General features: G+C 43.1%; 1 protein-coding gene across 1 annotated transcript; it reads left to right on the top strand.

Moving 5' to 3' along the window:
* The first annotated feature begins 25393 nt into the window (after positions 1-25393).
* Positions 25394-53056, top strand: LOC104662724 (guanylate cyclase soluble subunit beta-2-like). The gene is given in 14 exon segments (XM_030922222.1): positions 25394-25495; positions 29676-29775; positions 30985-31172; positions 32665-32776; positions 34035-34138; positions 35151-35367; positions 38692-38769; positions 38772-38795; positions 38798-39013; positions 42702-42850; positions 43436-43582; positions 49643-49797; positions 52727-52878; positions 52959-53056. Coding segments are annotated over 14 exon segments (1842 nt in total).
* The last annotated feature ends 19033 nt before the right edge of the window (positions 53057-72089 follow it).

Consider the following 72089-nt stretch of genomic DNA (forward strand, 5'->3'; position numbering starts at 1 on the left):
ATAGCCAGAGCACTTAGACATGAGCAGAGGTAAAATGACACGTTCAGGTCTGCCTCTGACAGGCAGCTGAGATGTGCTGTTTAAGGAGGGACTCTCACCCTCTGTGTATGAGGGAACATAGGTAGCATGGCCAGCTGCTGGAACCCTCATTGGTTGAGATATTCAGCACATTTTTCCAAATCAAGGGGGAAAAAATCCCCAGCTTTCCATGTGTAAGTGGATGGAAGAGACTTTTTCCTTTTCGGATCCTTGGTGCGACCTCCCTGAAAGGCTGGAATGTCATCTCTTTCTTCCTTTAGAAGAGCAGTTCTCACAGCATTCCCAAACAAACAGGAATCTACATTACCTCCAGGGGGATAAAGGACATTTGAATGAGGGTACAAGAATGCAAGGGAACCAGAGAAATATGTCTGGGAATAGAGAACCCAGCAGGGCACATCCTGTGCTGTGTCATTAGGTTTTATCTCTTTCATCTTGAAGTTTGAATTCTCTGCTTAATTGGGTCTCAGAGGATGTTTGTATACAGACCACTAGGCATCTATACAATTGCATTGGAAATGCATCTTTAAGCCAAAAATAAAGTCAATCTAACAAGTCCACCAGCTATGAAAATTGCATCATATTAGAATTTACTAAAAACAAACAAACAAAAAAAACAAAAACAAAAAAAAACCCCCAAAAAAACTAGTGCAGAAAACTCAGCTTTTAAAGGAGAAATTAAGGCGAGATTATTGGTTGTATAAAAGGATTTGCTTCAGGCCACATTTAAATAACAAATTCCCTAGTGCTTGTAGAGTAGAATTTCAGCTGAGAAAGAAAAAACCCATCAATTCCTACAGAAATTTTAAGAAGAAATGATTAGGTAAAATGAAGCATGTTTCCAGACCTTATGACATAAATTTTATCTTAACATGAAATAGGAAACAGATGTTTCTCCTCCTTTGCTTGCAGTATTTTCCTCTCTTATAGTCTAGATTTGTAGATTTCTAATTATAAATCACTTTTTTTTTTTTTTCTGAGATGGGGTCTTACTCCGTCACTCAGGCTGGAGTACAGTGGTACGATCATAGCTCACTGCAGCCTCAAACCCTTGAGCTCAAGCGATCCTTCCACTTCAGCCACCAGAGTAGCTGGGACTACAGGCATGCACCACCATGTCCAGCTAATTAAAAAAAATTTTTTTTAGAGACAAAAATCTCTCTATGTTGCCCAGTCTGGTTGTGAACTCCTGGCCTCAAGAAATCCTCCTGCCTCAGCCTCCCAAAGTGCTGGGATTACAGGTGTGAACCACCATGCCTGGCCTAAATTGCTTGTTTATAATCTTTTGGTTAAAACCTTTATTGAAACTTAACAATGAGAAGGAACTAATGGATTAGGAAGAGTAAGGCCTTTGGGATTAGATAAACCTTTACATTTTGCCTGGATCACTTACTTGCTGTTTGACTTGGGCAAATGTATTTATTCAACAAGTATTTAACTTCTAGGATGTGCTGAACAAAGTTTCAGGCACTGGGAATAGAGGCAAAGGGAATAGGCAAGGGCTGTGTTCCCTGGGAATGTATTCCAATGGGGAGGACAGTCAACAGGCAAATAAACAAATAAAACTCAGGTTGTGCAAAGAGCTAAATTTAGAATATTTAGTAGTGACGGGGGAGAGAAGATGCCAGTTGCCCTGAGCTGGTCAGAGAAAACCCTTTGGCAAAGGTAATGTTTGAATGAAAGGAAGGAAGGAGCCAGCCTAGAGACAGGGAAGTTATCTGTGTTCCAGAGAAAATGGCAAGTGCAAAGGTCCTGAGGTCAGACTGAGCTCAGTGAAGTTGAGACCCAGAAAAAAATCTAACATGGTTGGAATATCATATGTGAGGAGTCTAATAGGAGACGAAGGCGGAGAGGGTTTTAGGGATCAGAACACATAAATGTGTAGAAGATGAGAAGGAGTTTAACTTTTCTTCTAATTGTAAGAAGAAATTAGAACTTTTCTTCTAATTGCAAGAAGGGTTACTGAAGTTTCTGAGCCTTGGTGCGCTCACTTGTAAATGGAGATAATCATGGTGCTCACCACTTGTGAGGACTGAGGCAGCTAACATAGGTGAGCGGCTAACATCCCCTTGGCACTTTGGTTGCAGAACTTAGTCCAGGATTTTGCTTCCAAGGATCAGCAATCCACTGTGTAAGCTAATGTTTAAAGGAGTCACTGTAAAGATTCAGAAGACTCTAACAGCTCAGTTGCAGGAAGTACAGAGAAATCTCAGAGGAAACAGAGTCAGCAGGCTTCTTTCCAACTCTGTGTCTCCCTTCATGTTTACTCTGTTTTCCTGGTTCTCTCTTCTCTCTGCAAGACTTTTAATTTCTGTTCCTTTTTTTTTATTTTTTGGAAATGCATCTTTAAGCCTGTCACACAGGCTGGAGTTCAGTGGCATGTTCATAGGTCAATGCAGCCTCAAATCCTGGGTTCAAGTGATCCTCCTGCCTCAGCCTCCTGAGTAGCTAGGATAAGAGGCACATGGCACTGTGCCTGGTTATTTTATTTTATTTTTTGGTGAGACAGGCTTTTGCTTTGTTGCCCAGGTTGGTCTCAAATTCCTGACTTTAAGTGATCCTCTCACCTCAGCCTCTCAAAATGCTGGGATTACAGGTATATACCACCATGACTGGACTCAATTTCTGTTTCTTCCAAGCTTTTCTATATGCCCTTTGGATTCAAGAGATCACCATCATCAGACTGGCTCACTTTCTCAGTGCCTCAACTGCAGATGCCTGAGAAAGAGGGTTTGATGGTCTTTGGTCTGGAGTCCATATGTATCCCCTTCAGATGGACTTTGGAGGGTGGGGACTCTGGAGGGTGGGGTCTCTAAGAAGAGGTAATGGGTAGAGCCATCAGGACTGATGTATATTCTCCTCTGTATAAATAAATACATGAAAAATGAATGAATGGTTGGATGATTCACGTGTGTATGAATGGAAGATGAATAAATGAATGAGAGGTGCCTGAGATGACTGACTACCAAGCCCAAACCAACCCATTTAGGAGAGAGGTGGGTGGGATTACATGGCTTTTCTCTGTGTCATGGGTTCTTAACCAGAGGTTCGTGGATAGGCTTGGGAAGGTCTGAGAACCCTTCAAAATCATCTATTAAAATGTTGTGTACATGTGACTACATGTATTTTCTGGGGAGAGTGTTCATAGTTTTCATCAGAATCTCTAAGAGCTCTACAATCTAAAAAAAACCAAGGATCCCTGATTATGAATCCTTGGGATTTTTGTTCTTCCTAAATAGGAAATGCTGGTTGGGCACAGCGGCTCATGCCCGTAATCCCAGCACTTTGGGAAGCTGGGGCGGGCAGGTCATGAGGACAGGAGTTCGAGACCGGCCTGGCCAACATAGAGAAACACCATCTTTATTAAAAATTCAAAAAAATTAGCCGGGTATGGTGGCAGGTGCCTATAATGCCGGCTATTTGGGAGGCTGAGGCCAGAGAATCACCTGAACCTGGGAGGCGGAGGTTGCAGTGAGCCGAGATCGCTCCATTGCACTCTAGCCTGGGTGACAGTGTGAGACTCCATCTCAAAAAAAAAAAAAAGATGTTAACATGGTGACATCCTGAGAAGCATTCCTTCAAGCCCAGTATATTGCAAAACAAATTGAGGCAGAAAAAGTCAGAATTCATTCATTCCCTTTTCTGCTATCCCTTGTCCATCCAATTGACTCACCAAGTTTCTTACCCCTTCTTCAAGACTGAAAGCCCCTGTCCCTCCATGTTATCTACTTTTCCCATAAATAAAGTCTAGTTAAAAAGTAGCTGAAAGGGCCGGGCACGGTGGCTCAAGCCTGTAATCCCAGCACTTTGGGAGGCCGAGACAGGCGGATCACGAGGTCAGGAGATCGAGACCACCCTGGCTAACACGGTGAAACCCCGTCTCTACTAAAAAAAAAATACAAAAAACTAGCCGGGCGACATGGCAGGTGCCTGTAGTCCCAGCTACCCGGAGGCTGAGGCAGGAGAATGGCGTGAACCCGGGAGGCGGAGCTTGCAGTGAGCTGAAATCCGGCCACTGCACTCCAGCCTGGGCCACAGAGCAAGACTCCGTCTCAAAAAAAAAAAAAAAAAAAATAGATGAAAGCAGAGAGTTTTTATTTTTAACTTTGATCCAAAAAGGTTGCCTGTCTCCCCACTTCTGTCCCGTTCCTGACCACAAACGCGTTTGCTGGTTCATCCAGCTGCCTGAAACCACAGCCCCTCAGAGCCAGAAGGGCCCTTAGAAATCAATCTAGTCAGAGCATTTCACCTGGAGGACTCGGCCTCCAACAGATCATATGAGAATATCTGTGGGAAATTCTAAAAATATAGTGAATATTATAATATTAAATACACAAAGCAGAAGTGTTTTTTTTTCTAACAAAAGCTGTTGACGGTAAAGCTTAAGAAATATTTTTGTTTAGTAGGACTATATGGAAGATAAACTTTTTTCTTCTTTTCTTTTTTTGAGATGGAGTCTCGCTCTGTCACCCAGGCTAGAATGAAGTGGGGCGATCTCAGCTTACTCCAACCTCTGTCTCCCGGGGTTCAAGCTATTCTCTTGCCTCAGCCTCCCGAGTGGCTGGGATTACAGGCATATGCCACCACACCCAGCTAATTTTCTTATTTTTAGTAGAGACAAGGTTTCATTATGTTGGCCAGGCTGGTCTTGAACCCCTGACCTCAAGTGATCTGCCCACCTTGGCCTCCCAAAGTACAGGGATTACTGGCATGAGCCACTGCGCAGGGCCTGGAAGATAAATTTAGTAGGAGTAGAAACAGATATCATGAGGCCTGAAGCTTATATACTGTGGGAAGCCTCCTTTAAAAAGAATATAATTACAAATAAAACTTTAGCTACAAAAATAAGTACTTTTTTAGAATTAAGGAAGAAAACTTTAAAGCTGACAGATAACATAAACATCGAAAGCTGAAAACATGTTTTTATTATTACTATCATAAATTAACCCTCTTTTAGAATATGCTTTCCTGCGTCTTTGGCTGTATTTTGCTTTTTCTGTTCATCGGACAATGATTTTATAATGTCATTTTCTATAAAGAGGATAGAATGAATATTCTAGCATGGCTGACTGAAAATTGTTTTTATTGTATTTTGTTTTCATTGTTAGTGTAGACAAATTTCTTTATGCACATCCATAACTTTCTCAGCAGTTTCTTACTGAAGTGTGCTTCTTTCCTGGTGGCAAGTCCTGGGAATACTCCAGCCTTTGATCTCCCTCGACCTGTTCCACCCCTCTCCCCTACTTTTAGGCAAGTCCTCTTGGACCAGGCAGTCCCCACTGGGAATGTGCAGTCTCTCTTTCAGATGCCTTTTTAGGGGTCAGAATAGAGTCTGGATGTGTGTTGAGTCTACCAGAAGCAAATGGTCCTGAGGACTGGGTGGTCTGCAGCCCCACCCACAGGCACCCAGGACCACCATCAGGGCATATAAAGTGACCTCTCAGGCTGGGGATGGCTTTTAGCTAGAGGGGGCCAGGTGGGGCTGCTTCCTCCCTGTCCTGGAAGCCTCAGCTTCATTAGCTTCCAAAGCAAACCTAAATCACTCTTGATTTACATCAGAAGTTCTTAAACACTTTGGTCTTCAGAAGCCTTTATACTCTTATAAATTATGGAAGACCCCACAGAGCTTTTGTTTAATCTATGGGTATTTATGGTATTAGAAATCAAAACAAACAAATTTTAAAAAACATTTTTAAATTCATCTAAAATAATTATATGTTATAATATATAATATAATTATGGTATAATACATAATACTTGTTAGTGTAATGTATTTTTATGATAAATAACTATATTATTCAAATAAATGAATGACAAGATGGCATTACTTTACAGTTCTGGAAATCTCTTTTAATATCTGATGAAGTAATGGAAGTGGGATTCCATCTTCCACAATGTATGTATTCTGTGATATGATTTTGGTTGAAATTTATGAAGAAAATATGGAAGGAAGAACAACTTTAATACTCTTTTCAGATCATTGTGGCTATTCTTTTAAACCTCACAAAGGCTTGACAAGTGGTAGTTTCTCAAAGGTCAGTTATAATGTTGAATCTGTAACTGTACGGATGACCTTCTTCATACTCTGTTATATTAAAATCTCTTGATCTGTGTTACATTTGGATATAAATTTTTAACATCATTTGGTACTAGCTTGCATGAGATATTTGGAAACTTAGCTCACTGACTTGTGCTAATCTTACAAATGTTGACATGTTCCACTATACAATATCAAAATTGCATTTGTCAATATCATCACAATCTTAGCCTCTAAGGATTGGGATGCTAATAAGCTTACAGTATAAGATGCAATTTTTTCCCCCATATTCTTATTTTTGTTTCAGAGCATGAGTTTTGTCACTGGCAACACATTCTGCCAGTTATTTTCCTTGAAGTGACAGGCTAACTTTGTTCTTTTCTTAAGAAAATGTCTGCCAAATATCCAAGTCTGAGTAACCATGGTTCGTCTGTCAGTGGTTTTTTAAATGGAAATGATGTTCCATTAAAAAAAGTGGCTAATTCAGCTCATAACTCAATCGTGTAAGTCCTTTTCCTGGAAGTGGCCATTCACACTCCTGCATATAGGAGAAGTACTTTATTTGAGTGTGTACTTCTGATTCTGTTACACAAAATATTCCAAAGATGTATACTCAGGGTCAAGATTTCATAACACTGGTAATTTTTACTACCTCAAAATGAACAACCTAAAGTGAAACTGGCATTTTTTTTTTTTTTACTGCACATATGTGACAGTGAAGAATATGATGACTATAAATAATATACTGAAGATTTAAAAAAAGAATATAATAAATAATATAATAGTTTTGTGCCACTGTCTTGATTGATGCTATAAGGCACCAAATTTTACTCACCAAAGCTTATGGGCCATTAGTGCAAACACCAATAAGTACAAAAGGCAAATAATGTCTTAATTTGGTTTTGAAAATAGTTTGGCCTCATGGATTCCTAAAAACACCTTAGGTTTTTGCACCTTAGGGTTCCATGGGTCATACTTTGAGAACTGCCGGCTTAAATGTCTTAAGCGTCCTTCTAAGTGAATCAGAGGTCAAAGAAGGAGACATCATTGGTGGCTGAGGGAGAGAAGGGGAGGACCAGACATGACAGTCTTCATGACAACAATGACCTAATTGAATACTAACATTGTAAAAATGAAGAAATGGAGGCACAGTGAGATTGGCTCCAAGTCATCCAGCTAGATGGTGGTAGAGCCAGGGTTAACTCCTAGGTCTCCTCCCGACACACAGAGTCTGTGAGCCTCTGCCAAGTTAGGTCTCTCACCTAAATTATCTTACAATTATTTATTGAGTACCTGTTGTGTGCCAGGTACAGGGCTAGGTATTGAAGATGTTAAATCAAATGACATTGTTGCGATCCTTCCACTTGGTAGTCTAGGAAGCGTGCAGATGGGCGAATCAATTCCATGCACAGTTAGCCCGAAGACAGGTGATACAGAGAGCCACGGGGGCTCAGAGCAGGGATGCCCGGATCTGCAAGTGGCTGAGAATGTCCAGAATTGGGATTCCGACACTGAGTTCGGAAGGAAGAATCAAGTTAGCCAGATCAGGGGAAGTGAGAGCTTTTCCAGTGGAGCAGAGCCTGTGGGAAGTCAGGGAAGAGAGGAGCTTGAGAAGCTGGAGGAATGAATGTATGGGAGAAATGGCTGGAGGTGAGGACTGGGTGCAGGGGCTGGGTCACGGAGGCTGGGTATGTCCACCTAAGAAGTCTGGATTTTATTAAGAAAGCTGTGGGGAGCCAGACAGGCCAGCTGGAGGACAGGCTAGAAAGACAGTCTGGTGCTTTTTCTAAATACCAGATGGTAGTGACACCAGCACAAATCTTTTGCCTTTCTGGGCCTGTCTTTCCCAAGTACCCCTTGAGTCACACAGTGACAGGCAAGTTTGTTATATGAATTCCCCACCTACCATTAAGAGAGCTGCTGAAAAATGAGTTCCTATGGCTTAAATTGATCCCATTCTCTTGGCCTGAAACTTGCTACAAAGTGCTGTTCATTTTTCCTATGGGCTTTATAACTCACCCTGGACTCTGAAAAACCATTACATCAGTTTAGTAAGGTTGAACCACCTAAAATGTATCATTTGTAACCTGTTGCCTTGCCAGACTGAATCCTAGAAAGTGTTTCTGTGCAGTGGTTATTAAACCTGGACAGTCATCTGAGGCAAGTGGTTAAAAAAATATGGATTTTCAGACACCACCTCCTGGGGCTTAGGAATCTGTGTATTTATTTTGCTCTGTGAGTTGCTCTGCTATAGGCAGCCTGGCCCTGATTTTCTGCTCAGATATTTTGGGTATCGCTAGTTGGAACTAACTAAAGAGGAACATGTATTGAATGCCTGCTGGTGCCAATTAAACACTGATTCCTCAGTCTTCCGCACATGGATGCATACAAGCACCTATGTGGCTGACATTTTTCATGTTCCATGACAGGTGCTCCTCTTTGTGCGAGCTGGAAACATCTAACTCTTACTTCATTTCCTACATTTGTTGCATCTTCAACTCTCAATCTCTTCAAAACACTTTCCAATAGTCATTTTTCTCTCTTTCCCCTCTGCACACGAGAGGCTTTGTCATCTCATTGGAAGATATCAATTGGTTTATTTATTTTTAAAAAATTCTTGGTGAACAGACTGTTTTATTAAAGCAGCTTGAATGACTACATATGCAAGTGTGCACTGGCTCTGTGGGAAATGTTATATGCAGGATTGTGGAGATCAATAAACAAGGCTGAAAATCCCTGTATAATCATAACAGTCTGGGCACGTCTGGCATCCCAGCAACGTGCAACATATATACAAACCCAAATAAATATTTGACACAAAAATATGATCAGTGCAGCCTACAGGAAAGAACAGGCTGCCAGATCCAGAGATGGGTTAATGGGTGGTCCTATGAGAGGGCTGGGGAGCGCCATGGAGTTTGTTACATTTCTGACAGTCCTGGAGGTCACTTAACCCTTTCTAAGGTCTTCAGAACACATTATGACAATGTGTCAAGTTGAAATCGGGGTCTTGTCCACGTGTTTCTGTTTTGCTTATAGGCGCAGAAGGAGGGCACATGTTTTCACTGAGACTTGTGAGCCCGTGGGGGCGAGTAAGAGGCAACTCCAACGTGGTGGAGAGTACCCCACTTAGGCAGCAGTGGTGGTGTACAGTGCTCCTCGCCTGAGCAGGCCTACAGCCGGTTCTCTGAACAGCTGCCTCCGAAGATGCTTAGGAAGCACTGTATAGGCATGGGCCAAAACTGGAACTCTTACAGGCAAAGGAGAATTCAAGCAGCTTCTAGTCCAGGATCCTTAAGTGCGTGCGCAAGTGTTTCTGGGGATGTCTGAGAATCCCTAGTGGATGCGTGTGTTGCAGAGGTTAAAAAAGGTTGAGAAACACGAATTTTGCCCAGTATCTCCCTTATTTTACAGATAAAGAAATCAACGCCCAGAGAGGGAAGTGATTTTCCCTCAGAGCTTATTTGTGTAAGGCATAAGCTTGGAACCAACGTCTCCTAAACCCCAGCCCTGGTCACCTCCCACTCACCACGCAGCCCCTTTGTTCTCCTTGTCATCACAGCTCCCCTTGGATTTGCATGGTGGTTCTCATTTTCCTCAAGCTCTTTCACATTTGTTGTCCTGTTTTATCCTTACCAACACTCCTGGCAGATAGGAACGGCAGGTAATAATAATTGCCACATTTTACTGAGTGGAAGATGAAGTCCAGAAAGATGATAAAGAGATAATTAAATTTAGAGGTGAATAAGGATCCTGAAACATTAGAAGGTTAGGCATTAAGAGGAGGGACCAGCCCAGTCTGCATTTTCCTAAAGGGTAGAACTAAGGGCAGTGAGTAAATTCCCAGCAGCACAGTACAGGAGTGATGTGGGCTTTGAAGTCCAGAGCCCAGATCCTTCTATGGTCAACTGGTGACCATAGCAAGACATTTAATCCCTCTGAGCATCAGCCTTCTCAATAGTACGAGGAATGATAAGTAATAAATTGGTCATCTCTTGGGCCAAAAGCTCAACAAATAGGAGTTATTATGAGGGCCCAGAAGGGGGTTTCAGTTGAACATAAGAAAGACGTTTCCGGCCGGGCGTGGTGGCTCAAGCCTGTAATCCCAGCACTTTGGGAGGCCGAGACGGGCGGATCACGAGGTCAGGAGATCGAGACCATCCTGGCTAACACGGTGAAACCCCGTCTCTACTAAAAATACAAAAAAAACTAGCCAGGCGAGGTGGCGGGCACCTGTAGTCCCAGCTACTCGGGAGGCTGAGGCAGGAGAATGGCGTAAACCCGGGAGGCGGAGCTTGCAGTGAGCTGAGATCCGGCCACTGCACTCCAGCCCGGGCTACAGAGCAAGACTCCGTCTCAAAACAAAACAAAACAAAACAAACAAACAAAAAAAAAGACGTTTCCATCAAAGAGAGCAGTTGGTAAGTGGAATGTGCTGTCTTGCAAAGGAATGAGCTTGTTGTCACTGGAAGCATTCAAGAAGAAACTGGAAAACCAGCTGTCAGAAATAGCATGTAGTAAGAAATTGGACATTTAGAAAATCGGACATGTAGAATATTCCACACTTCTTGCAATGCCAAGATTCTATGGTGTGTTCTGGATAAGCTTGAATGCTCTGACCCCTCTCTGTTCTCCAAGCATGCTCTCTGCTGCCTAGGAGCCTATTCTCTCTGTCCAGAAGGCTCTTCTTTGCCTTCCCATCCTTCAGTCTCAGCAAAATCTCCCTTTCTTAGAGACACATTCCCTGACCAACCTCCTTCCCCATTTGTTAACTCAATTGCCAGTTACAGTTTGATGACTCACATAAGGGCCAAACCAAGGGTGCAAGTCTCAGACTCCCAGGCTAAGCCTCTTTTCAGCAGGCTTGGCTAGCTGTTGAAGACTAAAGTCCATCAATAACTCCTGCAACATTGCCAACTACACTGCAAAACAGTGAGAAACTCAAGCAGCCGCTCTACCATCCAGAGAACAAGACTCTGTGACCACTGGGTTCCAGTTTACTACCATATATTAAGTTCTGAACATGTGCTCAGTACAGTGCCACTTGCTGGGGGTTCAAAGATAAAAATAAGTCACAATGCTTACCAGGCTAGTGGGTAAGGCCAACAATCTTTACATAAGTTGAGGAAGTGCATAGCCTATCCTGGGTACTTGAGAAGGGATCTCCAGGCTCAAACTGAGGTCCAGGGAAGGCTTCTTGGAGGAGCTGACACCCAAACACTCCAATGTCTCACATTCCTTATGATCAAGAAGGTTATTGCTATGTATATCTTGCTGGGTCAGTGGATATATTCCTGGGGGAAAGCTTCAGCTGATGAGCATTCATTGCACCTCGATTTATCTTCCAGAACTTCTGCAGAAGTACAAGATGCCTTCATGACCTACACAGTGTATGATGACATCATCACCATTAAGCTCATCCAAGAGGCCTGAAACATTCTGGGTAAGTATGAAAGAATTTGTTTTGCTTTCTTAGAGCTGCTGTAACACAACCCAGTTGATTCTCATTTTTGCCGTGGTTATAGTCTATAAAGCTGCCGCAATGCTGAATTAGTGAATACTGAACTGTTGTTCCCAGGGGAAATACCGGGTTAGTTTCCTGAAAGTCTAATGCATAACTTTGTTTCATATGTGCTTCTGTGAAAAAAATATATATTTAATATACATAGCTGATTGATTCACATTGAAGTGCTGGCCAACAGTACTGTAAGTCATGCTTGAAGGAGGCTAATCTAACACTGCCTGTTCTCTGGAAGGATGTGACAGTCTTCTTGTGCTTAGGGACACTAGAAGGCACTTCAGCCTACACGTTGGGGTCATTCTAAACAGCAAAATCACTAACAAAAAGCAGAAAAATGTGAAAAACATGACACTAAATAGACTGCAACAAGGACACTTGGTTATAGTTCGAACTAAAATAAGAACATAGAGCACAGCCTTGTTCTGCCTTGGCTAGAAGCATTCATGTTGGCCAGTGGAAATTCTATGTCTGTGAATGACCTTGACAGCTCTGTGAGTATTGATGTTGGGGCTACAGATAAATAAGTAGCCAAATTTGTGAATATGAAATCCTCAAATAATGAGGATCGATTGTATCATAACCTGGGTGGCTTAAAACTACAGAAATTCATTTTCTTGTGATTCAGGGGACCAGAAGTCCAAAATCAGGTTGCTGGCAGGGCCATATTCTCTCTGAAGGCTCTTAGGAAAAATTCTTCTTTCCCTCTTCCAACTTCGGGTGGCCCCAAGCTTTCCTGGGCTAGTGGCAGCATAACTCCAATCTCTGCTTCTGTCTTCACGTGGCTGTCTTCTCCCTGTATTTGTGTCTCTGTGTCTAAATTTCCTTCTTCTCATTAGGACATCAGGCATATTGGATTTAGGGTCCATCCTAAATGACATCATTTTAACTTGATTACCCAATTTCCAAACAATGTCACATTCACAAGTTCCTGGTAGACATGAATTTTGGAGGGCACTATTTAACCCAGTACAGGGCTCAGGCATGACCCTTTCCATTTGAGTGACCTTGGGCTTCTTACAGACAAAAATGATGAGCACCACCGTCTGCACCACTACCATCATGTTTGGCTTTGATGTTGGCTTTAGAGGTGTGCTAATGACTTTAGAATAGGTCTGCTATGATTACCTCTGGTTGTCAGGAGGAACAACATGGAGAATCCACGTATGCCACCCACACTCATGCTTACCTGGAAATGGATGTGGGGTGCTCTGCAGCGTGCTGAGGGCCCTTCCCCTGTCTGCTCTCCATCGCATATTTTCCCATCTGCTTGGACATGAAAATGCCATTGACAGGGTCATAGGAGGGGGACTATGTGTGGATGGTCCTACTGACAACATACATGTCCTCCCAGGATGGTTTTTCCCATGGATGTATTAGCATGGATTTTTTTTATCTTGTTAATCTGCTCACTCCCCAGGCCCTGAGGCCATGAGGGGAAAAGGTACAGAACAACAACAACAACAACAACAACAACAACAACAACAAATAGAAAGAAAAAATAAATTAGTTCTGCCTCGTTCTAGTTTAATGACCAGAGACAAATGACCTAAACAGTCATAGTTTTCTCATCTGTTGAACAAGATCTACTCTTCAGAGTTATTTGGAGGATTAAATGAGAAAATGTATGTAAAAATATTGTATGTGGTACCTGGCATATAATAGGCTCTCAAAAAACATTCCCTCCCTCCCTCCCTCCCTCCCTCTTTCCCTTTCTTCTTTCTTCCCTCCCTCCCCTTTGTGTTTCCTGGGCTGCTGTAACAAAGTACCAACAACCAGGTTGCTTCAAACAACAAACATCAATTCTCTCCCAGTTCTAGAGGCCAGAAGTGTAAAGTTAAGGTGTTGGCTGGGTTCATTCCCCTGGAGGTTCTAGGAAGAACTTGTCTCTTGCTTCTCTCCCAGCTTCTGGCAGTTGCTGGCACCCCTTAGCCTGTAGACATATCTCTCCAATCTCTGTCCCCATCTCCACAGGCCTTCCTCCCTGTGTGTTCACGTGGCCTTCTCAAGTGGACAGCAGCCATTGGATTTAGGGCCCACCCTAATCCCTTATGTCCTTAACTTATTTTAACTAGCTACATCTGCTCTCTTTTCAAATAAGGTCACAGTCTGAGGTTCTGGGTGGACATCAATTTGGGGGCACACTATTTAACTCAGTATACGCTCCCTGTCTTTATCCTTCCTTCTTACCAGCACCGAGTCCACAGTGAGCCAGGGCAGGCCTGAGGGGAGGGAGGGGCAGGCAGCCTCCAACATCCCAGGCTCCAGGGATCTATGCAGGAAGCGGAAGCCCCACTCTGTACTTCCAGGATCTTTGATGAAGTCCCTTTTTCCATTCCCATTGAACTTCCTTTACCCGTTCCTCACAGGCGGTGCTGCCTTCGGTCACTGTGAGAGTGTGAGATGGCATTTAAGGATGCTCTCAGGCAGACGCTGCATCAGGCCTCATGCTTGGCACCTGGAACCCGGGTATAGCCTTGTTGGAAGTGTCTGACTAGGCCCAGTCCCTGGGAGCATTCAAGCTGGCTCTTATGCAGCCTGCAGAGGGTCCGGCAGCAGGGGCCATGGTTTTGAGTTGGTTTCACGGTGCCTCTGAGGGCCTAGCAAATTGACTTGCCATTCTCAGGAACAATAAACCTAAACAATGATATAGGTTTAAGTCAGTGGCAGGTACCACAGTCATCAGCCCAGCAGGCGTGCCTGAGAACACGCCAGGGCAGCTAGCTAATGCTAAGCCCACAGGGACAGGCAGCTTCTCCACAGCACAGCAGTGATGTGTAAAGTGCCTGTGCCATGTGAGGCATTAAGCGTATTTCCCTTTCCTTTGGATTTCAGAAAAATTCTTTGATGATTAAAAAGATAGTGCCAGCTTTACTCGCAGGCAACTGGATCTGACAGATGCGAGGGGTTTTCCCATGGCTTTCACAGGGTGATGTGACTGACATCTACATCTCTTCTCATGCTCCTGGTCATCTCCTGAATGCAGAAGACCTTCCAGGGATCTGTATCCAGGAGAGGCCCAAAGACTCTGCCAAGCTGGGAGGGGGAAGTCATTGAGGCTAAGGAAGCTAGATGTGTGTGGTGCTCAGAGTCCTCTCCGGTAACAAGTGGTCACCTGCTTCCCCTGCCCACTCTGGGCCACCATCTCATCATGCTGCTCTCTTGGAGCCACAGAGCCAAGAAGGGGCCAGAGCTGCCAACAAGACCTGGCAGGTGATAGTGATCAGAGCTAGGAGGAATCTGGTGCCCCAACTGGTTGTTAAAACAACTTCCAACCAGATGTATGTTAGCCCCTGGTCACTTCCCACCTGCATCTTTCGATAGAACCAAGGTTGTGTCTGAGGCTGGAAATAAGGCACAAGGAGTGAAGCAGTCGTTTGCTCCTTCAGCTCCTGGAATTCAGGCACCAATAGCAGCAACACCTCCCGGATGCTTCCTAAAGCCAATTCCCAGCCTCCCACCACGGCAGCACTTAGAGGGAGGACACAGGCATCTGGCAGACAGGGCTCATGTGGCCTCCCAAGAATCACAGCTGGGCCTCTGCCCTGAATCCACCAACGAACTCCGCTTTCCAAAGAAGCTTACAGAGAGATTCTAGGCCGAAGCTGGCCCAGGAACTGGGACGTGTCAGTGATACCTGTAAACCTCACCCCTATCCTGTCTGGCCTGTTTTGGGGGGACTCCCAGGCCCCTTTGTCTCTCCAGCAGCTGACACCAGGGGAGGTTTCTGTGGGGCCGGGTTATCAAAAAGCACACAGCATCGAGCTTTCTGCGCTTGAGTCTGAGCACGGGGTGTGTGCTCTTTACAGCACTGTGCTGCTCCCAGGGGCTGCAGGCCTGGAGACCTGGGTTCTAGACTCAGCTCTGCTCCCCAGCTATGGCCTTGTTCAACAGGTGGCAGCAGCACAGCCACCCTAGAGGGTCACCTCTCAGCCTTCGTGCTTGACACGCCTGCCAAAGAGATTACCTCTTTTATTTTCTTAAGCATCACTTTAGTTTTTTAAAAAGTATGTGATTACAATGTTAAATATACTTTTGCAAACCAGACAGACAGATCCCCTCTTGATCCTAATATGTCCACCCCATATAGGCAAAGCCTAGGTGCTGCCCTTATGGCTGACTGTGATCCCAGTGAGGGCTGGAGGCCCACAAGTAAGTCCAATGGTTTGCAATTGCCTCCTTTCTTCTAACTAAGAGGAGCATCTAGTAATCTTCCCTCCACAGAAAGAATACGCAACATTAGGTGGAAATTCTGTAATGAGAGGTGATTGCTTTTGGGCTGAAAATCTGGAGTTTTGACAGAGCTTAGGAAATAAAAGGGCAAAAAAGCTTAGAATGGGTAGTGAAATTAAGCCCACCTTTAGTCTTTTCTTGATTTTATTCCAAGGGATCCCAGCAGCAGAAGGACATAGTGGCTGTATCGCGTAGTCTTGATTTGGCCTGAGCCCTCTGCCAAAGAGCATCTCGTTGTTATTCCAGAATGAGAATGGAGGGTGGATTCTATTCTGTCACACCAGCTGTGTGACCTTGGGCTAGAATTTCATTGAGAGTTAATCTCCTGCAAAAGGAATAATACCTTACAGGGTTGTGGGAAGGAATGAATTAAATCAAATAACAAATGTAAGGCACTTAGCAACATGCATGGCACAGATTGGGTGTTCGGTAAATGCCAGCTGAATGTTGAATCTGAAGGAAGGACCGGAGTCTTTCTATGTTTTGTACCTCTGGATACTGTCCCTTATAAGAAGAGACAGGCTTTGCTATTCACTTCAAATGGCTGTGGTAAAAAATTATGTTCTATATGTACACAGGGAGGGAACAACACACACTGGGGCCTGTTGTGGGGGTCGGGGGTAAGGAGAGCATTAGCAGATTTAGCTAATGCATGCTGGGCTTAATACCTAGGTGATGGGTTGATCCATGCAGCAAAGCACCATGGCACACATTTATGCATGCAACAAAACTGCACATCCTGCACATATTACCAGAACTTAAAATAAAATAAAATAAATTATGGGCTAGGTGCGGTGGCTCATGCCTGTAATCCCAGCACTTTGGGAGACTGAGGTGGGTGGATCACCTGAGGTCAGGAGTTCAAGACCAGCCTGGGCAACATGGTAAAACCCTGTCTCTACTAAAAATGCAAAAAAAAAAAAAAAAAAAAAAAAAAAAATTTAGCCAGGCATGGGGGCGTGCCCCTGTAATTCCAGGTACTCAGGAGGCTTAGGCAGGAGAATCACTTGAACCTGGGAGGTGGAGACTACAGTGAGCCAAGATCATGCCACTGCACTCCAGCCTGGGCGACAGCTCTCTGATTAGTGGTCAGCAAACTACATACAGACTAAGGGCCAGATCTGGGCCTTTGCCTGTTTGTGTAAATCAAGTTTTATTGGAACATGGCCATGCCCCTTTGTTTACACATCATCCATGGCTGCTTTTGTGTTACGTGGCAGGGCTGAGTAGCTGCACAAAGACCATATGACCTGCAAAGCCGAAAACATTTACTATTTACTATCTGCCCTTTACAGGAAAAGTTTGTCAATTCATGCTCTCAAGGGTAGATGCAGATCTTTTTCAAGATTCTAAAAATATCTTTTAACCTAAGAACTGCTCTGGACTGAATTGTGCCCCCATTCCCCAAATTCATATTTGGAAATGAAACCTTTGGGAAATAATTAGGTTGAGATGAACTCATGAGGGTGGGACCCTCTTGATAGGATTGGAGCTCTTACAGGAGAGATACCAGAGCGCTGGCTCTCTCCCCTCCCTGTCACATGGGGACATGGTGAGAAGGTGACCCTCTAACAAGCCAAGTAACCATGTTATCACCTTGATCTCAGACTTCTGACCTCCAGAACTCTGAGAAAATAAACATCTGTTGTTTAAGCCACCCCATCTATGGCATTTTGTCATGGTGGCCCTGGTGGACTAATATAAGAACTTGAATCAGCTTGTTATCTCCAGAAAGAAATACTCTGTGTATATCATATCACCCCAGTCCATTTTTGTGGCTGTCTGTGCTCATGTACATCAAATGGTGTGGCAGTACCTTCAGCAGTGAGATGCCATCACATACCTGCCCCACTGCCGTCACATTCCCAACCCAACCAACCTGTGTAGAGGCAGCAGCCAGTCTACAGACCAATGTGTGGGCTGGCCCATATCACCTTTTCACCGAAAGTCAACGTACATCACTGTGGTTTCTCTCTGCCTAGCTTTGAGTGTCAGAAGTGTTTTCTTCTTGTTGTTTATTTCCATAACATCTATTGGCCTATATCTATCTGAAAGAGCAAATGAGTATGGCGAATGCATTTTTCAAATAAGAAGTTGAGAGGCAAAATCGAGTGAACACATGTATGAGATGTGAAATCAGGACAGCTCCAGGAAGCCCGTGGTGATTCTGTATGTCTACAACGCCCATGAGTATGAGAGAGCAAGAGCAGGACCCAGCCAAAGGGAAGGCTACAGGAAGGACATTTTACTCTCTAACAAAGTACACTGGTCAGTTGAAAATCCTCCCCTTAACAAAGGAAAAAGTGTGCTTAGTCACCAATAGCAAGGGCTTTGCTTTCCATGTGGGTTTCAGAATGCAATTTCCCTACCTTGAAGCAATTGCTGGGACTTTTCCAGACCGCTCTGTCACTGCATAGCTCTGTGCTTTCCAATTAGCATAATTCAGGAGGGGACCAGATGGCAGGTTGAGCACTGCATAAGGAATTGTTCTGTGTATGAATAAGTGCCTACTTAGTGTGTAAGTGGGTTATTAGTGATCTGAAGTGACAAAATTCAAAACAACACACAACAGCCATTTGGCACAGCTGTGTCCGTCTAGACTTTGCTTGCGAAGACACCCATAGTAAAATGTGTTTCAACAGTTAGCTATCAGCAAATGCCAGCAAGCCTCTCTGCACTCACATCTTTAAAAAGAAGAACAACATAAAATTGACAAAGTCTTGAAGTCAGGCATTGTAACATTTGCTCTGCACCATACTCCTCTGAGGGTGGGACAAGTAACTCAGGCTGCACAGCCAGCCACGAATGGAGACCTGAATTCAGGTCTGCTGATTCCAAGGCTGGTGCTTCATGCTGCAGACTGGAGGGGAAGTTGACAATGTCTGGAGCAAAGGCTTTGGAATCAGACTGACCTGGATGAGCCCCCTGGCTACACCGGCTCCTGATAATGTAACCCGGGGCAAATGTTCCCCTGGTTGTGCAGCAATGATACCTGTGACACTTTGCTCACCTTATTTGATTTCGTCGGTAGGACAACAACCCAGGGAGTTTCATCTGTCCTACAGAAGAAATCAAATAAGGTGAGCAAAATGCCTGACACCCCGTGGGTACACAGCAAGGTACCTCACCCTATCCCTCACCCCTCCTCACCACCCGATAGACCCCTGGCCCTCTGCTGTGGCCCTGGTAGGGCTGATTACTCTGTTCCAAGGTTTGACGGGAATCAGGCAGCTTCTTCTCTACCAGGCTTCAGTGGAACTGCTTCATCCCTGCGGGGCACCACTTTCTGAGCTGCCTTAATCGACTTCCAGTTTATTTTTTCTCTATGCCTGAATAAACTTACTACTACTTCTGAAACCCAACCCTCCCAACTGAGAGTCTTTTTCCTCCTTGCAAACTATGGCATGGACACAGGTAGATGTTTCTTTCCTTCTCTTAAACTGCTCTTTCTCCTATTCCAAAATATTTCCCCGTAAATTAACTGATGCCTGACATTAGTGATATAATTGGAGAAAAAGAGTATGTGAGATTATGGCTCTTTTCAGGTATCTGAAGAGTAATCCTTTGAATACCAACGCTTTGGGGGAAAAATTACCACTTTTCAATGGAAAACTTTGTCAAAGGTAGAGCATGTACTTCCCTCTGCTGTTGAAGAGCATACGTTTTGCTGGGTGACTCGGGAAGGGTGCCATGAGGAATAGCTCTTGTTGCCTGTGACTTGGGTGACGGGAGGCGGGCAGGGGTCTTGGCAAGTCTGGCCCTGAGTGAGCTGCTGCTTTGGTGGCTATGCTGTCCCTGCCAGCCTCACTGGGGCTTCAACAGGTTCCCTCTGTCCCCGTGCCCTAGACAGGCCAACTCTACTCTTTCCAGTACCTTGAGCTGAAACGCAGCAAGAAGCAAACGTTTCCCAGCGACAAAGAAGACCCATGCTTGTTAAGTCAGAAAGTTTGAGTTCATGCAACATTCCAATGTAAAAGCTTGTTAGAAATTTCCACACCTGGGGAGCCAAGCATAGAAGCTTTGTGACCATTGTTTTCCTTCCGGAAAAAAAGTCTTGGCTGGGTGCTGTAATCCCAGCACTTTGGGAGGTCAAGTCAGGTAGATCACTTGAGCCCAGGGGTTTAAGACCAGCCTGGGTAACATGGCAAAATCCCCATCTCTGAAAAAATACAAAAATTACCCAGGCATGATGGCACACATCTGTAGTCCCGGCTACTTAGGAGGCTGAGGCAGGAGGATCACCTGAGCCTGGGGATGTTGAAGCTGCGTGAGCCATGATGGCGCCACTGCACTCCACCCTGGGCAACAGAATGAGACTCTGTCTAAAAAATAAAAAAATAAAAATAAAAAAAAACAACCAACCAAAAAAACCCCAAGTCTTTTATTTATTTATTTAAAAAAAAGAAGTATTTTTTTTAAAAAGAAGTATTTATTTATTTAAAAAAAGAAGTATTTGTACTAAAAGTAGTACAAAAGTAGAGAGAATTGTGTACAGAAGCCCACATACCCTCCACCCAGCTTCACTAATGAACAATATTTTGCCAATCTTACTTCATCTATTTGATTCCTCCACTCTTTTTCTGGTTTTATTTTTTCTGGAGTGTTTTAAAGCAATTACCAGGTTTCTCACAATTTCATCCATAAATATTTCAGTATCAGTCTCTAACAAGATAAAGACATTAAAAATATACTGATAATGCCCCGATTATAACTAACAAAATTCATAGCATTACAGATGCCTGGGCTGCAGGTGTATTTCAGCTGGCCATGGATAAACGTGGTCTTTATGGTCTTATTATGTAAAATTCTCTATGGTCTTTTCAGAGCAATCAACAGAAACTTTTTTACTTTGACATAATTTCAAACTTGCAAAAGGCTTACAAGAATAGTACAAAGAATTCCCATGTAGTCTTTATCCATATTCCCCAAATGTTGACATTTTACCATATAGTGTCTATCCTTCTCTTTATGTCTAGATTTATACTTTTTTCTTGAAATTGTTAGTATATTGCAAATGTGATGCCTTTTTGTCCTTAAAAGTTCTCTTAAATAACTACAGTACAACAATCAAACTCAGGAAATGAACATAGATATAGTGCTATTATCTAATCTATAGAACTTATTGAGATTTTTCTAATTGACCCAATGATGTCCTTCAGAGCAAAAGAAAATCCTGGATCATGTCAGTTATCATGTCTCTTCAGTACTCTTTGGCTTGGAACAGTTTCTGAGTCTCTTTATGTTTTATAAAATTGGTATCTTTGGAAAGTTCTGGTCAGACATTTTGCAAAATGTCCCTCAATTTAGGATTATCTGATATTCCTCATGATATAATTCAGGTTATGCTTTCTTGGCAGGAAGATCACAGACGTGATCTTTTGTCCTTCCCAGTTTATCATATCAGGAGGCATATTGCATTGATGTGTCCTATTATTAGTGAGGCTAACCTTGATCACTTGATTTACTTAGAATTTGCCAGCTTTCTCCACTGTAAAGTTATCTTTTTCCTTTGTAATTAGTATCTTGTGAGAAGATACTTTCAGATTATGCAAATATCTTGTCGTTTCTCAAACTCCCTCTTTCATAATGTTAGTATTTATTTGTGATTTTTGTCTGAATCGATACTTATGATGGAAGTCAAATAGTAATTTTCTAAAATATTATTCCTTTTGTATTATTCATTGAGTTTCTGTAAGGAAGAATTTCCCCCTCTCCCCTGTTTTTATTTACATATTTCAATGTAGATTTGTGATTCTTATTTTTTAAAAACAGGCTGTAATACTTTCCTTTTATTATTTATTTTGATGCTCAAATTCTGCAAGAGTTAGCCAGTGACAGCCTCCCTAAGCTGGCCCCTGTGTCCTTTTGACATGTCCCCATTATTCTTTGATCACTTCTTTACCTTCTTGCATAACAAGATGTTATGGGCTGATCTCATCCTTTCCCTGCCCCAGCCCTTGAATCTGCCATTTCTCCAAGCCCTGATTCCTTTTACAGGAGAAGGGCATTTAAAAACTAAGATCTAGACATTAGGCAACCCCACTGCTACTGGGGTGTCACTGCTTTTAGGCCCTCTTAGTGAACAGTGCTGGAAAATAGATGTCATATACACACACCCACCCACACACACACACATACACACATCCATCTCTCTCTTTATATATATACATATGTTTTATATAATATTATATGTCTAAAATTTATAAAATATGTAAACATATTAGATACATAATATATTAGATATATATATATCTAAAACCATGATACATTTCATTGTCTTATTATGTTAGATTTTCTAATCCAGAGGCACAGGGTTCATTCTAGTCTTCTCCTTTCCATAATTGTAACTTCGTTCTCAGATAGTGAAAAACCTGGCTCCCACTATCCACAACATATTACTTGTTCAGAACATAGTTTCAGAATTGCTAACCCACACTGCTGTGAAAAGGAAGCCTACTAACTGCAGTAAAATATTTGTTTAAAGTTCTTTTTGCTTTTGGCCTGAGGACACAGTAGTGTAAATACTATATTCAAATATTACTGGGTTAATTTTTTTCCTGGGTAATTATGTTATTCAAAACTGTTCTGTTGAAATGCTGTTCTGTGAATTTGTTTCTGTTTGTATTCCATCTTAGGGGTTTTCTCTATCCTTGTTGATCTTATATTTTATTTGTTTTAAGCATATGAAACATTAACGTGACCCCCCAAACCAGAACTGTTCAAAAAGTTATGCTCAGAAAAACGTCGTTTTCCCCAACTCCACAATTTTTCTAATCTTTCCACCTCATTCCTTACCAATGTCCTGTAGGTAACCAATCTCAATAGATCCAGGTTTATCCTTCAGGTTTAATTTTGCACAATTAGGCAGACAGATGATTATTTCCTTGTTTTCCCTTCTTTCTTACATGAAAGAATACTAAGCATAGCATAAGTTGTCCCCTGCACTATCAAAAACCATTTTAAGGCACTTTAGTTTAGTTCTTTCTTGCAGTTTCTAACTATTTCCTATATATCTTGGATCCCCTATGACTTAGCGGGCTCTTGGAATCTTAAATACACTGAGGTGAAAGTGTATAAAAGACTAAGACAGGTGTTGATTTTTTTTTAAAAAGTGGGCTTTATTCTCTGCTGGACAAGCATTCTCAACTAATAATTCTAGAAAAAGCTCCAAACCCATTACAGGTGGAAAGCACCACGCTCAAACCCCAGATCTTTGTTTTGGAAACAGTTCATCTCTCAGCCAGATGTCCTTTCCTGTTAACAGAGCTGGTCATCCACAAACAAAATAACCAGAGCCTGGAACAAACAGCTTCATGGATTTTTGTAAGTTTAAAGATTTAAAAGTCAAACAGGCAGTCCTTTACCCAAAGCTGCCACTCTCACTTGAATATAACTTTGCTTGGCTTACAGGCAGCCCAGTCCTCCTGGCAGAGGTTCTTGGGAGAAGGGGGGCCACTGGGACCCCTGCTTTTCCTGGCAGGTAACAGGATGCACCTGCTCAGAGCTCCAGCCTCCAGGATGCACAGCACAGCTGTTTTTTCTTAGTCTGAATAAGCTAGATTTAGAGGTAACAGAGGTATGGAAGCAGGAGAGCAGAAGGACAATTTCCCATCTGTCTGTTTACCTTTTAGCAGTTCTCCACCCAGAGACTCAAGCATTGGAAAGGAACGTGGTAGAATTTGTCTCAGATCCCCTAGGGGTTAGCAGGTGGCCCCTGAATACTGGTATAGACAAGCCTGCCTGCAGCCGGCCAGGATGCACCCACAAGCAAAAAATCCAACGGAGGCAATTAACACAGGCCATTACCACTGGTTCCTTTACCATCCCAAGCTTTGTCTAGATTCAGATCGGACTAATCAAATTTTGGAAAATATGTGTAACTCATCTTGGAAAATATGTACAACTCATCTCTGACAAAACTAGACCAATTCAGTGGGGACTCTATCCTGCTCAGATGACAGAACAATGATCTGCCCCATGGTCTGGCTGTGGATTATGAGCTGTAGGGAAACTGCTCTTCAGACCATCCTAGGAAGCAAGCAGGAGCTGGAGAGTGCCCAGACCTCCTTGGTCTGTCCTCTGTAGGATTTAGCCCTGGATAGCTCATGAGACCTGGAATGTCCCTTGCTGTGAATTTCAAATCCAGCCAGAGCATCAGAGTTTTTCAAGGATGTAACCATAGATACTGGTGACGGTGAGCTCTTCAGGCCTTCTATAAACCTGGGCAGTACAGACATTCGCCCCAGGCCCCAGGACTTACATGTGTCACAGCCCCATTGTAAATAAGAGGGCATTTCTCACAGGAGCTCCAGACCAGCAACATGGATGGATGCCCTCTCTCCCTTGTCAATGATGCCAATGCATAAGCAGCCCTTGCCTTGGGGAGACTCCTTGCTTCTGTCATTGCTGCTTCAGAGGCTGGGGGATGTGGTACAAAAAGCACTGAACTTAGAGTTGGAGCCTCTTCAACAAATCTGGCCTCTGCAACTCTATGTGACTGGAGTCAATTCACAAAGATGGCTCAGCCCCCATAGGCTCAGCTGTAAAAAGGACATGAAAATAATGTTAGCTACTTTGTAAGAGCTGGGTAAACATTGAGTAACAGAACCATAATTAATGTGTGTTGTCAGAACTATAAAATATTCTTTTAAAATGTTTGCTGTCTCTCCCATAAAGTGGACACTTGCCCAGTGTCTATTCCAACAGTGCAGCCTGGGGAGCAGGGGGGTGAGCAGCAGTCCCAGCTAACGCCGCAAATCTACCTCCAGGTGTTCATCAGTCACCTACGCTGTGTTTAGCACAGAAAACATGTAGGACCAGGTTGCTTCTCTCCAGAATTACCATGAATTAGGAAGAAAAAAATGCAACATTTAGGAAGAGAGAATTCCGTGTGACCTGGACTCTTCAGAGAAATCTTTATGGAGAATAGAATGTGAACACTGGGCCTCACAGGGAGGCCAGGATCTGATGAGATCAAGAGAGAAAGGAAATGTCACTGCAAGTATTTGGTATCATCTTTTTGGTAAATCAGGATCCTATAGCCTTGAAGGCATAGGTTTTTCACTGTGTATTAATTATTTCTCAGAGACATCCTTGTAGTCTTGTTAGAGACTGTTACATTTAAAGATGTGGGAGGTGTTGGGAGTGATCGTGGAGTGCCGCGCCCTCCCCACCCAGAGTGAAGCTTGTTCTGGGTACTGGCTTCAGCAGCTAAGCAGGTGCAGCATCTCTGCATCCCCTTCTTGACTTTGAGGAAATATTTGTCATGGAGACTCATGTTTCACAAGCACCTACCCAGTGCCAGGCTGCACTGGGCTCCTCACAAAGGCCCCATGATATCAATGTGGTTATTGGCATTTTACCGATGAGGCAAGTGACGGCTTAGAGAGTAGCTCAATAGTGTCACACAGCCAGGATGTGAACCCTCTGGAAATAAATGAAGACCACGCAAAGGAGAACACACACCTCCCAAGGATTTATTTAGGGGGCATGCTTTGGTTTCTACAGGTGTCTCCATGGAAGCCATCCTGAAACTCTTTGGAGAATACTTCTTTCAATTCTGTAAGATGTCTGGCTGTGACAGGATGCTACGGACACTGGGAGGAAATCTCATGGAGTTTATTGAAAACCTGGATGCCCTCCACAGTTACCTGGCACTCTCTTATCAGGTAAGGCCACTTGAGTCTGGTCTTGGCTGCCCAAGAGGAAGCAAATACTGTGGCAGTCCTGGGCCAGCTCCCCGCCTCCCCCTACGGAGGTGCAGTTGCAGGAGAACCCTCCCATCTGCAGAATCCTTGGTACCTAGTATTGGTGGGCCCAGGAGTTCTTTTTGGAAGAGAATGAAAAAGAAACACCTGCTGGCCACTTTTATAAACTGGGTCACAAAAACCGAAGGGATGGCCTTTTCAGATAGGGTGTGGTGTTGATTTGGAATTAAATCCTGGAGACTGATTACAATTGGAACAAAGGCTGGAAAACAGTCAGGTTTCAGTGCATTTGCAAAAGCTCTCCTAAGGTTTCCTGGCCAGGATGGAGCTGATAAATTGCATATGCAGCCAGATTCATGTTATTCATGTATCAGAAGGCAAGACTTGACAGGGCTAACAGCCAGAATCAGAAACCATCCAACTCTGATTAACCCATGGGTGACCGACTGAGGTGTTAGGAAACTAATTTCCCTACTGGGATATGCCCTCCTGGAGTTCTTTCCTTGGGTTTCTTGTTTGTAGAGATCACTGGAAATTCAAATATCTAGATTCTCTTTTATTTTTTAGACAAGAAAAGGTGAAAGAGCATTTATATATATCATAATAACAGTTTATTACTTTATAGAAAATAGTTTAATTTTAGGGCCTTTGTACATCACTGAGATCTTCCTTCACCATTTCTATACTGGTGTTCATATCCTCCCTTTCAGGGTTGTCATGGGGACAAAATGGGATTGTGGATGTTAAAAAGCCTCAGCAACCCTTACACCCACCATAGACAATACATGGGAAAAGTATTATTTTCTCCATTTTCCATATAAGGAATCAGAGGCTTGGAAGCCTTAACTGACTTCAATTACGAGTCATGAATAGTTGGGCATGAATAGCCAGGCCTGTCCTATTGTTATCATGTGAACTACTCAAGGGTAGAGGGAGTGGAAAGAGCCCTGCTTATGGGGTCAGATGGGCCCACGAGGCTGTCCCACTGGCTCTACAATTTAACAGCTATGCAATTCTGGCAAGTTAGTTGCGGTCTCTGAATCTCAATGTATTTTATTTAATAATATTTATTGGGTGACCAATATTTATTGAGTGATAGTATGTATCAAGCACTTTTTAAGGTATTGGACACAAACAGCCAAAAAGAAATAAGTAGGGAAAAAAATAACCTACCTCATAGCAATATGTGGATTATGAGAGATAGGATGTAAAAGTCTCTAGCATTGTAATCAGTCCAGAAAAATCAGCTTTCCATAAATAAATAATAACTCTATTCCTTCCCCTTTCTTTTCTCTCTATTCAATATGGCCAGTTTAATAATTACGATAATTTGCATGACAACCTCCTTTCAATTTCTTAGCTAAAGCACAACAATCAGGACATAAAGAAATACAGTTAGGCCCTTTTAATATTTTTTTTGCATATATTTTTTATTCTATGATCTTTTTTCTTTGCTTTTTTACAATTTCAATTTTTTAAAAAAGACTCAGAGGGTACATACGCAGGATTTTTACATGGGTATGTGGCATGATGTTGAGATTTGGGTATGATTGATCCTGACACCCAGGTAGTGAGCATAGCACCCAATAGTTTTTCAACCCTCGACCCCCATCCCTTCCTCCCTCCTCTAGTAGTCCCCGGTGTCTGTTGTTGCCATCTTTATGTCCATGTGTGTTCGATGTTTAGCTCTCACTTATAAGTGATGCTGGAGAAGCAATAGAATAGAACTTCTCTGGTGGTATTTGAGGACATTTTGCATATAATGAGATAAATAAAATATTTAAATATTATAATATACAAGTTGGAAGAAGATACATGCAATGATACCTAACAGCTATATAGTGCTTTATTCTGGGAAAAGTATTATAGATTGTCTCTTTAGGCAAAAATAACAAATTAAAATAATGTTCACTTTTTTTGTGTCTGTCTAGTAATTTGACAGTGCCTTTGAGGCATACATTTCTGGTTATAACTGAGCCTTTAATCTTCTTATGCTTTAGCTAACCTTTATTGAGCGCTAATTATGAGGCAGGTGTTGGGCTAAGTAATGTGTCAACATTGACTTATCTTCCTGATGCCATTAGAGTTGGCAGTCTTATTTTTCCTATTATGCAGATGAGAAAACTGAGGTCCAGAAAGGTCAAGTAACTGTCCCCAAATCACCCAGGCATGGTGGCTGAGCTGGATCCAAACCCACACATGTCAAATATCACATGGCTTTAGGTGTAGAGCCTTATTTCTGGGCTTTCTATTCTGTTCTGTAATGTTACCTAACAGCTATATAGTGCTTTATTCTGGGCAAAGTATTATAGATTGTCTCTTTAGGAAAATTTTTTTTTATTCTGTTATTCTTTGCCCTGATTCTCCACTTTTAAAAAGTCCTATTTGAAGCAAGAAATAAAAGTATAACTATATTATTTAGAGACTTAGTGACATTGACCAGAAGAACTAAAAGCACAAACTTTTGGAAGTGTCTCTGGGCAGGGGCTAAGGAGTGAGGGGCATGAAGCAGGATCACGTGGACTTTCTTTCAGGCCTCTGTATTCTGTTACTTTATTTTCACTATGTAAGATTTGGATATAATTTTAAAATTAACTGTTAATTTCCTATTTTATTGATGCTTTTTATATGTGCTGCCTCAACTACTCTTTACATTTTGTCAAGATATAAACACACATACATACAAATAAATATATGTACTTTCTCTAGGTACACACTTTTGAAATTATAAAAAAAAAATAGTATTTGAGGGCTGGGCATGGTGGCTAATGCCTGTAATCTTAGCACTTTTGGAAGCCGAGGTGGACAAGATCATTTGAGCCTAGGAGTTTGAGACCAGCCTGGGCAACGCAGCAAAGCCCCCATCTCCACAAAAAAAAAAAAAAGGTAGCTGGGCATGGTGGTGGCGTGCCTGTAATCCCAGCTACTCAGAAGACTGAGTTGGGAAGATCACTTGAGCCTAGGAAGCAGAGGCTGCAGTGAGCCGTGATCGTGCCACTGCATTCCAGCCTGGGCAACAGAGCATGACCCTACCTCAAAAAAAAAAAAAGATAAAAAAGTATTTGGGGAAAAGAAAAGAAACCCATTTTCACTAACAACCTTTCACCGGAAGATGACAAAGATCTTGGAAGGAACCCATCTCCTTTATCTATTCCCTCATGGCCAAAAGCTGTGTGTCCAGGGTACTGAACTGTCTACTAACTAGCTAGAGACTCCCCCAGGCAAAGTCTCTATTCTTCTTCCCTAGTATACATCTCATTTACTGTAAAATGATACGTACTTGAATGTCAACATTTCTGGAGAAAGGGGATCTCTTCTGATGTATCCTTGAAGGTTCTACTTTTTTTTTTTTTTGAGATTGCTCTGTCTGTCGCCCAGACTGGAGTGCAGTGGCGCCATCTCGGCTCACGGCAACCTCCGTCTCCTGGGTTCAAGAGATTCTCCTGCCTCAGCCTCCCGAGTAGCTGGGACTACAGGCGTGTGCCACCATGCCCGGCTAATTTTTTCATATTTTTAGTAGACAGGGTTTCACCGTGTTAGCCAGGATGGTCTCGATCTCCTGACCTTGTGATCTGCCCGCCTCGGCCTCCCAGAGAACTGGGATTACAGGCATGAGCCCACTGCACCCGGCGGAAGGTTCTACTTTCTAAATGTTCAAATTGACATCACAGATGACATTATCCTTTTAGAACAAGAAACTGATTAATTCTACTTGCAAATTCTCTGATTCCCCGATGTGTTGGAAAGTGAAGATGCCTATGGTCACTTGGTGACAGGCCAAGTGTGGCAGAAACTCACTAAGGCTTCCTGTTACCAGCAGGCAACTGCTTTTGGAATATGGGTAGAAACAGCATGGCACGGTGCAAAGGCTCATTTGGGAATCAAATGTTGTTCTACCATTAACCTAGGTTTACCTTCCCTAAGCCTCAGTTTCTTCCTCTTAAAATGGAACTAGTACTTGCCATATAGGGTTGTTTAAAGTATAGTAGGTATAGTATAAAATTCCTGACATACAGGAGCAGAAACAGTGGGAATTTTTATGTGATTGGAGAGAGGGTTGGGATATAGTTCCGTAGGAAGCCTCAAAAGCATAATTTACGCAATTTGTGTCCACTGGGGAAAATGTGTGTCTTTTAATTAGGAGATGCATGCACCGTCGTTTCGTGTGGAGAGAGGAGCAGATGGGAAAATGTTTCTCCATTACTACTCAGATAGAAGTGGTCTCTGCCATATTGTACCAGGTATGGAAATGGTTTAGCTGAGCGCAGAGCTATGGGGCTTCTGAAGTGAGGAAAGTTTCCCCACAGATTCTCCAGGATGGCTAATAGCTGGCTACGGGTAAGAAGTTAAAACTCTCTTAGAATGTGTGACTTCATATCATCTTGACCACTGCTCCCAAAGTCCTTGAGCTTTTAAAATAAGTTTCCAAAATTCCACAAAAACGAATAATTTGTATTTTTCTTTCAACATTTTAAATTATACAGGTTTTTACATAGCTGTGATAATTCTGCATATATTATTTTGTATCAACTCTTTATTTGTACTTAGCATTGTAGAAAAAGCATGTTTCCACATAATCTTTAAAACCACATATTAAATGGCTGAATGATATTCCATATTGTAATTATCTTAACTAATCTCCTATTATTAAATTTTCCATTGATACTAATCTTTTGCTTTTGTAAACAATGCTATCATGAACATCTTCATGCATGCTTTCCATATATATATATATATATATATATATATATTTTTTTTTTTTTTTTTTTTTGAGATGGAATCTCGCTCTGTCCCCCCAGGCTGGAGTGTAGTGGAGTGATCTCGGTTCACTGCAAGCTCCGCCTCCTGGGTTCACGCCATTCTCCTGCCTCAGCCTCCCGAGTAGCTGGGACTACAGGCGCCTGCCACCATGCCTGGCTGATTTTTTGTATTTTTAGTAGAGATGGGGTTTCACCGTATTAGCCAGGATGGTCTCAATCCCCTGACCTCATGATCTGCCCGCCTCGGCCTCCCAAAGTGCTGGGATTACAAGCATGAGCCACTGCGCCCGGCGCTTTCCCTGTATTTTGTATATAACCCTGGGATAGATGCCCAGAGGAACACTTTTAAAAACTTGATCCTTAATGCTTTTACAACTGAATTTTGCTTACATTATCTCTAGGTTTGTTTGCTTAATGAGTTAAATGCCTACCTGAAATAACAAACAAATGAATAGATGCCAAACTAGAAATTAAAGTGGCATGGATATATTTGGTATCCAAACATGTATAACTTCAGTCTCTGCATATTTTTATTTAATTGGCTGTCGCTGATGTCTGATTTGAAGCAGGGCCTGGGCTTGGTGAACTTCAGAATATTCATCAGAAGTTTTACAGTTTGATTATTTTACAATTTTTGTTGATAAAATTGCCTTCGGCCATCCCTCAACAATAGGTGTCCTTCTGCTGCAGGTATCATTGAGGCTGTGGCCAAAGACTTCTTTGACATTGAGGTAACCATGGACATTTTTGACATGAATGAAGAAGTGGAGAGGACAGGGAAGAAGGAGCATGTTGTGTTTCTGAAGGCTCACAGGAAGATGAGAAAGGCAAAGTCAGAAAGGCTACAAGACAGTCAGTGCATCGAGAGAGACCAAGAGGTACTGGGTTTGCTATGCCTTTAGAAAGAACAGTTGCACTTAAGTAGAGCTATCAGTCTTGGAAAAATCTATGCAAACAACAGAATCAACTGGACCTTTTGATTTTTTTGTTTTTGTTTTTTACATTTTCCTTTAAGTTCTGGGTTACGTGTTTTGAACATGCAGGTTTATTACATAGATATGTATGTGCCATGTTGGTTTGCTGCACCTATCAACCCGTCATCTAGGTTTTAAGCCCCACATGCATTAGGTATTTGTCCTAATGCTCTCCCTCTCCTTGCCCCCCATCCTCTGACAGGCCTCAATGTGTGATTCTCCTCTCCCTGTGTCCATGTGTTCTCGTTGTTCAACTTCCACTTATGAGTGTCTACAGCTATACCACCCTGAACATGACTGATCTTGGAAGCTAAGCAGGGTTGGTCCTGGTTAGTGCTTGGACGGGAGACTGACTGGACCTTCTAATAGTGGAATTAAGGCAGAGCTTCTCAATTTTGACACAACTGACATTTTGAACCAGATAATTCTTTGGTGTTGACGGTGTGTCTTTTACATTATAGTGTCCTTAGCAGCATCCCTGGTCTTTTCCTACTATAGAACCTCCTCCCTTCATTTGTGGCACAAAAACAAAAACAAAAAAAAAAAAAAGAAAGAAAGAAAGAAAGAAAGAAAGAAAGAAAGAAAGAAAGAAAGAAAGAAAGAAAGAAAGAAAGAAAGAAAGAAAGAAAGAAAGAAAGAAAGAGACATGTCTTCTGGCATTGCCAAGTGTCCGCATAGTGGGGGTAATGGATAAAATCATTCCCAGTTGAGGATTGCTGGGTTAAGGTTAAGTGGATATATACTGAGAAGCATTCTGGAATGTACCTGAGCCTGGAAAATTGTTCACCTATAAGAATAACCATATGAAGGATTTGAAATTTGAACTTGATGGTTTTTTTTTTCAATCCTTAAATTGATCTTTCCAGTCTTCAGTGCCCACTTCTGCAGCTGGAACCATTCATAGGTCCTGAGTCAACTCAAGACCCTGTACTTGGCCACCTCAGTTGCACCTGGTAGGGTGACCATTACCTGCTTAGGTTACCACTACATTAGGTGAATAGCTCTCCATGACCATAGGTTGTGAAAATACTCAGATTAGGATTAGTCTGTGATTCCTTAGAGTATTTTCAAAGTCCACCTCAGTCTGTTCACTGCAGAATCTCCAACCACAGGAAGAAATGTTCATGCATGATTTTCTTGCCAGATAGCATCTTAGTTCCGTCTTGAGATTTTCTAAACAGTTATGGCTTTCTTTAATGGAGAAACAGTATGAAGACTAATTTGATTTAAAAATATCGGGAAGGCTAAAATCTTGGTAGAATTGATCTTGTAAGCCCTCATGCTGTTCCTCTGGCCATGGCACAGTTCCTTAGTTAAAAGTGGACCCCATCACAGCAAATGGGGTTTGTGCTTCTCCAGTCATGTGACCAGGTGCCTATCTCCCTGCCATCTGCAGGCCCTCCAGGCAGCTTTCCTCAGGATGAAGGAGAAATATTTGAATGTTTCTGCTTGTCCTGTGAAAAAATCCCACTGGGATGTTGTGAGAAGCATGGTCATGTTTGGAAAAGGTAAGTGAGTGGTTCTCCCAAGCTCAGCTCTGAGATCAGAAAGACTGCTTGATTCTCGGGAGTAGCTGCCAGTGTACACTGACGGGGCCAAGCCCTCTGCGATTATCATGGCACTAGTTTCTGCAACACTTGGACTTGGCGACCATGGTTTTTAACTTTAAAATGCCAGGCTCTAATTGTCCTTCCATTGCCTCTCATTATTTGTGCTGGGTCACATGGAGACATCGTCTCTCCTGTCCTAAGAAAAAGTTTTTGGAGACACAATTGGAATCACTCCCAACAGGTGATGAGTGGAGAGAAGGAAGATGAGCACTGATGTGCCATCAGAAACAATGAATTTTCCACAGCTCCTCTTCCGCAGTCAGGCCTTCTCCATTTGGACACATTTCTGGACTGGAGATCTGTGGATAGCAACCCTAGTCACCCAGCAAGGCCACTAGATCAAGAGCCAAGAAAGCAAGTTTCTGGCTCTGTGCCTAAGGAGCTGTGTGACCCTGGACAAGAGTCTCCATCTTCTCATTTGCAAAATGCAGGCATTAGGCTTGCTAAGGTAGCCCTGTGGGCACTGAGCCCATCTAACGATTAGCACCTAACGCCTGAATCTGAATAAGGGCTCTGATCCACTGAGAGAAGGGAGTTAGGGTGCTCTGTGTCAGGGCTCAATGGGCCAGGTGACACGCATCTGGGAGAAGGTCTGCAGGGCTCAAAGGGCTGCATTTTGCGTCCTTCAAGCCATGGCAAGTGAGTCAAACATGCAATTGACATCCTTTGTCTAGGAGATTTTCATATCAAAAAGGCTCCATTTCGAATCTCTACCCCCTGCCAAATAGGACTGTTGGTTAAATTTTCACGTGCCACCCAAAACTGTCAGTCTAAAAAGCTCCATGGCAAATGTCCCTGATGCTGGGCCCAGAGCACACGCTCTGCTCTGCTGGCTCATTGTCTGGCTGTCACCATTTCAATGCCGACTCTGTGTTCATGGCGAGACGTACTCAATTGGCCCAGAAACTCTTCAGCGGCAGGCAGAAACTTGGCAGGGGGCAGAAGGGCTTCTCAACCTGGTAGCAAGTTTTCTGTTTGTTTTAATTTGGAAGAAGAATTGCCGTGGCCATCTGGAGATGCTGAGGGAGCCCATGCAAAAGAAGTGGGATTGCAGTTTGCTTGTGAAACACTTTAGATACTATCCCTATCCTGAGCTCTGCTCTGTGCAAGGGTGGCGGCAGGAGCTGCTTCTCATCAGTACTTTCTCTACATTCAGGGCATCTCATGAACGCCTTTGAGCCAATTTATCCTGAGAGACTCTGGATTGAAGAGAAGACATTCTGCAACGCTTTTCCTTTCCACATTGTATTTGATGAATCAGTAAGAGACTCTTCCCTCTATAGCTTGGGATTGGGGCTAAGCCAGGGAAGTGAGCATGATTTATAGTCCTTCATGAACAGTGGAGATTTTCAAGTCCCTGAGAAATCCCCAGGACTTGGGAGACTAGGCTTTACCCTGGCAGGACTATTGATTTCCTTTTCGTATTGTGGTATCCTCCAGAATCCAGAATGCAGGAGCTTCTTGCTAGGGTAGAAAGGGAGGTTTGAACTAGTAAAAGCATGGGAAAGTTTACCATTAGAAAAAAGGGGAAAAAGAAGTGACACTAAAATTCACTACATAAACAGACAGCAGAACACAATCAGTAGCAACGACAGGGTGGAATTCTACCCGTGAATTCTTCCCATCCTTGTGGCCACCAGGTATGTCTCTATCCCACCCAGCTTCACATTCTGCATCTTGAACATGGGGAAGCGCTCATGCCAACTCAAGCCACTGCTCTGTGAGAGTTGTGAGCATAACAATTTAAGTTTGATTGTTAATCTATTTCCATGGATAAAATGTATGTCAACTGAATTGATTAGGAACTCATTAAAAGGACACTTATTTTACTTCCTCCTTCTGTGTGTTCACTGGAGATAGCAGTGAAAAGCATCTCCCCCACCCCCTTGATGAATTTCTTCATCCAGACCTGGGTAATAGAGCCAATGCTATAGAATTTGCTAGTTTCTTCATTAGCAAATGATAGAGAGAGTGAGAGAGAGAGAGTTGTCTCAGAGCTCGGGAGGAACTATTAGCCCAATAGAGAGCTGTAACCTCATTTCTCTTTAGTTTAGCCTCTGAGCACTCTCATACTATTCTTTTCTCTTTCAGACATTAGCACAGATTTGATTGTTTCAAAAAAAATTATTACTTCCATGATGTTGATTCCATTACTGACCCCCTTTCCCGACAGTGAGCCACAGAACATGGCTAGAACGTTATTTCCAAGGGGAAGTTTATGGGGAGGGGGGTCACCTTCTATTCCTGTCTTGTATCTGTCTTCTGTGGATAGCTACAGGTGAAGCAAGCTGGAGTGAACATTCAGAAGTACATGCCAGGACTCCAAACCCAGAAGATTCAACTGGATGAGTATTTCTCCATCATTCATCCTCAAGTTACCTTCAACATTTTCAGCATCCCCAAATTTATCAACAGTCAATTTGTCCTGAAGACATGAAGAGAAATGATGCCTGTAGCATGGTAAAGTCAGACCACACTCAAATTTCGAGGTAATCACTCACTCCTTTCCTGTTGCTCCCTGCCTATTTGAGAGATTGATCAGAAAGGGAAGATGCAAAGTTTTCCAGTTTCCTAAAAAGTGGGCTAGGGGCTACATTGAGAACACATTTTCTTTTTTCTGACATTTCCACTTGACTTGATCTGTAAAGAATATATTTTATTTCCTCAACCATCTCTGGGTTAGACATAAACTATATATGTAATATAGTTACATACATAAATATAAAATTATATATATTATGTAATTATAAAATTCTGATGTTACCAAAATTTTCAGAATGTATGAGGTACTATTGGTATTAAATTAATGTCTGTATTTTATGTAGTAACATGATCATCTAACTCACTGTTAGTAGGGCACACATTTTGTTTTTAATTGAATAAAATGTACATAACAAAATTTACCATTTTAACAATTTTTAAATGTACAGTTCATTGATATTAAACACATTCACATGTTGTACTACCTTCACTACCATCCATCTCCAGCACTTTTTTTATATTGTGCAAAACTGAAACTCTACCTATTAAGCAATAACTCATTTGTCCTTCCTCAATTCCCTAGCAACCAGCATTCTACCTTCTGTTCCTATGAATTTGACAAGTCTAGATACCTCATATAAGTGGAATAATACAGTACCTGTCCTTTTATGACTGGCCTATTTCAATTAGCATAATGTCTTTAAAGTTCATCCATAATGTACCATGTGTCCGAACTTCCTGCCTTTTTAAGGCTGAATAATATTCCATTGTATGAATATACAACATTTTCTGTATCCATTCACCCATCAATGGACACTTGAGTTTCTTCCACCACTTTGCTATTGTGAATAATACTACTACTATAAGTGTGGGTGTACAAATGTCTCTTTGAGTCCCTGCCATCATTTATTTGGAATATATATCCAGAAGTGGCATCGCTGGATTTTATGGTAATTCTATTTTTAATTTATTAAAATTAGGAACTTCCATACTGATTTTCATAGTGGCTGCTGTATGTTACATTCCCATCAAAATGGATGAGTGTTCCAATTTCTCCACATCCTCATGAACACTTATTGTCTGCTTTTTAAAAGATAGTAGCCATCTTAATGGGTGTGAAGTGGTATCTCATTGTGCTTTCAATTTGTATTTCTCTAATGATTATTGATATTGAGAATCTTTAATGGCCATTTCTACTTATTCTTCAGAAAAATGTCTATTCAAGTCTTCTGTCCATTTTTAGTTGGGTTGTTTGCTTTTGCGGTTGAGTTGTAGGAATTTCTTATACATTCTGAATATTAACCTCTTATCAGATATATAATCTGCAAATATATTCTGTGTGTTACCTTTTCACTGTTGGTTGTGTCCTTTGATGCACAAAAGATTTTAATTTTGATGAAATCCAATTTATCTATTTTCTCTTTTGTTGCCAGTGATTTTGGTGTCATATCCAAGAAATTGTTGCCAAATCTGATGTTGTGAAACTTTACTTCTATGTTTTCCTTTAAGAGTTTTATAGTTTTAGCTCTTACATTTAGGTCTTTGATTCATTTTGAGCAAATTTTTGTATATGCCATGAAAGGGCACACATTTTGAGCTATCTTTCTATCAGAGGAATGATTAGGTATTCCAGGGATAAGCACAGGCAGAGCTGGGGGGATGTCTGACGGGAGAATGACATGTTCTGGGAATCCGAGTGAAGTGTAGAGTGGAGTGATGGGAGAGGAGGCTGGCAAGATGAGGACTTGAACTCTATCGTGCAGCTGGAAACATGTTGAAGTGTCTGCCATTATCAGATTTGATTTTAGAATGATCACTCTGGAGGTGTGTGAAGGATGGGTCAGAGTGTAGAGAAAATGAATCCTGGGAGGCCAGACAGAGGCTGCTTCTGGAGTGCAGGAAGGAAGCTCTAAGGTGCTGTACTCCGGCAGTGGCACTGGGGTGGCAGTTGGAGGATAGACTCATGAGATAATTAAGGCAGGAGTTGCTGACCTGATGTGGGGGGTGGATGAGAATCATTGGGATAATTATTAGCTTCCTTGCTTGGGTAACTGTGTGATGAAGGTGCAATTAACTGAAAAAAAGATATAATGTAATGTCTTGAGGCAGAGATTTTTGTCAGTTTGAGTTACTGCTGTATCCCCAGTGCTTAAAACGGTATGCCTGGCTCATCGCAGGGACTAACTACATATGTAATGAAAGAACTAATAGAAAGAGAAGATTTGTGGAGGGGATTGAAGATGAGTTCAGTTCAGATATCCATGAACAGTTTATGTTTATGGAGTTATTAATTTTCACAATCATCCTAGAGGGTATTTTGGCAATATGTATCAAAAGCCTTAAAAATGAGCATGTTCTTTGTCTAAGTATCCCGTGTCTAAGAATATATCTTTTAACAAACTAACTAACCATGATTATACACAAAGACTGCCTCAAGCTTATTCATCACAATGTTGTTTATACAATGATAAACTAGATATAATATACTCAATACTAACTTATTATTTAATAGTTAGTATGAGCAAGGTAACCAGCAAAAATTAAGATGCATATCTATATTTAATACTATGAAAGAATATGTTATATATTTTAAGTGAAAAATTCAGATTATGAAAAGAAGATGCAATGTAATCCCTCTTTTTTTTGTAAAACAAAGATGCACTACAAAATATTAACAGTAATTATCCATGTGGTGTGATTGTGGGTGATTTTTACTATTTTCTTTCACTTTTTTTTGTTTTCTGCAATGAATGTGTACTGCTTTTACGATAACAACAAACATATCTATTTTTAAAGAAATACACATATTGAGTTCAGGAAGCAAGGTTTCTCTGGAAATTCAGATTCAGTCAGCATGGTGTAGGATGCAGCTGTGTGATGCTAAACGAGAATACCAAGACAGAGCCCTCAGGAACACTAACGTTTAAGGAAAGAGATTAAAATAATGTAAATAAAATTCAAAGAATTAGGGGACATCTCAGTGAGAAAGCAGTGCAGAGAAGTCCTAGGAAGTGAGATTTCAGGAAGGAGGGTCTGGTTAACATCATCAAACAGCAGAAGGGCTGAGTAAAGAAAAATCCAAGAAACTTGTGTTGGTATCAGTAGTATGGAGGCCCTTGATAGATGGGAGCCACTTCAATGGAGGCAATGGACAGAGCTGTTGGGGAAAGAGGGGAGATGAGTAAGGTCTCATGGACCTTGGGTAAAAGAGGAGTGTGACTGTGCAGTGACTAGAAGCACACAGTGTGGGAGATGATTGGTTGTCTAGCGAGCTCGTCTCAGCCCCTACTGGTGACATACAATATTGTTGCATTTCTCTCCATGATGGCAAGGCCAGATGATCTGGATGGAGTCCATGCAGTGCATGGTGTACCTGTGCTCTCTGAAGCTCCGCAGCCTGCACGAGCTGGAAGACTCAATATGCATCTTTCTGACATCGACCCGATGACACCACCAAGGATCTCATCCTCCTGAACCAGCAGCGGCTGGCTAAGATAGAGTTGTCCAACCAGCTGGAAATGAAGAAGAAGGAAGGGCTACGGGTCCTCTCCAAGCACTTGGCCACTGAAAAGAAAAAAACAGAGACCTTGCTTTATGCCATGCTGCCCAAACATGTGGCCAACCAGCTGAGGGAGGGCAAAAAGGTGTCTGCAGGTAAGGCACCCTCTCCTGCACAGGGACCTCTGAGCAGAAGGTGGTATGTCTTAGTGGTCAGGGCCACAGGTTTTGAAGCCAGACAGAAGTGGTTTTGAATTCTGGTTCTGTCACTTGTAAGTGACATGATCTTGGGATAATTACTCCACCTGTGTATTCTCAGCTTTGTTCTCTCTACATTGATAATAATAAAAATAATACAGGAGTAAAACATGAATTATATAAAATTGGTTGTCAACTACACACACATTAGGTTCTCTAAGAATGTAAGGATGTATCCTGAGACTGGCCTCATTACTCAGTGACAATGAGTAGGGTTCTTAACTGTAACTAAAAATAATACACTCGCACACTGGTTAAACCACAGGGTTCCTCTGAGGACCATTCTGGGACAGTATACTATTTATGGAGGCAGGGATGCCGTGTTTACCCTGAACTCACTTTCCATTTGTCATGGGACTGTGTTCATTCACCAGACACGCCTGGTGAACTTACTCTGTGCCAGGGTGCTGTTCCAGATCTGGGGACACAGAGGAGTTTACAGACTTGTGAGTTTGATAGATATATGCAGAATAAATTAATGGATGTAGAAATGACCAATGGCAAAGAAATTAATTTGCATTAAGGAGCAATTATTGTGCCAGGATCTGTGTTAGACATTTTACATGTGCTGTTTCATTAAATTTTCTCAACATTTCTGTGAGGGTGGTATTGTCCATACTATATTGCTGAGCAAATTGACATTCAGCACAGCTGATACGTGAAAGAGCTGGAAAGTAACTGTGTTAGGGCCATCTAACTTCAAAATCCATACTCTTTCCATCACATAAGGTGCTATGGCAACACAGGAACAAGGAAATTAATAATAAAGAGATGTCAGGAGAGAAAGAGATAGGGTGGCCAGTTGGGGTTGTGGAGGCACCTCTCAAAAGTGTGTGACACTTGAGTTGGGCCTTGAGGCTGAATTTCAGCAAGCAAAGAAGAAAAAGGCATTTCCAGAGAATGGGTTACTAAGAGCAAAGGTAAGGCAATGTGCAAATAAATACCATGGGGCATGTTCCCAGAGCATGAGGTATGTGGAAAAGTGGGGTCTGGTGAGGCTGAGTGGGTAGGGTGAGGTTCAGGTGATGCAGTGATTAATCTGGACTATTAAGGAAAAGGAAATTCTTTTATTTTGTAGGCAGTGAGAATTCACTGAAGTTTCTTCTTATTATGGAAGTGACATGATGAGTTTTATGAATCCGATTTGGGCTGTAGTGTAGTGAATGCGTGAGGTGGGGCTGAAAGCCCGTAAGGGCGCAGCTGATTGATGGTAGAGGCCTGAACTAGGGCAGCCTGAGGAAGAATCAGCAGGATTTCCCCACTGACCAGATGGGGAAGGTAAGACAGAGGGGGCAGGCATGGATCTGAGGCTTCTTGCATGGAAAAATGGGATGATTTATCCTAAGACAGGGCCAGAAAGAAGAGCAGGGTTGGGGGAGAATGATAAGGTCCATTTTAGAACCACTGAGCTGGAGATGTCTGTGGGATACTCCACATAGGATGATCAGAGGTAGGAATCTTAGTGAGAGCTCAAGGGAACATTGTGGCATGGAGCTATTCATCTGGGAGTTATTGCAATATGGGTGGGGTTAATCATAGACTCTGTGAATGGTGGATAAGATCACCTAGAGGACAGGAAGTGAGAAGAGAGTGGAGTATTACTCTTTAGGGAACATCCAGTACTTAAGAAGGTTGAGAAGCCAAGGAAAGATATAAAACAAGGAGATCAGAAAGCTAGGAGGAATGTGAAGAGAGGATGATAGGCCAGAAGCCAAGGAGAAGAGAAAGTTCCACGAAGGGGGAATTACAATTAGAGGCTTAACTAACAAAGAAGACACCCGGCTGTGTTCAAGGAGTCATTGATTCACTCACTCAATATTTATTGAGCATCTACTATGTGCCAGGCCCTGCTTTAGGTGCTTGGGATACAGCAGAGATCTAAACTGACAGTCTCCCATCTCATGGAGCTTTGTATTCTAATGCAGAGGTAGACAAAAACCAAATAAACCATTCCATACAAAATATTGGACCGGGCGCAGTGGTTCATGCCTGTAATCCCAGCATTGTGGGAGGCTGGGCTGGTGGATTGTCTCAGCTCAGGAGTTTGAGACCAGCCTGGGCAACATGGTGAAACCCTGTCTCTGCTAAAAATACAAAAAATTAGCCGGGCATGGCAGTGTGTGCCTATAGGACAGCCCAGCTACTTGGGAGGCTGAGGCAGGAGATTTGCTTGAACCCAAGAGGCGAAGGTTGCAGTGAGCCGAGATCGTGCCACTGCACTCTAGCCTGGGTGACAGAGCGACACTCTGTCTCAAAATATATATATATATATCATGTCACATGTGTATGGAGTGGGTGAAAGGCAATCAAGCTAAGAGGATAGCCAGTCTAGGGGCTGTTTTATACAGGGTGGTCAAGAGAATTCTCCCTGAGTTGGTTACATTTGAAATGTGAGTAACAGGCCCTGTAGATATTTGAGAAAAGTGTCAGGCAGAGGAAACACCTCTTTTTTTAGGTGTAGAAGCCCGAAGGCAGGAGGTCCTTGGCATGTTGGAGAAACCCCATGAGGCCAGTGTGGCCAGAGTGGAGGGAGCTGGAGGGACATAGGGTCAGAGAGGCGGCAGGGACAGAGGTGGGGGGCCTCCTCTGTAGGTCAGGCCTGGGTTGCATTGGGTTGCACTCTAAGTGTGATGGAAGTCATGCAAGATTGGAGATTGAAGAGTGGGAGATCTGACTTAAACAGGGCATCTGGGCCGGGCGCGGTGGCTCAAGCCTGTAATCCCAGCACTTTGGGAGGCCGAGACGGGTGGATCACGAGGTCAGGAGATCGAGACCATCCTGGCTAACATGGTGAAACCCCGTCTCTACTGAAAAATACAAAAAAAAAAAAAAAAAAACTAGCCGGGCAAGGTGGCGGGCACCTGTAGTCCCAGCTACTTGGGAGGCTGAGGCAGGAGAATGGCGTAAACCCAGGAGGCGGAGCTTACAGTGAGCTGAGATCCGGCCACTGCACTCCAGCCTGGGTGACAGAGCGAGACTCTGTCTCAAAACAAAACAAAACAAAACAAAAAATAAATAAATAAATAAATAAATAAATAAATAAATAAATAAAAAAATAAACAGGGCATCTGGTTGCTATGTGGAAGTTAGCATGAATGGGGGCCAAGGTGGAATCAGGGGCATGACTTACGAGCAAGTGTTGAGGACAAGGTAGCTTCCCTGCCATACAAAGACGGGGAGCTACCACTTCACAGTGACCAGTCTCTGTCAGCCCTGTCCCCAGGTCTCCTGTAGCTCAGGTTCTGCTTGATCCACTTACTAGGAGCCCTTTCTGTCCTCCCACAGCACTGGTTGCATCTTACTAGAAGCATTTGTTCACTTTTATGTCTCCTTCATTCGACTGCGGGCTCCTTGGGGGTGAGGGCCTGGTCTGCTTGCCCCCTGTGATATGATTCTCCTAGTGTGACTAGCTTGCAGCGGGCACTCAGTAAACGTTTGCTGAGTGATGCTGAATGGGGAATGGTGTCTGGCTCCTTTTCCCACAAGGCACAGGCAGGTTTGATTCTCAAAGGGCCTCTGAATCCAGAATTCATGGACTTATTAGTCTATCTCCTTGGTTCTCACTGATACCTGGTTTCTGTTGTAGGAGAATTTAAAAACTGCACGATTCTTTTCAGCGATGTGGTGACATTTACTGACATCTGTGCTGCCTGTGAACCTATACAAATAGTGAACATGCTGAACTCCATGTACTCCAAGTTTGACAGATTAACCAGTGTGCACGCAGTCTATAAAGTAAGCGTCTGTGCAGTGTGGGGTGTTACATGGTGTGCTCATGCAGGGCAAGTGCTTGATTCTAAGTCTTCCTTTGCCTCTGTCTTTACTGGTCTGGGGTTTGGTGTGGATGAGTGTGGGCTCAGAATAAGAGCTGAAAGGGAATTGGAAGTATTTTAGGAATTCTAGTTTTTAGGAATTCTTTTTACAATACTCAGTGCTAAGATGGCACTCTGGTGCCCTTGAAGGGCAAACACCATTGCCCTAGAGCATCGTTCTCCTACTCCTAAATTCAGCAGAAAGTCGAATCCAAACAATGTGTTATCTCATATATGGCATCACATGACTACCCCAGGACCTTCCTCTTCTCTGGAATTTGTTTCCACCCAAAGCAGAAAGGCCTTTGGGCTCTTTTATGGTTGTTTCCTGAGTCCTTTTCCTTCTCACTTCCTCCCTCATGCTCTTCATACCCTTAGCAAAGAATCCATCACCAGCTTTAATATAGTCCCTTTGTCAATATATGCAAAATGAAAAAAAAAGCGTAGTGACATGTTTAGTGCATGAAGGAAACCCTCTGAATACCTATTTTTTTTTTTTTCCTGACAGGTAGAAACAATAGGAGATGCATATATGGTGGTAGGAGGTGTACCAGTGCCTACTGGAAGCCATGCTCAAAGAGTGGCTAATTTTGCCTTGGGGATGAGAATTTCTGCAAAGGAAGTGATGAATCCTGTTACTGGAGAACCCATCCAGGTAGAGGGCAACTGAGTACTTGGTTTAATGCCAAACATCTCACACACAAAAGTAGAATTCTGCTTATGTGCTTAGGTGATTACTGGGTAAGTTGCCATCATTAAAATGGGTAATGCATCCTAGTCCTTTTCTTCTCTTGCATATGTTCCTAATAGAGATATTCCTAAGGCTACTATAGTCTCAACTTTTCTCAAATTTCAGAGGAGGCTGCGGTGCTCAAGGTTTTCCTACAATTGACTGTAAGCTTCCTTTGTCAGTAACTTAGGACAGTGCTGAGCAGTTCTTCCTATTTATCTAGCAGGGCTCAATCCATCTTAAAACCCAGCTCATTTATAATTCCTGCTTTTTTGTTCAAGCATTTCAACAAGTGGTTCAGGTTTACTGAGCAGCCAACTTTTCCTGCTTGTGAAATTGTGTCTCCAACATGCCATCTGACAGGTTCAGAACTCAGGCTGAGGTGTGAAGCTGCCTGCAGTCAGCAGGCCAGGCACCGTGATGCCATAAGATATTCAGAATGGCTTTCCTTCCACCACGTGGTCACTAGCGAGACATCTGCTCGCCTTTCTCACAGAAAAGTACGTTTCCAAGTCTGGAAGTTTGTTCACACTCTAAAAGTTGAACAGTTTTGGAGATGAAAAATGAATGTCCTCCTCCCCTGGCTCAGCAGATCCTAATGCTCCTAGGATGGCTGAGAGTGGCGTCTGTCTGCCTTTGATTTCTAGATCCTTCTCTTGCTAATATCATCAGAAATTCGGAATAAATGAGTCAATTCAAAATAAAGCCAATTATAAGATGGACTATGATTTTTCCACATTATAACCTTTTTACAGGACAGTCTGAAAATGTGCTGCACTTACTCTGACCATGGTGAGTTAGAAGCTGAGAAACAGTGCAGCTCATGGCTACAGAGTTCACTGTAGTCTTCTAAGTAGAAGCTGGCCTTAGATAGTCACAAGAACAAGACAGCGGCCATAATGACTCATTGCAAACACTGTGTGCATCAGTGGAATAAAAATCCAATTAATAAATAAAAAATCAGGATGGGAGGTAATGAGGGAAGAGATATAAGAACGTTAGATAAGAGATAAATGTTTCAGTTAAGGGACCCTTGTATAAGTCACTGGTGAAAAAATAAAAATAAAATGGAAAGTGTGGTGTGTGTGTGCGCATGTGTGTGTGCATGCGTGTGTGTGCATGCGTGTGTGTGTGTGTGTGCATGTGTGTATGAAAGGGGCATAGCACCAGAGATGAAAATAATGCTACACCAATAAGAATGAAATAGACAGTGAATTCTGGGAAACACACAAGGTGGATTTACCAAGAAAAAAATAGGAAAAGATGTTAGCAGTTCCAAGGTAAGAATATGGACATAATTAGGGGCATCATTAAATATCCACCAGAAAGCATATCATATGGGTTTATTCGAGGATGTAGGGGAACGAACTGGAAACACTTTCTCTCTTAACAGAATTATGCTGCCATTTCTACATTTAAAAAACTATTTTGCACTGAGATATTCTATCATTTTATTCATATAGCTTTAATATACATTTACTGAGATCCGTCCATGTATGAGACAGTATTACTAGGTGCTTTGAAGGGTTCAGAGAATCCTCTTTTTCTAGAGGAAGTTACAATTTTATTTCAAGGAGAAGAAAATCTAGCAAGTAAAAACAACAAGCAGCCTGATTAGGATGTAGAAAGCTGCAAGAGACTGTTGCTCCCATGCTAGTAGTTTTTTATTTTTTATTTTTATTTTTATTTCCCACCAGAAAGCAAAGGAATCAAAGTAAACTAAATTCCAGGAAGTAACAAACCCTTTCAAAAAGAAGACCCTCATAATTGCATTCAATCCTGGCAGGGCAGCAGAAGAAGTAATCTTCCAGAGGTGAGGGTAGGGATAAGCCCGTCTAAATTTTAGTGGATTTTTAATGGTCACAGGGCTGAAACAACAGGTTACAATGCCAGAGAGCAGCAGACACAGAGTCTGGACCCATCTACCAACTCTTCCTCATAGGCCAAGTGCAGGGAGTTAGTCAGCCAAAGACTAGGACAGGAGAGGAGAGCTGAGAGAACTCCCGAGTCCCTGAGGTGTTTGGGGCCTTTCCCAAATGCAAAGCGGTGGCCCATTAAAGGCTAATGTTAGAGTAAAATAACCGAGAGAAATCCAACTGAAGTACTCTTCATCTTCACCAAGTATACTACGATGACCTTTTGAAGTCTGAGGGCAAGGAGGAATGGCAGAGAAAATTTTCCCAAAGTGCAGAGGGCCAGGGTGGGACTGAAGAGCAAAGAGACTTCTGAAAATCTCACTGTTGGACTGTACTGGAGAAGGAGATCTCCTACAACTCCAAAAGCTGGTGGATGGGCTGTACAGCACTCAAGGTCCTCAGAGCCTTGCTGGTGCTCAGATTCTAAGTTCTGCTGTACTGAAAGTTCTGATTCAGCCTTCATAATATTTGAAACCTGTGGTGCATGGAATCTCCCAATATTTCCAGAAAAGCCCTGACCCAACTCAAATATGGATTAGATTACTCCCCATTCCAGCAGCCTAATTCTGAAGGGATGTAACATTTTCTGGGGGATAAATGTTATCTACGTCAGTCTCTACTGTATTTTCACCCACAATATGGATCATTCAATTAAATAATGAAAAATATGAGATGCAAGAAGAATCAAGAAAATGGTAATATAGTGGACAGCCAATAGAGAAAATAGTCAATAGAAGCAGGTCCAAAAATAGCCTAGATGTTGGAATTATCAGATAGAATCTTTAAAATAAGTCTGATAAATGTTTTAAAGAGTCTAAAAGAGGCAAAACAAGTGTGAAGATATGGGAAATACATACATACTGTCTATATTTATATCTCTATCTATATCTAATAGAAAACAATGATCTCAGAAATCAGAAATAAAGAATTAATTTTATGGGCTTAACAAAGACTAGGCACAGTAGAGAAAAAAATCAGGGAATGTGGAATAGAAATCATCCTAACTGAAATTCGAAGAAGAAAACAGAGTGAAAAAGGGGAACAAGACACTCTATATCTGTAGGACAATATCAAATGGACTCCTATATACATAACTGAAATGCTAGACTAAGAACAGAGTGAGAATGGGTAAGAAGAAATATTTGAAGAGATAATAGTCAAGAATTTTTCAATATGAAGGCTATCAATGCACATATCCAGAGCTCAGCAAACCCAGGCAGAATAAACACAAAGACAACCACTTCTAGTTAAAGTATACCAAAAACCCTACCCAGTGCACTAAGGTAAGAAGAAGAAATATAAGGCATTAAGTTTGGAAATGAATGAAGAAATAAAATTATCGTTATTCACAGAACAAATAATGGTGCACCTAGAAAATCTTATACAAACTACAGGAAACTACAAGGTCTAATAAATGAGTTTAGCAAGGTCATAGCATAAATACAGGAAAATTATTTAAATTTTTATATGCTAAGGACAAAAAAATTGAAAAATGAAATAAAAAGAAAATAAAATTATTTGGATTTCTAGGAATAAATCTAACAACAGATATACATGACCTCTATGCTTAAAACTACAAGATATTGCTTAGGGAAATTAAAGAAGACCTAATTAAATGGAGACATACACCATATTCATTGGAAAACTCAATATATTTAAGCTGTCTGTTTTCCCCAAACTGATGTATAGATTCAGCAGAATACCAAACAAAATCCCTGCAGGCTTCTTAGAAAACAGTCATAGGTTAATATAAAAATTTATATGGAAATGTAAAGAACTTAGACTAACCCGAACAATCTTAGAAAATAACAAAATTGGAGGATGTACACAACTAATTTTAAGACTTATTCTAAAGCAACAGTAAAAAAAAATACAGAATTAGATTGGGAGAAGAATAGAAAAAGAGACCACTGGAGCAGCACAGAGTGTCCAGACATAGACTCCACGTTTAGTCCATTGATTTTTGACCAAGGCATCAAACAATTGAGTGGGGAAGGCAACCTGTTTTTAAAAAAATGATTCTGGTACCATTGAATATCATATGGAAAGAAAAAATGTACCTCACTTCTACCTCACCCCATATACAAAAAAATCATTTGATATGTATCGCAAATCTAAAAATAAAATCTAGAATCATAAAGCTTCTTGATGGAAATAAAGAATAGCATCATGACTTTGGGGAAATAATGATTTTTTTTTTTTTTTTTTTTTTTTTTAAGATAAGACACAGAAAGCACTGACCATGAAGGGAAAAAAAAAAAAAAATGATAAATTTCATTGTTACAGGCTGAATTGTATCCTACCCAAAATTCTTATTTTGAAACTCTAGTATTCAGTACCTCAGAACATGATTGTCTTTGGAGCTAGAGCCTTCACTGAGTAAAATGAGGCCTTAAGAGTGAGCCCTCATGCAATGTGCCTGATGTCCTTATAAGAAGATGAAATTTGGATATAAAGAGACACTAAGAATGCATGTGCACAGAGGAAGGACCATGTGAGGACACACAGCAAAAAGGTGGACAATCTACAAGCCAAGCAGAGAGGCCTCAGGAGAAACCAACCCTGCCCACAGCTTGATCTTGGCCTTCCATGCTCCAGAATTGTGAGAAATAATTTCCATTGTTTAAGCTACACAATCTATGGTATTTTGCTATGGCAGCCTAAGCAGATGAATACATTCATCAAAATTTAAAAATTCTGCTTATTAAAGAAAATAAATACACAAACCCACAGACTGATAAAATATTTGTAATACATACATATATGTATACAACTCATACACATTAACAATAAAAGACACAGCACAATTTTTATAACAGGCAAAAATTTGGACAGACTTTTTACAAAAGAAAATATGTGAACGGCCAATGTGTGTGTGACAAAGTGCTTAACATCATTAGTCACCAATTTAACACAAATTAAAACCACAGCGAGATATCATTTCACACCCTCGAGAAGACCAAACGATGGTGAAAATGGGAGCATCTGAAAGTGTTGCGTCGCTGATAGAAATGTAAAACAGTAAAACAACTTTGGAGAATTGCTGGGTAGTTTTTTTGTTTGTTTTGTTAAAAAGTAAAATTAAATATGTATCTACCTTGTGACTCAGAAATTCCACTTCTAGATATTTACTTAAGAGAAAGGAAAACATGTCTACAAAAATATCTGTACAGAAATGCTTATAGCAGCCTTAATTTTAATAGATTCAAACTGAAAAATAATCTAAATGTTCATGAAAAGGAGACTGGATAATGAATGTGGTGTATTCTTACAATAGAATACTATTCAGTGATAAAAATAATGAACTACTGATACGTAAGACAATATAGATGAATCTCAAAACATTGTGTTGAGTAAATGAAACCAGATAAAAAGCAGTTTATACTATATGATTGTACATATGTGATATTCTAGGACAGGCAAATCATTCTTTGGTAAAATAAACACAAAAGGCCGGGTGCAGTGGCTCATGCCTATTTTCCCAACACTTTGGGAGGATTAGGCAGGTGGATCACCTGAGTTCAGGAGTTCGAGACCAACCTGGCCAGCTGGCCAACATGGTGAAACCCCATCTCTAATAAAAATACAAAAATTAGTCGGGCATGGTGGCGGGCGCCTGTAATCTCAGCTACTCTGGAGGCTGAGGCAGGAGAATTGCTTGAACCCGGGAGGCGGAGGTTGCAGTGAGCTGAGATCGCACCACTGCACTCCAGCCTAGGCAATAAGAGTGAAACTCCATCTCAAAAAAAAAAAAAAAAAAAAAAAAAAAAAAAAAACAAAAAAAACAAAAGAGAGAGAGAGAAAAGAAATGAGAATGTAGTTATCTCTGCTGAAGAAGATGGGGAGAGAGCTTAACTAGAAGGTGCACAAGATAATTTTGCAAGGTAATGGAACTAGTTTACATTTTATTTTGGCTGGCGGTTACAGGGATATAAGCACTTGTCAAAACTCATGGAGCTAAACACTTTACTATCTGTTTTTTAAAAATTTTATGTAAATTATATCTCAACTTACAAATAAAAGCAAGAGTATTAGATGGTCTCTTTTCAGTGATGCTCTCTCTGTACAGATCAGAATGGGGATCTACACTGGACCAGTCTTAGCAGGTGTTGTAGGAGACAAGATGCCACAGTACTGCTTATTTGGTGACACTGTGAACATAGCTTCTGGGATGGAAAGTCATGGGCTTCCCAACAAAGTGCACCTCAGCCCCACAGCCTACAGGTAACCTTCCATTTATTCATGACTTCCTTTGTCCCTCCCTCTTTCCAGAACTTATAGAGTGCCTAGCAGCTGTGGGATGGGGTAGTGGAGGAAACTCGTGCTTTTTCTTCCATGTCTCAATGGCTTACAGAAGATATTGTGGCAGACAATAAATTTTGTTGCGCTTCTAACTGTAACACAGTTTTTACTCTCGAGGAGCATGTAGTTTAGTTCAGAGAACAGCAAATTATAACCCCACAGACCAAATCTAGTCTGCTGCTCATTTTTGTAAATAAGATTTTCTTGGAACACAGCCATGCGCTTTCATTTACATATTGTCTATGGCTGATGTCATGCTACAAAGGCAGAGTTGAATCATTGCAACAGAGACCATATGATATACAAAGTCTAAAATATTTACTCTGTGGTCTTTTATATAAAAAGTGTGCTGACCTTTGGTCTAGCAGAAGAAAAAAGAAAAGTTGCAGTTAATTATTTTTAAAGTGAGAGGAGTACAATGATACATATGTGCATAAAATAATGCAGTTTCTTGAGCACTTACAATAGGCCACATTCTATTCTAAATTCTTTCATATGTTAATTCATTTACAGTTGCAACAGCTCTGTGAAGATACATTATTATTATGTACATGAAAGAAAAGGCACAAAAAGGTTAATCATTTGCCTCAGGACCAGGTAGGCTAGGAAGGAGAATAGCCTACATGCAGCCCACGAAGTCAGGGTACACAGTCCTCCCTGTAACTGCTGCACTCTTATCCCCAGGGGAGTCACAGAGGGTGCCATGAGAGCCCAGGCAAGGGTGCTTGACCCAGTAATAAAAAAGGGCTTTGTGAAGGAGATTCCTGAGCTGAATCTTGAAAAAGGAGTTCCAGAGTAAAATTTAGCCAAAATTGGGGTATTGGGAGTAAAAAGCAGGTACAGGCTGACATGTAGAAGAGGTGCAGAGAACTATAAACACCTGAGCTTTTCTGTGTTGGAAAATATGAGACAGGAGTGGACAGCTGCACATGCCTTGCTGAAGGGCAAGGGCCCTATGCCGTAGGTGAGGAAAAGCCCCCAAGGAGAGTGAGGTTGAAGACAGTGACAGGGTCAGGGTACTATTTGACACTGACCACTCTAGAGACCCTGAAAGGACATACTTGAGGACCAGAAAATGAGATAGATGAGACCTGTTAGGAGTTTGATCTGAATCAGAACATTAGTGGTAGCAATATGGGGGAAAATAAAACCAGCTAAACTAGTTAGAAATGGGGGAGGAGAAGAAGGGAGGAGCCCGGGTCTCCATTCTGGGTGACTAGGGCTCGAATGGTGGCCCTGCCATCTGCAATGGGACAAGTGAGAAGTATCCCAGATCACAGGGGCAGACAATGAGTTCAGGTTGGACACATTGGGTTCAAAGGAACTGTGGAACACTCAGCTAGAGGTACCACAAAATGGATGGATGAAGTTTGGAGTTGAGTTGTTCAAGATCCAGACTTGGAGTAAGCAACATATAGGTGGTAATTAAAGTCATGAGAGTTGATGAGATCAACCCAGGGAAGGATGCAGTATGCAAAGAAGAGTGGGAAAAGAAAGAAATCCTGTGCAGAACCAACATTTAAGTGGCATAGAAGGAAGAGGAGCCCAGGGAAGAGACAGGAGAAGAAATAGTTAGAAAGGACCAGAAGAGTTCAGGGTGAGAAGCACGCTTGTGGATGACTGTAGGAAGGAGGAATTGAACAAAAATGTCAATTGTAGTAATAAGGATGGAAAAATACTCACTAGAGGTTTTGGGGACATTCTCAAAAGTGGTTGTAGTAGAATGGTGGGATAGACATTGGGCTGAAGAATAAAAAGAAGAGAAAATTTGTATGGGATTAAAGCAGGTGAGAGGCTGTTTGTTTGCTTCTGTTTAGGATGGAAGAGACATAAGCACACTGAAAAGCAGAAGGAGGAAGGCAAATGGAGTGGGAGCTGAAGATAAGGGTGGGGTGGCCAATGGAGCAAGGCCCAGAGGTGGTGGGAAGGGGGCATGGGTGAGGAGCCCCTGGACAAGAAAGATACCTCATCCTCGGAGATTGGGGGACAGGATGGTGTGGTCATGGGTGAGAAGTCACAGGCTCTCACCTGTAATTAATGTAATTTTGTAGATGAATCAGGGCATAAAGTAGGAGGCACAGCCACCAGCATATAAGTGAGGGGAGCAGATGCCAAATGGGAGCACATGAGGAGTGTGGTGAAGGTCTGAACTCTCTACCAACCTGGCCAAGGACAAGGGAAGGCTCGATGGACTGCCGAGGCAGGTGGTCATGAATTTGAATACTCGTTGGTCTGAGTGGTTCTTTGGCTTTTCTCCAAAATCACTTGGTGGCCAGTAAATAAATAAACAGGAAAACATTTTGTAATTACTCTGTAGCTTTGTCTCTTTTCATGGTCCCTACCCTATAGTCCTCCTCTTCAGTTCCTCTGCAGACAGAAATTATGGTGGAGAAAGCTTGGGTAGTTAGGACGAGCATAGTAGCAAGCGTGGGGTATATAGTGCACTTGGGGAAGATGGAAAGAAAAGTATTGATACCTAAGAGCCTTACGTGGCAGAAGCATGAAAGGTGGTGTTCACATGGGCACTGACAGCACGGTGTGTAGAAACGTGAGCGATGCCCATATGAGGGGTGAGCTGGAAGGAGGAAAATTGGTGGCAGGGTTGGGAGGGTTCTGGTGGGTCCCTGTGCTCTCTTTTGGCCTGTGGCATCCTGTTCAGAATATCTCATCCTCACTTTCCCCACGGCCTCTGTCCCCCTTCAGCAGGCTGATGTCTGGGATCCTCCCTCCTCTGCTGTTGTGTGTCCTGTGTCCTGGACTTTTCTTCTTGAGTAGTCCTTTGCATTGTAGCCAACTCTTGAGTTACAGACCCACAATCATTGATGTCTGATGCATTTTTTTTTCTGTGCAGTGCCTTAAAAAATCAAGGGTTTGAAATCATTGAGAGGGGTGAAATCAAAGTGAAAGGTAAAGGGAAAATGACCACACACTTTTTGATCCAGAACTTGAATGCCACAGAGGACGAGATCATGCAGAGATCTAAAACCCCACTTGATCACAAGGGTAAGCAAAAAAGAGAAGCTTTGCCATTAGTGTTGAGTAGTTTTTCCACTAACCACCTCAGATATGTTTAGTATCTGCAGGGTCAACACAGATGGTGTCCCTGCCCACCACCAAGTTCCAAGGCTCAGTTCAACCATCTTGCCCTGAACACTCTTCTCTTGTATCCTGGTTATTATGATGTTCTTTGAGCTGGGCTGATAGATCCAGCTGAAGAGTTCTACATACATTTGTCTTCAAGGTTCTTCTCTGGGCATTTCCCATGCAGCTCTCTGGTAGCTGGGGAATGATTTGTGAGTGCTTCCTCTGCTCCCCAGCCTCAGAGGCTCCAGCACAGGCTTCCCTCGCATGCTGGAACATTTTGCCTTTCACATTTTGTTCTAGCTTCCAAAACTGGGATGAGGGACAAAATTTGTGACTCAACCAACTCCAGGAATGACAAGAGGGTGGGAGTTTAGGGTAAAACAACCCAGTGCTAAGCTGGACCAGGGATTACTGTGTGGCTCATGCCACCCCCACAAAGAAGCTGGAATCCAATGGCGAGGTCTCCATCAGCTGCAAGGCTGATCAATCCCACACACTCAGGGTCCCTTAGCCACAGCCTGGCTAAGACGGAAGTGCTGACCTGAAGGGGAAACCCGGTAGCAGGAGGCAAGCCTTTCTGAATCTCCAAGAAAGGAATGAATTCCTTCTGACATGAACTAATCTGTAGCCACTCCAGAGGCCCACAAGGGGAATCTCAAAGTCCAGAGATTCCTTATTTACACAGCTATTATATGCAGTATGTCTCTTTGGGACATGTGGATTATGATGACTATTTTTTAAAGTGGGACTATCCCAAAGAAAAGATGGATTATTTGAAGAATGTTTAAAATTGTTGTCATAATGCTTTCATTCTATTATCAGCTCACCTTAGTATCCCTGTGAGTTATAGTTGGTTTAGGCCACATTTTACTGCTGTAGACACTGAGATACAAAAATCTAAACAAAAAACGAGAAATAACTTTGGCAATAAGGACCAGGAGCAGTCCTCACTAGAGCTTTTAGCCCCAGAATTTCCAGGCTCTGGGCACCTCATCCACTGATATCTCCTGCTCCCTCCCACCCACCATCATGCCAGCCCCACAGTACAGAGGGTTTCTAGAGAGAAGTCAAACAAACTTTCCCCCCTTTTCTCTTCTTCATTGTCAAGAAATGGACAAAGTAAAGTGGGGAGAGGGCATCATGCCACGTGATCATTGGAGAGGGGAAGGCAGGGCTGGAGGCTTTGCCACAGGACAGAGCAGATAGGTCTCAGCTGTGCCTGGCTCTAACCCCACACTGCTCTCTCCCACTCGTCCGCTGAGGGTTCCCACACTTCTTAGAGAAACAGTATTCTGGAGCAAGGTCTGAGTCAGTAGAATCAAACCCACTTTCAGTTCTGAGCTAGGGAAAAGCAACCCCAAGTAGAAAGTGAGGAAGGGTGCCTTAACCCGGAGCCCTCAGAATGGAGCCTGAGAAAGAGGAGGGAGGGTGGGTGTGAAAGGAGGGCAGGGGATAGCAGCCCCCATCCCCCCAGGCCCCAGTCAGTGTCTCTGCAAATTAAGAACAAGGACCCCTTTGTGGGCTATGGGGTCGACAGCCCCCAGACATGGCTTATCGTAGAGGAAAACCTTCTGTGTGGGCTGAGGTCAGTCCTCACCCTGAAACCCTTGGCCAGGTGCCTCTATGTAGAGAACACTGCACAAACATATATGTGGTCCCAGGAAGGAAGGATCCCAACCCTTTTCTTTTCATGCTTCTGTGCATTTCCCAGTCCCCTCTCCCTTTCCCCAGCAGCCTTGGATTTCCTGCTGTGAGCCTCAGCCCCCAGGCTCTGGGGGACGGTGAGTCTGTCTCTCCCTGCCTGCCTTCATCTGCCCTGAGTGCAGCACGGGGGTGGGGGGGCTCCAGCAGGAAGGCCAGGCACTCTCAGGGGAGACCTCATGCAGATACTGCTTCCTAAGGAACCCCATTAACTTCCGGGGGCCAGGATGTTTTCTCCCAGTGACCACTGACAGCTCCATGAGGCAAGATAGAGCCTCTCAAAGACAGTGATGGGGGAGGGGCATGGAAACACTATTATGTTCACTGATACTCTTTTCACATGGGTCTATTCCCTCAGATTATCTCCCATGGGGGGTGGTTACTTAGGGAGGAGCAGGAGTGAGGGCACTTCAGTGATTCTAAGGTGCAGTCAGCATTAAGAACTACGTCTAAGACCAAACCAATGCAGAAGAAAGGGCCCTACAGGGTCTTTCTTGTGCCCCACTCCACCCTAGCACAAAGAGACCCAGAAAGTGAAAGGAACAAGAAAGGATAATGTCCAGGAGAGCTATTCCTCAAATGAGCGTCCTCTCCTCCACTTTGTTCTCAGACACTGCATTTTCTCGTTCTAGGCAATGAGTACATGAAACATGTTAAATGTCCTTCAGCCTCCCTAGCACGACATCCAACAGCTGGAACTTCCATCCAGTCCTTCACATGATGGGCACCTGTGGGAAACCTGCCAGGGGCAGCTGACGTTCAGAGGCATCCAAAAAAAGTCTCCCACTTCGGCCGCCATGAAGCCCACTCATGCAAGCATCCTCACTTTTCCTTCCTCTCACGGTTTCTTTGCAGAAGCAAGTGCTCAGGTAAATCAAGACAGGAGAACTGTCATGAGCTATGCTGACAGTCAGCAGCTGATCCCCGACAGAGACACAGCAGACGCAGACGGTGAGTACAGCAGGCCTGGTCTAAAATACTTCTAGCCCTGCATTGCTCCTACAGACAATCGGACACTTCAGAGGTCACTTCATGGGCAGTGAGAAAGAGCTGGGAAGGGATAGCACAGCTGGTGTTTGGGGTTCGGGGGCAGGATGCTACTGACTTGCTCGCTGTATTCTGAATAAACTGTTGTTTTGAGCACCCCCATCCCAGGTGTCCCAAGGGCTCTCATTCTGGCAGGGCCTTCTATACTAGCTTCCAAAAGAATCTCTAAAAGCAGAAAAACGTATTACTTTCTGTGCATCCACCAAATGAAGTTTCTCTGGACAGCGTGGCCCTCAGTAGCTTGCCTTGTCTTACTAAGGAGAGCTGAGACCTCCTCTTCCTGCACTATCTGGTGCTTTACAGAGACCTCAGGGCATTGACACTTCCGCAGAGTAGCCCAGTTACCCTCTTCTCCACTTTGTCCTGAGGGTCGTAGGGACAGGAGGGTTTGCTTAATTCATGCTTATTGTGGATGGCCTTGGCAGTCACTCAGCTCCCTCAGAGCCAGAGCCATTCTCAGGACCAACAAGGCTTGGTTTTGAGTATGGAGTCACAAAGTAATAATGAAGAACCAGGGATGGGTGGACAGCAGGAACCCCTGTAGCAGCAGCTCCCCCATCCCTTTCTAGAACCCCCATGCTAGGTGATCCGTGTGGAGTTAAATGAGGCTCAGGCCACAGTGTATGTCTGTTAGAGGGGATCACATCTCACGCATTTTCTAAAAACCATCTCTAGTCACTGAGGCAATTTCTTAAGACAAATAAAAGGATCCATGTGATGAGTTAGAACAGCTTAATAATCCATATAAAAAGTCCAGCTCTCGTTATCTTTACTAGACAATATCTCTAAAGTTGAGTGTTGCTTGAGCCCTTGGTGTTGGCACTGCCCTGATGGCCGAAGGCTTCCCTCTAGCTTCATCCTAGAACCTGAGGTTGAGGGAATGAATAGCAGCCTTCTGTTCATTTCAGGTGAGAGGAGACAGAGCAAAGCTTCTGTCACTCTCATCCTGGGGTCAGACAGACGTTCGAATTCTGGGACATGAGAAGCTCAAAGCAAAGTTTTTGCCTTTGCCTGGAGGCATTTCCCTCCTGTCCCCACTCCTCTCCTTCCTGGAGTTGCATGTTTCTGGCAGTGCCCAAAACCCTGAATAGTTGTCCAACCTATTACAGGATAGAATTATAACACTCATAGATCCATTTGATAGTGTTCCTTGGAAAACTGTTGCTGCTGCAGGAATGGACTAAGCATCTAGTCACTGTCCAGGGATCCGCAATGCTCACTGAACTAAACACATGAGGTCCCTGCCTTTGGGAAGCTTGTGGTTTAGTAGAGGGAGACAATTAACATGTAACTAAACAAATAAGATCATTCAGGTAGTGATAAATGTTAAGAAAAAAAATAAAACTGATTTAAAAAAAAACAAAAAACTCAGAAGGCCAGTGAAGCCTTCTGAGAGGGAGCAGCATTTCAGCTGAGACTTGGATGAAGGAAGAACCCCCATGTGGCTACCTGGGTAGGGGCTTCCAGGCAACACTGTGCCCAGGGCAGAAACAGCCTTGGCAAGTTCACAGAAGACAAGAAGACCAGTGTGCCTGGAAAGGGCTGCAAGAGGAAGGGAGCCACAGGGATGAAGTCAGACAGGTGCATGGGTGCCTGGGACAGTCTTGGCCTTGAGACCGCTTATTGACATGCAAAAAAGCATGAACATGAAATAAGGGGTAGGTGAGGAGGTGCTGGAGCTCCCTGGGGACCTTCAGAGGGAGAATGGCTCTGCCATTTGAATTCCTAAATGGCAGTTCCATAAACAGATCAGAAGGGAAGGTCTTAAAACTCTTTATGCTCCAGGAAGATGAGTAAATTCATTTTTCAAACTTCTGCTGGGTGGGAGATGGGGAGGTCCCACCACAGGGACCAACAAGGCTGGATGTCTTGCTTACAGGTGAGAGACAAAAATTTCACAGCACCTCTTCTAACTGCGGCTTTCCTGGACGGAAAGCAACAATGACAACTAGAGAAGGAAAAAATTGAGGCCACCTCAGATTTGAGGAAAAACTTGAGGGGTGAACTGGCATTTTTTTTGGCAACTACTTTGTGCCAGGCATTTTACCCACATTATCTTATTTACACAATAGTTATATAAGGTCCCACAACTAGTAAGTGGAAGAAATAGCATTTGATCTTCATTTCAGACTTGTTTGTCTTGGGCAGATCAGGTCCCTGTGAGTTAGTTTTAAGCATCAGACCAAGACAATTTCATAGTTTCCCTAAGTGGTAGCCACTGCACTTGAACGCTTGGGTTGACAATGGCCCAGCCATGTATCTCTCAGATCCTCCGGGCCCCATCTGAACAGATCTCTGATTGTTCAGTGTGATCAGCAGCTGTTTTAATGAGGAAGCACTCCCACACTGTGGGTGCATGACAGACTGGTGTGCACCAGAGTGCCATTGGACCCAAAGCTACTCACACCCAGACATACTGAACCAGAAACTGCCCTTTCACAATGTGCCCCAGTAATTTGAGTTTTGAGTTTGAGTTTACCACCAACATGGGTTTCTTCCTTATCTCCGACAGTTGGCAGCAGACATAGAATTTAGCAATGGAGGACTTATGCCACCTGCTCATGGGCCCTGCCTCTTCACTGTGGTTCAGGTCCTGGTTCTCATGGGTTTTCAGGTCCAGGTAAGTCTCCTATATCATGCTTAGCTCTGAAGTCAGTGAAGGCTGCCAGAGGGTCACTGTGGGAGCCCCCACCCTCGCCACTACCCCTGGGCCATCCTGCTCGGTCCCTATGTGGGCATCACGATGGGGAAGTGTCTCCATCAGTAGCCATGACCTGTCAGGACTCCTCAGAGACCAGCCTGCTTCCCAGGCTCCAGGCAGCTGGGCAGACATTCAAGACTTACTTCATTCATCATCTCTGCCACCAAACTCGTCAGGTGGTCACCTGGCTGCCAAACATCATGGCTCTCCAGTTGCACATTCTTCCATCTGACTTGGCTCTCTCGGATGGGAAACAGGCACTCCTGGCCTCCTCTCCCTGGAGAGGACCGTGGATTCTGACAAAGTATCTTAGAGTCTTGGTAGTTTATGCAGCTGCAGTGCACCTAGACTTCTCTCTGCTCGCCAGCTGAGGCCTGGGCCTCACCATCTCTCGACCCTCTTTAAAAAGGGGGCAACATGGAGTCGCTGCAAGGCCCAGCCACCTTCTGCCAGGGCAGTAGGGAGCGCTCAGCGGGACCCAGGCCTGCAGGCTGCACGAAGGACCTCATTTGCACTTCAATAACGTGCTTTTCTTTCACTTAACTATGTATCTTGGTGTTAGATGTGTCAGTGGAGAGACTCCCCAGTGCAATTAAACGGGAGTATTGAGCCGGAGAGAAATCAGTGTGTGTTGACTCAGATATTTAAGCAACCACCTTTCAGTATTGACTCAGAAATTGGCCTTCCAGCTGTCCCTGCTGGCAGACTCTTCTGGCATCTCGTCAGGCCTCTGTTAATGTGTTTTTCAAATTTCAACTTGCTTCAACTTGTCTCCTAACTGATCCTCCTGATGATGATAATAATGGTTTCCAGGCTGACCTGCACACAGCACTTAGGCAAGTAGCCCAGGCCCCTCTCTGGAGGCGACCCCTTCCTTATAAATCACAGTCAGAGGGCGTCTGCTTGCTGGGTTCGTGGCAGGTTAAGTCAGCTTGGGGGACTTCTCAAGCAACTCCTAATTGTTCCTCTGGAGAACTTGAGTGGTGAGGGTCTGTCTCCTGATGGGGTTAGACTTTAGTGGTCTGCTGCTGGAGGGGGGCAGGTTGCTGATTCCCTCCAAATTTTACTCACTCTTCCAAACAGGAAGAACTTTCCCACCATTTGCAGTCCCCCTGATGAGTAATTATTGGATGGGTTTGTGGTCACTTAATTGCCAGGGCCTTTGCCCCTTGCTTTACAGAGTCGTGACTATACGAGCACCTTTCCCAGACGTGGCCAATTAGCGGGGGCCCAGCTGGTTTGGAGCCAGGCTTCTAAGGAAGGCTGAGTCCCTGTTCTCAGCTCCGAGGCCTTTCTGCAGCCTCTCAGGCCTTCCTAACTGCGGCTGTCAAACTTTGCTGACCTTTCCCCCTTGGGGCTAATGAGTGTCACAGCCATTTTTAACCTTGGGGTTTCTAGTTGAGCTGTTAACCTAGCTCCTACAGAAGGAGGATCCTGGGAGGTATAAGTGAACTCTTCACACACAAGGAGGCGACTAATGGAGGAACATAGGATTTTCAGTGTCAGGGCTAGCTTTGAAGTTTTGCATTGACACCCTTGATAACATCGACCAGATGTCAAATCAGAGCGGGTCAGCACAGGCAGCATGGGTGGGAGGGCAGCCGGATCATCTGTGGAATAACCTGTTGACAGTATAGATGGCTGAGCCTCACCTGAGAGGGATTTGGCAGGTCTGCAGTAGGGCTGTGACTGGTTCGTTAACCAACTTTATGGGGGATTCTAATGAGCCAACTGGCTTGGGGATCACCATCGTGATGGAAAGAGCATTAGACTGAAATCAGAATTCCAGGTCCTGGCACTGAGTGACCTGTGTGTTACTATGGGCAAGTCCTCTTCAAGCCATTTTTCTTATCCTGAATGCAGGGGTAATGGAGGGCCTTCTTCACAGGGTTGCTTTGAGAAATAGATGAGATACTATATAGCATCTGAAAACAGCAGAGTGTCAGGTGTTCGGACTGCTGAGTCACTTGCGCATTCGTTCGCTTAACAAATATATGGGTCTTAACACAAAACTGTAAGAGGTACTGCAGAGGTGTTTTCTGTTTGTTTGTTTGTTTGCTTTTTGTTTTTTAAAGTATGATCTGTTGCCTACAAAGAGCTTCAGACAAACGGGACAGAAGAATCCACATGGGAAGTCAGGATCTCAGCCTTGTGCAGGGTGCTCCAGCATGACAGTGTGCACAAGCGATGCTGAAACACACACTGGGATTTGGAAAACCTCTTAGACAAGGTGCACGCAACAGCAGAAACGAGAATAGGCAAGGATCTGCTCTGGTCTCTGGAAAATGTGGGGACTTCTGGAAGCTGGGAATTTATTTCCTGCACAGCATGGCCTGTTTTGCCCATGGATAGAAAGAGGCAACCAGGTAGGATGATCCCAGAACAGCCACCCCTCCCCTCATCCTGGAAATGCCATTGCACTCTTTGTATCACTAGGGTAGAAGTCTACACTCACTGGTAGACTTTCCCCTAAAATTTCATTTTTGAAATTTGTATCTCTTTTCTCTGTTCACACTTTGCCTGTCCTTCCTCTGGGATGACGGTGAACCCTGGGAAAACTGAGATGGAAGCAAGCGGGAGGGGTACAGAGCTCTGTACAAGTGGAGACCACACTGAGCAAAGGCCAGTCCAGGGTGGGGAGAGAGGTGGGACGGTGGCATAGGCCCTGTGCTGTCAAGGACCAGGATTGGGTGAAGCCATGGGTGGGGTGAAGCCATGGTGGTGCAGGGCCCTGGAGACGACTGAGTGTCTGATTTCAGGCTCAGGCCAAACCCTTCACCCTAGTCGTGGATAATCAGTGTTGAAACCAAGATGTGGTCTTCCATATCTTATTTTGTTTAGAAGGTTAGAAACAGATGCAGAAATGCTATGAAGGGATTATCTTAATGGAAAATGCAAGAATCCTTCTTGTAACCCCATATCATATCGTGTATGACTCATAGAACCTGCCTGTGATAGCAGGTGATGATCCACATCCCACCTCTATTCCCCAAGGCAACAGCATTTCCTCACATTCCATGTTGCTATCGCTGCAGCCACTACCACCCCCAACTCCCCAGCCTCCAAGTTTGTGTTTGACAATCTCACATGATAGGTGTTTTCCAAATGGGAAGAAGTCTTCTGCAACCATTCTTTTCATTTAATCTGTTCTTGATCTATATTGAGATAGATTTCTGTGCTGATTTTAATACTGAGCTATGTGATTTGTCCAATTAAAGACTATTTGTTTATTTGTGTTATAGAAGAAATATTTAATTTTTAATAAGTACAGATAAACCAAAAGAAGAAAACAAAAGCACTTATAATTACATCACCCAGAGAGACTACTATTAAAATATGGGTCATATCTTACCTGACTTGAGTGTGGGAGGTTGTGTGTATGTGTATACATACATGTTTTTTCTTACAAAAATGGAATTGTCATGCATATACTGTTTTGTAATCTGGAAGGTCATGAATTTCTTTCCTTTGAACATTTAAACACACATTAATACTGAGGAGGAAAATTTTAAAAAGATATAATGTGCTTCACATGGTACCCTTATTTCCCATGTGACTTGTGCTATTGCATACCCCCAAACCACTTTTACATTGTACCAAATGAAAATCCCAATTATATTATACTACCCACATCTACAACACATCTTTGGTACCCTTGATGTTCCATGAGTCCTGAAGTTTCCTCTAAAATTTCCAAGAATGACTAAACTTGTTCAAGTTAGCTTTGGTGTTTAGAGTATCCCAGGTGTCTAGATGTCAGCAACCCATGGAAGATGTACCTTATAAGTTCTATTAATGGGAAAATGTAATTAACCAGAAGGCTACATTTCCCAGCTGTGCACAACAGTGAGCATTAACTGTAACAAAATGATGGTGCTCATAGGCAGTCCTTGGGGGTTGTGAGCAATGGTCTTGTGGGAGCAAAAGATGATGGATGAGAATTTGTCTCAAGTAAACAAAATTCTTCCACCATCTGGACTGTGGAACTGAATTGGAGTAGAATGTCAAACATATATGTGTGAAAATTCCATGACAGCCTTGCGGTTCTGTGCTGACCAAGTCTTGTTTGAATTGTCAGAGGCGTCAACTCAAATTGATGGAGTCAGGTTTGGCTTGTCCAGCTTTCACTGTGCTGTGTCAGTTCATTTTCTCAGCACAATCCTAGCTGATTGTCCTGTCTGTTGTCTGTTCACTCTTTAGGGAGAGAAAAGGGGAAGAGGAAAATGAATTTAAAGGAAATAGGAGTAGAAATGGAGGAGATGGAAGATCCAGTTAAGATACAAGTGAGAAAAATGAAAAATGGTCAGGCTAGAAGAGAGAAAAATGTGCTATGAGGCAGGAGAGATGAATCAACGCTAAAAAGCGACATTTCTGAGAAGAGAAATTGCAAGGGGGAAAAATTAAAGAGTGTTGAATAAAGAGGAGATGAAGAGATCTGTAAAATATTATTTCCTAGTGTTCAGCTTACTTCCAAAATACCTTATGAGACGTTAGGCCAGAAAATAGATTATTCCTCTTGGTTACAAAGAAATCATGGTGCTCTCAGGAAGCAAGAGCAGATCATGAACATAGCCTGACAGCTGCTGGGTACAGCGAATGGTTTCCTTTATCGTATTTCCGCTCATTTTAGCAATTCCAGCCCTTTCCAGCTCAGTTTTCATTTTTTACTAGAGTAACCTCCACTTTTCATACAATTCCAAAGATACAAAACAAGTAAGTTCTGGGATTACAACACTTTTGTGGAGATTCTTTTCTCTCAAAGATTCTTATAACATTTCTTTGAGTTGAGGGGGAGACAGATGTGTTGAGTGGTGTTGTTTTACATCTGGAGAAACTGGGGCACAGAGGAGTATTGAGGGGGAATTCAGCTGCCCTTTGTAGTGCTGATGGGTGGTGATGGATGTGGAGGCAGATGACCAAGTCTTCTCAATAGAAAAAAATTACACTTCCATCTGTAATCAACTCTTTTTTTCTCTATTTGCTACAATGACAAAACAAAATGGAACCCAAATTTCACAAATACACTATCCTTATCATTTAACCTGCATGTTCCCATTTTTGAAAAACTTAGTTCTAATTATACTAGTTTTCACATCTCAAAAATACAATACTGCAATAAACTCCATAATTCAAAATGAAAGAGATGAGGGTTTTGGGAATAACAAAATTAGTAGAGAATCTGCAAAAAGCAAAAACAGAACACCCTGTATCTTTCCAAATAGCATAAAATACTGCTGAATATAATTCAGTTGTGTGTGTGTGTGTGTGTGTGTGTGAGAGAGAGAGAGAGAGAGAGACAGAGAATACGTAATAGCAATCAAATGAATCTATAGCTAATGACATCTGTACTTAGCTAACTCTGGGTGGGCCACACCCTATAAGAGGTCACTGTTGAGATTTCATGAACCTTAATTCCTTTTCGGATTGGCCCCAATCTATGCATAAGCTAAACGCTTCCTGTAAATCATTGCTGGAAATTGCCTCAGTGACACGGCCCTACATGTCCCAGGAACTCCCCTTTCTCTGCTCCAGGGCCCTCTCTCCAATTTTCACCTCATTCTGGGTCTGAGACTGAGATGAGACTGGGGAGAGGTCTGGCAGCCCCAAATTTTCCACATGTACGTCATCACTGACATTCCTCAATGAGCAGTACATTAGCAAATGGGGCCTGTTTCAGTCTCATTGTTTGTGCTCTTAGGATCTTAAAACAAAACTGATCACTAATCCAGGTTCAGGAAGAAGTCTGAGGTGCTAACAGCCTCTAATAGTGAAAAAACAAAGTCATCCATTATTTTGGGAAGATAAGGCCGAAGACAGGAGCCCCTCTTGATTTCCCACTTTCTATAACACTAGATACACATGAGCCTCAGACCTAACACATGCGACTTTCTGAACTTGAATGTCTCTGTGACAATGATTTATATTTTTGAAAAGGAAATGGGAATGATATATGACTTTAAAATCTTAGACGCTGCCCTTCCAAAGGAGACTGCAGGGAACACAGGGGGAGGTAGATTCAGTGTCCTCCACCCAGACTCTATCCCATTCCTTCTCTGATCCCACTCTCTCTCTCTTGCCTTGGTGCGCAGTCCCGGAGGCAGTTTTTCTCCAGGGCCTTCTCCCAGGGGTCCCTCCCATGCTTAGAAATACTAATTGGCATCTTTGAGTTTGTGCTCTGTGGGACATTGTGTGAATCACTTGGTATAAATCATCTAGTTTAATGATCATAACAGCCCTGGGAGGGCTTTTAGGTGTTATTTCCCCATTTTTCAGATGAGGAAAACTGAGGCCCAGAGAGCTTCAGTAACTCATCCAGGGTTACAGGGCAAGTAGTGGCAATGCTGGCTCTGACCTTCAGCCTCCGTGTCTGCTGCTCAGAACTCACAGACAGTCACAGGCCAGAAGACAAGGAGGTTTGGTGCTATTGTGTGACTTATGTAGAAGCAAAGATTTGGGCATGACCAAAAAGATGGCACAGGGCAGTTCAAAGAAATCAAATAGCCACAAGGCAGTGGTCTGTCTGGGCTGTTTGGCCTCGGCTGTGAAGACTTCTTCCTGTCCAGGGTCACGCTGAGTAGAAAAGGAGGCACATAGTGTCCACACATGTTCCCCAGGGTCTGGCCCAGACAGACAGTCTGAGGCTCCAACACTTGCTCACCCCTCTGTGTTCTTTCAGCTCCTGATGAAACCATCCCTGTGGGGAGTGCAGGGGCAGATGGGGACTCCATGGAGGCAACCGACCTGCGACAGCCTTCAGTTCCGACAAAGACACATCACCTTGCAAATGACACTCTGCCGTCTGGTTTCTGTGTTTTGTTGTAACAGGTTAAATGAACCCCTGGGCTTAATTTTCCCCCTACTTAGTTCTGTGGCAGCAAAGAAAAGTGACTTCTTTTCATTTCTCAGCTCAAAACTTCTTAAGCTGTGTCTCTTCCTCATCACCCCTTTGAGAATAAAAGTCTAGAAATGAAACACAATCCTGACAAGTTTGGAAAATGTGCTTTTATATTCTTAGTTCAAAGCCAACCCTAAACTTTGAGATTTTGGGTCAAATTTGTTCTCAGAGATGTAAGTTTGGCCTTGAGGCCTATTTCTGTCTTCTTCTAACAGGAATGAATGGCTTCAAGTTCTCATCACTATGGTTCCACTGAGCCTTTGCCTGAACAAGAGCCCCAGTGGCTGACACCCTGACTCTGGAGGCTCACCTCGTTTTAAAGGGTGGTGGGAAGGAGAAAGGGAGGAGGAGGGGAAGGGGGAGGGGGAGGGGGAGGAGGAGGAGGAGGGGAGGAAGAGGAGGAGGAGGAGGAAAGACACCCAGGCTCTGCAGTTTATAAATCACCCCAGAACGCAGCCGGGCTGTGAAAGGCACTCAGCCAGAAGTTGTGAAAGGAAATAATTTTCATTCCCAGTCCTGGGAATTGCGTGAAGTAACAGAACAAAAGCTGCATTCCCCAGAGATTTTCTGAAAGTAAAATGAAAGGGAAAACATGAAAATCACCGGAAAGGCAGAGTTAGGAAAGCTAAGGAAAGAAGGCAGAGTACAGCCAAGACACCCAGGTCCTTTGGCTGGTTCCTCTCCTGCTTCCAGCTGTAGGTGCAGAATGCCTTCTGCAAAGAGGAGTGTTGGAAATGTTCTCAGAGGCCACCCCAACTAGGGGAAGAGAGGCCTGAGATGGGGCTATGCATCTGCATTTCGTGATGATAAGAAAATAAGTATTTTTTTGATCCTAGACATTAAAGAAAATCTTAAGGGCACACAGGAGCTTGTGATCCATTTAAGCTAGTACCTTACCTGTCCCAAGAGGCATTAACTGTCTCAGCAGTTCCCAGGAGGGCACAGGCAGGACCTAGCTCCATCTTCAGCCAATCCCGGGGCCTGGAGACAAAGGGAAAGTGACAAGAGTTGAATTCCTTGCTCCAGTCTTTCTAGAGAGCAACTGTGTCTTGTGTCTAGAAATGGACAGGTGCGACCTGCAGTCCAGCAGGAAACGGCAAGCTCAGATTAGACAAAGTGCAGAGTCAAGAGATGGGGGTTCTTGGCTTTACCACCTGCTACACCAGCTGTACAATGGGGTTAGTGACAGCTGCCCCACCTACCCCACAGTTTTATGTGTGCATGTGTGTGTGTGAGAATTCAGTGAAATACAAGAGCACAAAGATAATGACAATGCTCACAGTAGTAGTAACCACAGATGCTCCTCAACTTATGATGAGGGTTCTGTCCAGATAAACCCATTGTAAGCTGAAAATACAAAAATGCATCAGGTTTATATCCTGATAAAATGTTTATATCCTGATAAACTCATGGTAAAGTTGAAACGGTAAATCAAACTATCTTAACTCAGATGCTCCTTGACACACGACAGGATTACTTCCCAACAAACCCACTGTAGAGTTGAAAAACTGTTAAATCAAACCATCAGGGTACCATCTGTACTAACATTTATGGAGCCTCAACCATGTGCCGGGCACTGGCCTTGCATGCATGTATGTTACACATTACTTCTGCTCCTGACAGCAACCCTATAAGACCACTATCCCAGTCCTTCCTTGACAGATAAGGAAATGGGAACTCAGGGAGACTTAGTAGCCCAAGATGGCACCACTGGTGAGCAGCCAAAACAGGGAGCCTAAAGCTCAGTTATTATACCATCTAAAGAGGCGGGAAAGCCTGGTGGTATGGACCCGGGACTAGCTGTGCAACTTTGGCAAAGTTGCTTAACATCTCTAGGACTTGGCATTCCATTTGTAAAACAAGGATAATCAGAGAACCTGCTGCGTAGGGTTGTCATGAAGATTACATGAAATGTACACAAAACACTTAGAAGCAGGGCCGACACTTTGGTAAGCGCTCCTTAAACGCTAGCATTTTGCAATTTTCTTAAATGCTCCTATTGAGTGACTGATCTTCCTGCGTAAGTGGAGGCAAGGAACGATGATGGAGCTCACACTCTTGTTACTTTAGTGATATGGTTTCCTTCGAAATCCTTAGCTCTGCTGTGAGTGAGAATCCTGTACAGAACGAACAACCCTGTTATGTGGTAGCAGTGCCTGGGAGATAAAGAGCAGAACAGTTCTTTGGTGGGGTGCTGGTTTTCCGTTTCATTTTTAGAAAGAAGAAAAGCCAGAGCCTGTGTTTTTAGCCCCCAGCTGGCAGCTTGTTTTGCTTCCTTGGCCCTGACAGAATATGCCAGCTTAATGTTCGGTTTTACCGACAACTGACAGGAATTGTGAAGCAGGTGCCCCCATCCTGGGCTGAAAATGAAGAGAATTGTGCTCAATATTTATTAGGAGTTAAATAATAGTTTCCAGCCGTAAATGAATGACTACATCTCCCCGCATTTGGTGTCACCCTGGAAACTACTATTTATTCTTTTCAGTAAACACTGCTGGAGACAAGCTTCAGGTACCCAGGCAACCTAGCCAGGCTGACAAAGTACTCCGTGAGCCCCTGCACTCACTCCCACAGGCACCTTCATTCTCTCTTGGTCTGCTTCTCTGGGTGGGGAGGCCTCAGGAGCCCTGGTACCAAGCTGGGTATGTAAACACTCACTAAGCGGGCAGATTCGCTCGAAGGAGGCCTGCACCTCTGCACACACCTGCAAGTGCTAGGCCCTAACACCAGCATCTGGTGGTCTGTCTGATGTCCACCAGCCCCCACGTGTGGCTGTCACTCCAGACAACAGGCTTGTTTATGAGCAGTGAATGCTTTGCTCAGCAGGGCAGGCAGAATGACCCCAGACCAGGCCCCTCTCAGCCTCAGAATCTTCAAGGATAGGAGCCCTCCCACACCTACAACCTGTCGGTTCCATTTGTCTGCCCCCCCACTCCAGCTGCCTCCACTTCAGGCACCTGTTCAGGAGCATGGCAGACCAGGATCCCAGCAGATGGCTGGTCCTGCAGGCTGAAGACTGACAGACTCATTGGCCTGTGGCCCACAGAGACAGGCAGACATTGTCATTAGGAAGAAATGAAAACATTGCTCACTGCCCCTTTCCAGTGGGGCACAGAACTTAACCCCATGGCCTCTACAGCAGCCTGCACCCCTCCTCCCAGCCTCTACACACCAAGCCTTCCAGGCAACATTGGATCATGGAGGTAAAGTTCATGGATGTGTATGGAGGAGATAACAATGTGTTGGGTGTCCCCTCTGTCTCCCTGTCTTCTCCTTCGTGGACATCTGGAGACAGTTCTTCAACGCTCAGGGCTGCCCAGGGCCTGGTGTCTCTCTTCCTCTGGGCTACGAGGACCTGCTTGTTCTTTACAATCATCCATTTTCCCCCACCCCTTCCTTTTCACCCTTTCTCTCTTTTCCAACTTCCCTTCAGCTCGAGTTGTGTGTGAGAGAAAGAAGGCGGCTCACGTGCCCAGCTGAGGAATGAGATCATTTCTCTCCCCGTGTAGCAGGCTTGCTGTCTGCTGGTCGGGGTTACTGGGAGAAAGCAGGACAGCTCGCTCTCCACAGAGAGCCATCTGGCTCCAACAGACTCACGCGGATGCTAATCTATTGGTTTCTTTTTCTTTTATTCTTTCATTCTTTCTTTTTGTTTGCTCCCGAGGAACACTTCATCTGCAGCTGTAAATTCAGACCTGGCCCCGTGAAGGCGAGCGTTCATTTGTGCATTTATTTATTCCTGCATTATGCCCCCTCGCCCCCTCTCCTCTGGTAGGTGTCAGGAAGCCATTGTTATCATTGGTGTGTCTATGTCGTTTTAATGTCAGGGCTGTACTTTCAAATGGAAATCAGGCAATTATGCTCCACATGGAGAAATCTGACAGATGCAGAGGTTTTACACCACTGGCCGTGTGGCAGGGACAAAAGCGACCAGGGCTCCCAGGGGACGGTTAAATAAATAGAATATGTTTCAAGAGTGCAGAAAAATTCAAGAATAATTAACTGCCTGATGAGAGTTCATAGATCCTGTGGCTGTTTATCTTCAGAATGTGATAATGATATGTCAACGAACCGCTTAACTCATCCTTGTAAAGGCAGAGTTAGAAAACTGATTACAATGTACATTTACACAGAGGCAGACTGCTCTGTGCATCTGTTTTCCGGTTTCTAAATGCAAAGCTTTGCAGTATTTTCACTTGCTGTTTCCCCCTCACAGGGGTTCTGGTTGGAGAAAGGAGATGGAGGCATGTCCAAAGCCTGATGTCTACCTCATGAAGCACTGTCATGTCTACATTCACTGTTAGCTAATCACATTTGGTATCTACAGATACCAATGGTGTGTAATATCAGTGTTATCTAATATCAGAGGTATCCACCTGGGAACTCAAGCTGAAAAACATGGCGACAATATCATTGTGGCTATTGTTGGTTGATGCTTGTTTTGCGTCAAGCACCCAGCTAAATATTCTCCATATGTGGCCTCCTATAATCCTGTGAGTGTGATGTCCATAGTATTATTATTCATGTTTCACAGAGGGGAAACTGAGGCATGGGCTAAGTGGAAGAAGTGGCCTTCAGACCTAGCTCTGCCCAACTCTGACCTTAGCTCTCAGCCACTGGGCCCCAGTCCTCCCTAATGTTTCAACAGGAAGAAAGGTAACTACTCACTCACACCCTGTAAAAACACTCTCATAATGTCAGACACATGTAGTTGGAGTGAACTAAACAGGAGAGATCTAATAAAAGTTAAAACTTGATTTTTTCCCCTGACATATCCTGCTGTTTAAACAGATAGTTCATTTGGAGCCTGAAAAAGAGTCATCATTCAATGTCTCCAAAACTGAGTTTACATTAGTCTATTTTATGAAAAAGTAAAGTGCCTCCAACTACTGGTCATTGCTCTCTTCTGTTGTGGAAGAAAGAGTCAGGGAGCAGGAGAGGGTGTGTTTGGATTCCAGGGCCCCCTGCATTTCCCCACTAAGCAGCTGCCTTGAAATACGGAAGCTGATACCAATTAGAACTCAGAAAAAAGGGAGGACGTTTTATCTCTCAGGAAAAGTATGTTTTAAACAAATGATAAAATAAACACAACAGGTTTACGTAAGAATCTCCAATGCTTTCTCCAATGAAGGAGTGCCATCTTGAAAGTTCATGAGGCCTCACTGCAGTGAGCAAACATTAATCAAAGCCAGAGTTATCAGGAGACAAAATGTCTACTAATTTGCTAGGGACTAATAAGCATCAGTCACACCCACCATTATAACTTGTTTTACCTTGTCCAAGGGTAAAGACACATGTAAGGAGACTCACAACCTTTTAGAACATTAGCTTTGTCTTAAGTGAGGAAAAAAAAAATAAACTTACGCTTACGGAGGAATTAGTTTTCTTTTTTCATCTCTATTGAACACATTGGTTTGAAAACTTTAGCATAATAAGCTTGCATTACAAAAACAAAAAGTACTATTAAAGTATCCTTTTAATAAACACCTTAATTAAAAGGATTCAAATACTAGGGGAAAACATGAAAGAGACAAAGTCATAGCTCACTCAAACATGGATCACTCAAGAGCTCAAGAAAACAACATGCACATCGTGTCATGGGAGGGCTGATGCAAGGTCTGGGATACAACGAACAACTCTTGTTCCACTGAGACCAAACACTAAAGAATGAAGGGAATCAAAGCGGAGAGAAGAAAATGGGAAAACCAATTCAAAGCCAGCCTTAAAAAATCTGAAAAGGCTGGGCGCGGTGGCTCACGCCTGTAATCCCAATACTTTGGGAGGACGAGGTGGGCAGATCACCTGAAGTTGGGAGTTCGAGACCAGCCTGACCAACATGGAGAAACCCTGTCTCTACTAAAAATACAAAAAATTAGCTGGGCGTGGTGGCGCATGCCTGTAATCCCAGCTACTCGAGATTCTGAGGCAGGAGAATAGCTTGAACTCGGGAGATGGAGGATGCAATGAGCCGAGATCGCACCATTGCACTCCAGCCTGGGTGACGAGAGCAAAACTCCGTCTCAAAACAAACAAACAAACAAACAAACAAACAAACAAACAAACAAACAAAAATTCTGAAGAACAAATATAGAGGTCAACAGTCCTCAAAATACATGTCATAGCTGATGTCATTCAATTGGTTAATGTCCATAATCAATTATTTTCACATAGTAGCTTTCCACAAATAAATTTGGTTAACATCTTCATGATAAGATTTTTACACAGCAAAAACTATTTTAAATTAAGCATTAAACAAAAATTAAGATTCATTTACAGAGGAATCTTGAACACTTCCCCAGATTCAACAAGTGCTGTTGTGAAGTTCAAGATGCGCAATTGCAGAGATGATTTATTAACTAAACAGAACCTGAGGTGTCTACTAATTTACCTGTGATTAATGAACACCAGAAACAGACACACAATCATTAGTCAGTTTAACTTCCCAAGTAGGGAAAATCATTTAGAAAGCCATTCAAAAGCTTTTGGCCATCAACTTATTTTAGGAAATAAAATTTTAATAATTTTCTCTGATTAAAATAATCTTGTGATTACAACTTTTTAAAAAATGCTTGTGATTGGCAAAATCAAAATTGATTCTGACCCAGCTCTTCCAAAAAGAAAAAATGTATATGTATGTGCATGTGTGTGTGTTTATGTGTGTGTGTATTTTAATATTAGCCCACCTCTCAGTTGACATACGCACTGTGACAATACAGGTGACTATGTATGCCTATCACCATAATACCTAAGCATCTTGAGAAAAGTAAAGCAAGCGACTGGCCAGAG

The sequence above is a fragment of the Rhinopithecus roxellana genome, chromosome 18 (genome assembly GCF_007565055.1).
Source record: "Rhinopithecus roxellana isolate Shanxi Qingling chromosome 18, ASM756505v1, whole genome shotgun sequence".
NCBI classification, from domain to species: Eukaryota; Metazoa; Chordata; class Mammalia; order Primates; family Cercopithecidae; genus Rhinopithecus; species Rhinopithecus roxellana.